A 71,579-nucleotide genomic window follows, 5' to 3' on the forward strand; every position below is an offset into this window, starting at 1 on the left:
TCTTTCACAGATGTTTCTGGCTACCTCTGTGCACTGTGGCCAACATGTATTCTCTCTATGGGTCCCTGTAGTGTTGTGGGATGTTTGTACACTGTGTGAAGATACACTGCTGTGATTGGTTTAATAAAGAGCTCAACAGCCAATAACTAGGCAGGAGGTACAGGTGGGATTTCCAGGAAGAGAAAAGAAGAAGAGGAGGAGTCGAGGGGCAGGAGAAGCCAGGAGACACAGAAAAGGAAATGGGGATGCAAGATAGAAAAGAGGTAATGCCAAGGGATAGAACATAGATTGATATAAATCAGTTAATTTAAGTTATAAGAGCTAGTTGAGACACGCCTAAGATAAAGGCCGAGCTTCCATAATTAATATGTCCCCATGTCATTATTTGGGAGCTGGCTGGGTGGACAGAGACTCATTACACTATAGTGCCTGAGGACCAGGCCCTGTTCTCCAGGAAGCTCAATTCTGACTGCTCAGAACTTCTCACTGTTTCTCATCAGCCGGTTTCTGACAGGAGTTCCTTTTGATCTGAGAGGCCAGTACAGATAATTCTTCGGTACACAGAGTCAGCAACCTTGAAGATCTTGTAGACTCACGTATTCCCCAGTTGGCCTGGCTTTATGAAGGAAGAGGCTGTCTTGTTCCTGTGCTGTGTTATTTAAACCCACCCACTCCACGGCGTCTGCCCAGCAGCATTTGAAGGCCTGCTCCACTTTCCAGCTTTGCACTCACTTGCAAAGCTTTCTTCTTCTCACACCCATGCCTCCCTGCCTAGCTCTTGGATTAATTTGCTTTCTATTGCTGTGGTAAACACCAAGACCAAACACAACGAGAAGGAAAGGCTTTATTTTTTTTTTTGTTTTATGCACTCCAACCACAGATCATCACTGAGGGAAGTCAGGGCAGAAACTCAAACAGAAACAGAAGTAAGAACCAGCATCAAGCTGAAAGAAACTAACCTTCACATCTCCAAATCTGCTTTCCCCCATGGTGATTTATATAAGAATGGCCCCCATAGGCTCATATTTTTTAGTGTTTGGTCCCTAGCTAGCAAAACTGTTTAGGAAGGATTAGGAGGTGTAACCTTGTTATATATCACTGGAGAGGGTGAGGTGCTTTGAGGTTCAAAAGCCCATGCTAGGCCCGATCTCTCTCTCTCTCTCTCTCTCTCTCTCTCTCTCTCTCTCTCTCTCTCCTTTCTGACTGAGGATCATGATGTAAAGCTTTCAGCTACTGCTCCAGCACCATGCCTGCTCCCCACCATAATGATCATGGGCTAATCCCCTAAGACTGTAAGCAAGCCCCAATTAAATGCTTTTTTTTAAAAAAAATAAGAGTTGCCTTGGTGTCCCTTCACAGCAGTGGAACAGCAGCTAAGAAACCTCCAATATCTTCCCAGGTACCTAATACTTGGTCTTTTCCCACATCACCGTTATCTCTCTCCCTCTACCCTTCTGGGCTTCAGGGAGACAACCAATGGGCCACTCAGCCTTGTACATAAAACAGATAAAATAGAGGCCTTCTGAAACCACAGCCCATTTCCCTTAATACAAAATTAACGCTTGGGGGCTGGGGAGATGGCTCATTCAGTAAACGCTTCTCCCTCAAGATTGGAGACCTATTCGATGCCCAGCATCCACATAAAATTTGAATGTGACTATGTGTGCCAATAAGCCCAGGAGGAGGAGAATCCCTGGGACTTGCTGGTCAGCTAGCCTAGCAGAATCAGTGAGTTCCAGGTTCAGTGAGTGTGGTGGTTTGAATAGGAATGGCCCCATAGGCTCTTATATTTGAATGCTTGCTCATTAAGGAGTGGTCTCACATGACAAGGATTAGGAGGTGTGGTCTTGTTAGAGGAAGTGTGTCACTGGGGGTGGCCTTTGGGGTTTCAAATGCTCAAGCCAAGCCCTGTTGCCTGTTGATCCAGATGTAGAACTCTCAGCTACTTCTCCAGCACCATGTCTGCCTGCACGCTGCAATGCTTCCTGCCATGATGACAATGCACTAAACCTCTGAAATGTAAGTAAGCCCCAATTAAACTCTTTTCTTTAATCAAAAAAACAAATAATTCAGTTGGGCGGTGGGTGGCGCATGCCTTTAATCCCAGCACTCGGGAGGCAGAGCCAGGTGGATCTGTGTGAGTTTGAGTCCAACCTGGGCTACAGAGTGAGTTCCAGGAAAGGCACAAAGCTACACAGAGAAACCCTGTCTCGAAAAAAACCAAAAAGGTTGCTATGGTCATGGTGTCTCTTCACAGCAATAGGACACTGACTAAGACAGTGAGAGACACTGTTCCCTCAAAAGCTAGCGGGGGAGTGGCTGAGAAAGATATCTAGTATCACCCTCTGCCCTCTATACACACATCTACACAAACATGAAGATGCAGAATTTTAAAATGAGAGCCTTGGAAGAGGGATCAATGGGTAAAGTCCCTGGTGTACAAGCGTGAGGACCTGACATCCATAATGCCCACATGGGTGCCGTGGCACATGCCTGTGGCCCCATTGCTGGGAAGGCAGAGACAGGAGGATCTCAGAGATCACTGGCTAGCCAGTCTAGCCAAAACAAGCAAGCCCTGGCTTCAGAAAAAAATCCTGTCTCCAAAAGAGTAGAGAATTATAGAGGAAGACATGTCAACCTCTGGGCTCTGCATGTGCACACATGGGCACCTGCAAACACACACACACACACACACACACACACACACACACACACACACACACACACACACAATTGAATGCTTGCTCACTAGAGCCCATAAATAGTCAATGGCAAAAAATCTGTACAGAGGCAAAAGTTAAGTTTCTCCTCACAAACTTGTGCCAGCCCTTTATGTTGAAATGAAATATTGCAGTGATACCCTTGTATGTCTGCGTAAAACCAGGAACTCGTGCATCAGAACCAAACAGTGACCCATCACAAGCTACAAAAGCCCTTCTGCAATAAGAATTTGTAATTATCTGGCAGAAACACCACATTCACAAGATAAACACAACCTGATGAATCACTCCTCCTCACAGACTTTTTAATGATCCCATTCGGTATCTCAGGGATTTTTCTGGAGATGATCAAAGTCCCATTTTCTAACACATTATTAAACTCTGACAGTCCTTCCCTACACACCCTAACACACTGTTCCTTTGAGGCAAGGCTCAATTTTAGCTAGTGTTTACCAAGCTCTCCATGGTAGTTGGGATATTTTATTTCCTTTGGATCCTGGGCAGTGGCTGCCTCCACATCTAATCGTAATGCTGGCCACTTCCTCCCCAGAGTTCCATCTCTTCTGTTGCCAGCTGCCAGGGTGGCTTCTCAGGAAAGATACAATCATGTTTCACATCTTATTTCTATCAACAACAGCTCACAAGGATAGTAATACATGCCATTGTGTAGAGTAGACTGTACCTTCAAAGTCTATTTAAATGTCGCGTATGATGCTCCAATATTAACAGAATTGTATAATGACACAATACATCTCTCAGGACATATTCCCAGTGAAGGTCACTTTGATGCTAGACTCAGCCCTTTGTCCCACATCCAGTGAAAGCAGCCATGTTGAGATATGTGAAGCTTTATGGAGTTAATGAGGGGATCTTGATAGGATTTGAATTATGTGGCAGCTGGAATATTACTCCCATATCTGTACCCCTACTCCTCCCCATCCACCCAATTCCCCAGGGAACACATGACCTATAGCCTCAACCTTCACCCCTATACTACCAGACAGAGTTCTAAAGCTTCAATAATGATGGTGGAAGGAGCTTTAAACGTTACTGATGCTTAAGTTCTCACTCAGGCACTCTGTTGTAACTGAATGTGAAGGCTAGTCTTGGTTGCCAACTTGACTACATCTGGAAATAACTGAAGCCTAAGCAGCTGGATATACATCAGGGAGGGATTTTTTTACCTAATTAAATCATTCAAAGTAGGAAGACCCACTTTTACTGCAGATTTTTTGAGGTGAGAAGATCCACCTTTAATCTGGGCCATACCTTCTGCGGGTAGCCTCTATAAAGGACATGGAAGAAGAAAGCTTGCTCTCTTTTGCCTGCTTGTTGTCACTCCCCCTGGCAAGTCCATTCCTTCACTGGCATTAGAGCCTACTTCTTTGAGATTCTGCTATATACTCAAGACCAACTGAGACATCCAGCCTCATGGACTGAACAACTATTGGATTCTTGGACCTTCTGTTTGTAGACAGCCATTGTTGGACTAGCTGGACCACAGCCTTTAAGTCATTCAAATAAATCTCCTTTAGATTTATTTATTTATTTTTATTTATTTATTTATTTAGATAGATAGATAGATAGATAGATAGATAGATAGATAGCAGACAGATAGATGGAAACAAATTCATTCTATAAGTTCTGTTCCTCTAGAGAACCCTGACTAAAACCTTGACCTAATGGGTGGCCTGGACTCTGGGATTCTCCACAGCCTACATGGTACCACACAGCCTCACAGCCTCTCACCCTCTCAGGTTGAGTCTGTCATCAGCTCCAAGCCTGGACACCCAATGGGGCCCACATTCCCACCACTCCTGTTGCTCCACACTGATGTTGAACACCCCCACCAGCTTTCCTCAACTCAAAAGACAAGAGAGGGTTTCTTGGCTCCAGGTCTATCAAAAGCAATTGCTATCAAGGCCAGGTCTTTCTCCCACCTGGTTGCTTCCTTCACTGGCCCTAATGGCTGCTTGCATGCCTGCATAGACCTCACTCTATTCCTGCCACCACCTAGGCAGTTTCACATATAACAAGACTGAAGCTCAAGGTCAAGATTCTCTCAGAAACCCAAGCCTTCAAGGTCTAGATGCCACGAGACTCTACCTTTTCTGGGTGAGCTCCCAGGTCCCCACTCTGTTTGACTCACACAGCTCCAGCAGTTGGAAAGTCCCTCCTTGCAGGAATCCCCATGGCTCTTCATCCACCCACTACATCTTGTAGGAAGAGAGGAAGGGAAAGAGTCTACAGTCATAGACCTTCGGCTGACCAGCAGGCTCTGCTTGGGTGGGGTGGGCAATATCATGACTGTCTGGGAAAGCTGCCCTTAGAGAAGCTTGAGAATCCCTCCAGAGTCAGAAGCCATGAGTGAGGAGAAGCTAGACGCTTACAAGCAAATGGGCAAGAAGCCTGGGAACCATGGATACCATAAGAGTGGACCTGGGCAAGAAAGGAAGGACAGAGGGGAGGCAGATGTCTGGCTCACAGCCCTTGGAGCTGGGGTGCACTTTGATCATGGAAGGGGTGCCATGAAACAAGGAATGCAGGAGTCTTCCAGAAGCTGTAAGAAGCAAGGAAATTGATTCTTCTCTAAACCCCCAAAGCAGTGCTGGCTTGGTGACACCTTGACTTTAGGGCTTGTGAGCCCCAGAACAAGCGTTCAACACTTCAGAGTTAAGGAGGTGTGAAGACTGAGGATAGAGTGTAGACAAGGTCATGATGCCTTTTAAGGTGCCAGGGAAGGAGCTCCCTCACTTCTGGAGACTTCATGGCTTGTGGCAACAAAATTCTAACATTCACATAAAGAGCTCTGTGCATGCCTGCTTGTGCCAAAGTCCGCTGCACTGGTGAACTCACAGCGGCTGTAGTTGCTTGCATAAGATCTGCACAAGAACAAGACAATCGGCATTCCAGGCTAGAAGCAGGAGAGGCTCATGAGCCCCCATCCCTAGATCAGGAGCTATGGACAGTTGACAGCTTCTAGGGAAGGAAGAGTAAGTAAGTATTCATTAAGAGTGTGGCCCCGTCAGGCATGGTGGTGCACGCCTTTAATCCCAGCACTCGGGAGGCAGAGCCAGGCAGATCTCTGTGAGTTTGAGGCCAGCCTGGTCTACAGATCAAGATCCAGGACAGGCACCAAAACAACACAGAGAAATTCTGTCTCGGAAGAAAAAAAAAAAAAAAAAGAGTGTCGCCCCTTATAGGTCAATCACACCCCGGTGGATGGCCCACACCAAGTATATGGTCAGCACAAATTGGACTCAGTAGATTTTAAATTAAAAAAAGAGGACACAAATTGGGAAGAGGCGAAAAGTTGGGGAAGGGATCTGGAAGGAAAAATGACAAGAAGTGTGGGTAGTGAATATGATCATACATTGTATGCATGTATGATATTCTCAAATCATTAATAAAATATTCAATTTTATATGCCAGTCATTTTGGACTAGAGCCCACCCTGTTGACTGTTCTAATGTCAAACTCCTCTTTTCCATAAGATCTCCTTCAGAGGTACTGGGGTTTCAGGCTCCAGCCCTAGCATGGCATTGCTCCGAGCTGGGCTTCCTTACAAAGCCCAGGGGACAAAGTAACCCTGGAAACGTGTGACCTGCTCCTTCCCTCCCTTCTGTTCTTGCCAATTCATTGCTAAGGGCCCAAGAAACTAATGTCCAAAGCTGAGGGAAGACAGCTTCCCACTGGCTCACTGGCACTTCAGGACTTTCTTCAGAGACCTCACAAATCCCCAAGGCCCTCTTATTCTCTACAGGACTGTGAGATAACCAGTCTCAGGGGTGCAGACCTGAGATCCATCTACTCAGGAGACTGAAGCACAGACATTGCAAGTTCAAGGCCTGCCTCAGCTGCAGAGAGAGTTCAAAGACAGCCTGGACAGCCTAGTAAGACGCTATCATAAAATAAGTAAAAAGAGGGCTGAAGACATAGCTCAGTGGTAGAGACCTTAGGCATGAAGACATTGGTTCAATCCTTTCCATAACTAGGGGAAGCGGGGAGACAATGAGGTTCCTCAGGCAGGAGCCATGTCTGCCTGAATCCTGAGACAGACTTTCAAGGACTGCACCTCTCTGTCTGTGCATGCAGTATGCTTGGAGCTCTATTTGCCTGCCTATCTATCTATCTATCTATCTATCTATCTATCTATCTATCTATCCAGCCATTTCTCTCTCTGTCTCTGTCTCTGTCTCTCTGTCTCTCTGTCTCTCTGTCTCTCTCTCTCTCTCTCTCTCTCTCTCTCTCTCTCTCTCTTCTTTCTTTCTTTTTCAACCTGCCTACCAAGTTGAGGTTTACATCTTCACCATGTTATAAGCAGTGATTGCTCTATACCACATCCAAGAAATCTTTGCTGATTCTTTTTTCTTTTGTTCTTTCTTTTTGAGACAGCATCTCATAGAGGATGACCTTGAACTCCTGGTCCTCCTGCCCTTACCTCCTGGGTGCTAGAATTGTAGTCAAGCACCACCATGCCTGGTTTATGTAGCACTGGTAATGGAACCAAGGGTTATGGTAGACAAGCACTCTACAGAGTTCTCCTCAGCCACATTATTTGTTGAAATAATGTATCATTCATTTTGGTTTTTCACCCACAGAGCTGAGAACAAATACCAGCAAGAAGTCAAAGTAAGCTGAAGGAGAACGTGGCCCTGGGAGTGCTTCCCTCCATACAGAGTTCTGCCAGGCTCAGATCGAGGACTGCTACATGAATGGAGGTACTTAGAGCCATGGGACTCCCTGCATAGCTCCTGCCTGCAGGTCTGGCTGAGTGAAATTGATGCTGCTGCTTTTTGAAGCAGAGCCTAAGGTCCTTTGGGGATCTAAGTGGACAGAGACAGAAGAGACAGGCAGCTCCTTTTCCATCCCCCCACTTTCCCCCACCCCCACTGTCCTCATTCCTCACAACAATAGCATGGAGCTTCTGAAAGACCAGAGCAGAGGATAACCAAGTGCACAATCTTAGGACATTAATGAGCCCTGGGTCAGCCACTGTGTTCTCCAAGAAATCTGCAGAACCCATTCTCAGTTTCATCTCCCTGTGCATTGCTGACATGCTGAATGTCAGCACTCTTCTAGCTACTTAGTGATGGAGGCTAGTCTCAGTCTGAGAGAGAACAGCAAGCTCACCCACAAGACCCTCCCAGCAGCCAACTCCTGTATGGTACCTTCTAAATATGCTGTTTCACAGTTGGTCCTTGAAGCTGAAAACAGCTTCTGGTGGAAGAATGAATTCTGCCAGAACAAAGCAGAGGTCAGTGTCTCCTACTATGGTGTCTGTTCAAGGGGGTGAATGGAGAGGAAGGGAAGGGTGAAAAGATCTCAAGGAGACATTGGATGCAAGAGGTGTGCTAGTTAACACTGATTGCCAACCTGACAGGAGCTAGAGTCACCTAGGAGACAACTGTAAACTGAAGTTTCTGTCCTCCCAGCAACTCCTAAATACCCAGCAGCCACTTCCCAAATTACCACACAGAGGCTTATATTAATTATAAATGATTGGCCATGTGTTGGCCGGTTAGCTCAGTTGGTTAGAGCGTGGTGCTAATAAATGATTGGCCAATAGCTCAGGCTTATTACTAACAAGCTCTTACACTTAAATTAGCCCATAATTCTTGTCTATGTTTAGCCATGTGGCTTGGTACCTTTTCTCAGTATGACACTCTCTTCTTGCTTCCTCTGCATCTGCCTGGTGACTCCTGACTCTGCCCTTCTTCTTCCCAGCATTCTTAGTCTGGTTGCCCTGCCTATACTTCCTGCTTGGCTACTGGCCAATCATCATTTTATTAAACCAATTCACGTGACAAATCTTTACAGTGTACAAGAGGATTATTATTCCATGGCAGATAATGGTCTTCGTATGTCTGAAAAGGAGTTTCTAGATTGGATTAATTGAGGTGGGAAGACCCATCCTAAATGTGAGTGACTCCATCCCATGAGCTAGGGTCTTATATTGGGTAAAAAGGAGAAAGTGAGCTGAGCGCCAGCATCCATCTCTCTCTGCATCCTGACTGTGGACAATATGGCCAGCTGCCTCCCTCTCCAGCTGCCATGCCTTCCCTGCCATGATGGACTGCACTTTTACAGTGTGAACCAAAATAGGCCCTTCCTTCCTTAAGGTGTTTCTTGGAAGGTATTTTGTCATAGCAATAAGAAAAGGGAATAATACAGAGAATGACCCTCCCCTCTGTGGGAGGCAGGGAAGCCTGTGAGCATTTTCTGTCATTAATAACACAAGTAACCAGAACAGGTTGGTACTAAAGAGGCTTATTTTAGTACCAGCTTCTGTTAGACCATGGGCCAGCAGAGCCTTGTGAGAGCCAGCTTTCTATGTGGACAGCCACAGGGCCACATACTTAGAAGATGCCTTGTCATGGTTGGGATGAAATGTGTCCTCTACAGACCCAGGTGTTGGAACACTTGGTCCCCTAGCTGGTGGCGTTGTTTGGGAAGGTTATGGAACCTTTGGGACATGAAGTCTGCCTGGTGATGTCAGTCTGGGGGGCTTTGGCCAGTCCACTTCCCACCTGAGAGGTCTGCTTTCCTTCTGTGGCCCAGATGCCAAGTCACAAGCTGTACAGGCCTCATGTTTTTGATTCTTCTTTCACAGGGGCTCTTCTTTTCTGTTGTGCTATGGACTTGGTAAATTATGTAATCAGTCTTCCTGAAGCGTTTGCTAGCTGCCCTGACAGCTCACTTATCCCTCTTCTCTTCTTGCCCTTGGCTCTCCCTCAGTTCACTGCCTTCCTGCCTCCGGCCAAGGCAGGCTCCCCCTTTCCTGAGCAGCCTGCTCCATGTCTGGATGTAGTTCTTCCTGGTACCTTGACGGCAGGCCTTCCAGCTGTCACTGTCCAGCAGCCTGTTGGGAGCCAGGCACTGGGCTTTGTCAATTCAAAGTCTACCACTGAATACATCGCATCTTCCAGTTCTGTTCAACCTTTGGACCCTGTGACATGGCGTTGTCCTCCCAGAAAACTCATACTTAGGAACTGTGCAATCAAGTTATAAAAAGGAAACCCCACAAAACAATCTCATGCTGTTTTACTTGAGTCTAGACTTTGTCCACATTCATAGCTTTCTTCAGCCACATGTGACCTGTGGATCATGGGTTGGACGCACTTGTGAGCTTTCAGTAACTTGACCAAAGCTCCTTGGTCCTTCCCTTTTAGCCATCTCTTTTCCAGGCCCAAACTGCCCTGTCTCTCCCAAGACATATTTCAAACACCACCTTCACTGTACTCACTCTCCTTAGATACGGCGTTGTTACCCAACGTCACAGTCAAGTGTGCAACCTAAACAAGGCTCCAAGCCTAGTCTGGCCCAGTTGCTTTCACCTGTCTCAGCAGTAGATTCCAGTTGATGCCCCTAGGGATTTCATTGTCTTATTTCAAAAACAATCAAGCTTTTTCAGTCTCTCTCTCATGGTAGGAAGGGAGGATATTCAGTAGTCATAACACCAGTGAGTTTGGGGACAGTGACCTGCTCATAAGCACATGGCAGTTCTGTCTCCAAATCCCAAGTTCTTCCCTCCACCAGCCAAGACTTTAAGGACCTCAGTTTCTTTATCTACATAATTGGGAAGCTGAATCTCTTCGGCCCTTGACTACTGTGGTTTCTCTTTGAAATACACACCTCAAAACCAGGTAGGGAAGACATCAGAAGCCCTTTGCCTAGTTCTAAAGATCCTATGAAAAAAAGCCTTCCTCCCTGCAAATAATTCCACCCTCATAGGACTTGAAATAGCCACCTCCTAGTAGGAGGCCTACCCATCCCATTGAAAGAGAACAGATACAAGCATCCTCAGAAAAGGCAATCTCCATCCTCTCTATCATCATCTTGTTATGTTTGTGTCAGTCAGCTTTTCGCCACTAGAGCAACCTGAGGCCATTGACTTGAAAAGAGGAAAGGCTTATTTTGGCTCACAGTTTTAGAGGTGTCAGGTCCACCGTCAGCAGAGTCTGTTGTTTTCACCAGTGTTACAGTGGGTGTAGCCCAAGCTAGGCTCTGATTGCTGTCCTAGTCCACATGGAACTAAGCTATAGCATTCTCTCTTTCTCCCAATCACCTAGAAGAATGAACTCCTCATTCCTAGGACTGGAGATCTTAGGGACCTATAAAGGGGCATGAAAAAGACCCCAGTAACTCCTAGGGGACAATAGAGTTTTTCTAGTTACCTAACATTTGTCTTTAGGGAAGTGACAATGTGTTAAGCTACAAATCTACAATCCCATCCTGTGTGGCTAAGAGGGGTCACCAATGGCAGACATAAAACATAAATGAAAACTGTTGAGTAGGGCTTCTAATAAAGCTCCTAATGGGACTAACTCCAGTGACAAATGCCTTCCCTTGCCCCTCGTCCTTGCCATTTCTTCTTATCTAGACTCAGATGTGATGGCTGGAGAAAGGGCCTCCACCTATGCATGATGTAGCTTTGAGGTAAGCAGAACAGAATAATGACAATTCAGATATCTGCTTCATGAAGTGGCCAAAGCAGTCTTAAACTGCCTGTTGCAGTGAAGGGGGGAGATATCCCCATACTGTTGAAGCCACATGGCTTCTGCATCTTTATTGTTAGCAGGAGATAGAGCCTACTGCCTCCAGTTTTACTATCTTCTTTATTTTTTTTGAAACAGAGTCTCAGGTAACCAAGGCTGACCTCAAACTTTTTCCATGTAGCAAAGATGACCTTGAACTCCTGGTACCCCCATCTTTACCCTCCTACTCCTAAGTGCTGGAATTGCAGGCTGAACCACCATACCCAGTTTTATGTAATGATGGGGATGGAGTCCAGGGTTTCTAACCATTGAGCTATACCCCCAGTCCACCCCCTCCCAACTCTAGCTTTCTGATCAGCCTTCTTACCTCAAACTTCATCCAGTTTCCATCTAACCTATATGTGGGCACCCATGACCTTCTTCACACACAAGCCAGATAATAAACCACAATGCAGTTAGTGGTTTTCTAACACTTTGTGTTAGTTTTCAAAGCTATGACAAAATGCCAAAGGGGAACATTTTAAGGGAGGGAAGATTTATTTTGACTCATTTAGTTCCAACTCATAGTCACTTAACTGCATTGCTTCTGGGCCTGCATCTAATAAGACAGAGCATCAGGGCGGAAGAGCTCTGTGGAGCAACACTGCTCACTTCATGGTAGCCAGGAAGCAGAAAGAGTGGGAGGTCAGCTCTTAGGACAAAAATGTGCCTTTCAAAAGCATGCCCCTAGTATCCTACTTCCTCCCACCAAGCCCCACCTCCTGGTAGCTTATGAATTCACCAAGGGATGAACTCATTAATGGAGCTAGAACCCCTCATGTCCCAACATCTCTGAATAGAACTACCAGCTGGAGACCAGACCTCTACATGCAGGCCTTTGCAGGGGCTGCTTCATATCCAAGCCATCATCCACCTCTAGATATAAGTGTGTGTTCTTCTGCAAGATACCTGGGATGCTTCACACTGAGGCTGCAGCCTGTCCTCATCCCTTATCACCTACCCATCTCTGGTCCCAGACACCCTGTTATCTTGTCACTCCATGCTTTTCAACATGCCACTTCACACCCCTTTGAAGCCATTGTTGTTCTATTTAAAGAGTTTTCTGTGACGGGCTCCTACTCACCCTTGAATGCCTAAGTCTACAGCCACTTACCAGGAAAACTTTCTGGAGGGCATCAGGGAAAACACTACGTCCCGTAGACTTGTCTATAAACCACATCTAATTTATATCACTTGCCACACTGCCCAGGAGTCCATCAGCTTCCAATCATTCCATCCTAGCCCAGGCCTTTGAGGCAAGACAAAACTTGATCAAGAACTTTATCCCCAGCTCTTAAATCCTGAATGAATGTGTAGATGACTGGATAAGCAACCCATAGCCCTTGGCCTCCAGGATTCAAAATTGTCATCCTCCATATGCTGCAGTTTGAAGACACAGCTAAATTGTAAGATGGCCTGAGAAAGTGTCTGAAGGGGGCACCTCATTGGTAGATGGACAGCCTGAAGGCTAGAACCAGGGCCATTTGAAGGTGGCAACCCAGGCACATAGAAAATGGAACAACACCCTCACCCAGTGTTCCCCTCTTCATGTCTCATCCCCAAGCCCACCCCAACCTGTAGTCCACTGACTCCCCTTTCAGAGGAAAACCACAGACCTGCTCCAAGGCATGGAAGAGCAGGGCCAAGATGTTAGACTCTTCTGCGTCAAATCAGAACAAAGACAGCTTCAGAACAACATAGCTCACTCTTCAGAGGCTTAGTCTGCTACACTTAGAACAGATGTTAGAGAAAATGCCTACGACAATAGCAAGGGCAGGGACACCAGAGAAGATAAAGAAGGGGTTTGTACCTGGGTCCACAACAGCCAAGCTAACTAAAGAAGAGGAAAGACGGGCCCTGAGAAAACCAACAAAGCCAACCTCGGGCAGGTTCCAGCCGGTGTTCAGAGCCTCCCCTGAGGAGCACGTGAAAGACACTGATGTCCTTTCTGTAACAAACTTCTCGACTCTACAGGCACTTACACCTTCATACAGTGTCCTGATTTCCCTGTAACAGGTTGCATTGTGGGTGAGGACGGCTAAAAAGCCTCCATCGATTCTAGGAAAGGGACCACCTGGACCACTCCAGGGCTAGGCAAGAGGAGGAGAAATGGTTGGACAAGACTTACAAGTCCTGAAGCTAGAGGCTCTGCAGGGTGCTCTTATCTCTTTTAGCACTTAGGGTGCTAAAAATAAACCTTGACTGTTTGCCAGCCCTACCTGTGCCCTGGTGTGGATTCTTCCTTCTGGAGCACACACACAAAAAGCAAGACTGTTGTAGCTGTTGGGGTTAGAGGAATGAAGGAGGAAGCATCTCGATCCATGACATATCCATCATGGCAAAGCAAAACAACCCACATCACAGGAGACAGGAAGTAGAGGTGAGTAAAGGAAGGGGCCAGGACAAGGTATGCCCTTCAAAGGCGGGCGGCTCCCAGGGACCCACTTCCTCCTACTAGACCCCGCCTTGCACAGTTCCACCACCTTCAGATCATCTGCTTCAATTCTGAATCCATCGGTGGATTCATCTGTAGAAACGCCATCATGCTCAGTTCCAGGGTTGTGCTCTCCTCATCCCCTAAGTGTCTTGATCCAGTTAAACTGACAATCAGGGTGAACTGGGAGTGGGGAGATGGCTCAGCCCATAAAGGGCTTGCTGTGCAAGCATGAGAACCTGAGTTCAGTCCCCCGGGGAGGTGGGGGGGGGGGGGCAAAACATTGGGTCTAGCGAGATGGCTCGCTCGGCAGGTAAAGGTGCTTGCCACCAAGCCTGGTGACCCACACGGCAGAAAGAAAGAACAGATTTCTTTATGCTGTCCTCTGACCCTACATGTATGCTGTGGACTGCTCACCTGTTCACTTACACAGAGAGAGAGAGAGATAGAGAGAGAGAGACAGAGAGGCAGAGACAGAGGGACAGAGAATATGATTTTAATTTTTTAAATAATAAAACAACAAATATACAGTGTTTGGCCACCACAGCCAGTCACTAATCTAAGGAGAATCTACCAGACATTTCCAGTTCACCCAGTAGAATCCCCCACAAAGCCAATCTCCTCCCCTCCAGGATGGGAGAGGTCTTGATGGTTATTATCTGTTCCTTATATTATCCCTATTCCCAGTTAGGGTCCTGGTGGCCCAGAGAAGGGACATGTGCCAAGGTCACTTAGCAGCTAGCAAGAGACAGGGCTGGGACAGAGCCCACCTCCTTTCTCCAATGGGCAGCTGATTCTGGGAGGAGCCTGAGTACTCAGCAACAAATTCCAGGGACTCCAGGAGAGTTGCTCAGCCCGCCTCCACAGAGTACCGGGAAGGCCAGGCCCTGGTGGCTGGCAGGGAATGCCAGGTCTCCTCTCGCGTGAGGCCAATGGCCAGCACAGCCCCCTTTAAGGAGCGCTCTGCCATCCAGTCTTAATTTTAGCTTGGAGGCCTGCCACCGGCAGCTTTAACCAGAGGCCCACTGAAGTTATGCAGGACAGCTGTCAGCCGGCATGCTGGGTGGGGCCTATTTAGCCTCCAGGGGCACCGGTCTAGAGACCCCAAGCTTGGTCCTTCTGCCCCAGGACTGTCAACGGCACCGGCTACAAGGCTCGAATCTCCTCCTGAAGGTGCCCCAGCCCCACAATGATGACCGAAGAGCACTCGGATCTGGAGGCACGGATCATCAAGGACATTCACTGCAAGGAGATAGACTTGGTGAACCGTGACCCCAAGAACATCAATGAGGACATTGTGAAGGTAGGTTCTGTGCCCGAACAGGACATCATGGTCCTCACACACTGAGGTCAGCCTCCCCAAAGCCCCCGGATACTGCCTTCTTCAAACCCCAATGAACAAGCAAATCTGTACAGGCCTTAGAAGGCAAGAAGAAAACTTCTGCCACATGCGTGATGGGGCTGAGGGGAAGACACCAAAAATGCCTTCTTACTAGTAGCTCCAAGTGCCTGCCCTTGGCTCTGGCCCCAGGCCCAGGAGGAATCGCTGGGAAAATTCAGAACCAGGCCAAGTGGGTTGCCCTACCGTGCCAGCCACACTTAGGCTGACTCCATAGTGGGCTTGGGGTTAATCTGAGGGCAGCTTCACCGGTAGCCCCTCCAAGAGGCACTGGTTGCTGTGCGGCAGTGCCTAGTATTTGTCCCTCTGGTACACTGGGACCTATCGGCATCCCTCCAGTTCCCAGCCTAGCTCCCTGCCTCACCGCAGGCCTAGTGACCAGGAAAAAGGCGAAGGCGTCTCAGCAGGTGCCTGGAAGGAAACACTCAAGTCACTAGCCTTGGGTCCCCACAATTCAATCTCCACTTAAAAGCCAGAGGGATCTCCCTCAGAGCGAAGTCCCAGCCACCAGCCTCAGAGTCCCCAGAGGGGCTGCAAATCCATACTGAGAATCACAGGCCAGAGCTGCCTGTAGAATTAGCGGTGCGGTGTGACCCTTCTACCGTCCCCCTGCAAACTGTAAAACCACCAACAGTCCGGCAGCCACTCCTTCCCAGCTGCTGTGCCCTGTACACGATGGGAGGCATGGTGCTGTTTTGGCATGACAGTCACTATGGTTTAGTTTTACACGTGTAGTTTTATAAGATTAGACAAGAGTCAGGCCAGGCTGACAGAAAAACTAAACAGACAGTACCGAGATGACCAATGCACCCACCTGCTCTGAAATGTAAACTTTTTCTAGTAGTCACTTTCAAAAAAAGAAAACATCTAACAGCAGAAATTGATTTCTATGAGGCTGACAGGATGGTTCAGTGGATAAGGATGCCCACTGCCAAACCTGATGCCCTGAGTTCAGTCTCCAGTTCAGAACCTATGTAGTAGGAGGAGAGAACAGATTCCTGCAAGCCCTCTGACTTACACACACACACACCACAGTGCATGCATATACACACATGAACACACACACTAACTAATTTGTTAATTTTTAATTAATTTTTATGTTTTTATTAAACTCTATATCCAGAATTGTAGCATCTCAACATCTAAGCTGCATAAAAGGATATATATATATGTTTCTAGAACTTTGTGTATGTCTTATACTAAGGACACACCTCAGTGTGGACTCCAGATTTTTCTCAGAAGTGCATGCTCCATATTTGGTTCATAAAATGTAATATTGAAAACTGATTCATATGCTCAAATTGTGCCAGACATTCTTAAGTTTTCCAACAGTGAAGCTGCCCCCTCTTTGTTTTTTCTTTTTGTTTTTTGAGACAGGGTTTCTGTATGTAGCGCTGGCTGTCCTGAAACTCAATTTGTAGACCAGGCTGGCCTTGAACTCACAGAGATCTGTCTGCCTCTACCTTGAGTGTGAGAATCAAAGGCATGCGCCACCAACGCCCAACAATGCATCTCTCTTTTTATATTGTGATTATGATGACACAGAATTTAGAGACCTGGGGTCATATGAGCCACAGATTTTGGTAACACAACCAAGGATTCATTCAAAGGCACGGCCAGAGCTGGCCTCCTTCAGGACAGTTCCTTCTACGTGGTGAAAACCCAACTTCTCATGTGCCTGTCCACACCCAACATAAGCTACTGCCCCGTTTGTTCTGCCTGGTGACACCCCATGCCAGTCCCGCAGAGCATGTCCCTATATCTTAGGCAGAAGTGCTTGCCTTCACTCCACCCCACTCAGACTTCAAGACCACTACCAAATATCACCTCCTCCAGAAAGACTTTCCTGATTCCTGTAGGAAGCCTCTCTGTCCTTTCACTGGGACTGACCTCTCTAACGCTCACACTGTTGTGTTTTATTGACATAAGGCACTAAAGGTGGAGATGGAACTTCATGAGAGACATACAAAAAAAAAAAAATTCCAGCTTCAAAATACTAGAGAAGTGTAGCAGTCATGGTTTCCACAGAGTGGTCCCGCTGAACTGCCTAGTTTCAACTCCAGACTCCTCCCCAAAAGTGAAGACACTGGACATGTCACCTAAGCTTCTGAACCTCCTGTGGCACTGCAAACAGTACCATTTACCCCCATCAGGTCAATGAACCTCAGACAGCTCTGAGCAGCAGAAATGTCATGTGTGGGCTGAATGAGATGAGGGATTTGAAGGTGCATAGCATGGTCCCCACTCCCAGGAAGTAGATACTTCATGGAAACTAAACAGAGTCCTCAAGCAGCTTCCAGTCCAGAAGGCTGGAAAACTGAGCCCCCTGGAGTCCTTGGCGAGCCACTGGGGGTGAGGAGGAGAAGTATGGGGAAGCAGTTGCTGGGGAGACTGTGAGGGATATCAAGTGCAGAGGGGATTCGGGTTCTACCGAACCAAGAGGGAGGTGGTGTCAAGCCCTGGGTCCAGACTACGATCCAAAGAAAGAGACAGAGACAGCGGTGTAGATACCCTGCTTTCTGCAGTTTTTCTGAGGCAGAGGCATGTCCTCTTTGGCATCCCTGATCCCTGTTCAAATAGCTCCTAAAGACTAAATCAAGAATGCACAAATAGTTTCGTCCAGAGGAAATTAACTTACATTGTTTGGTCTGCTTTGGGAAACTGTCTGGCATTTCCTTTCCTTCATTTTTAATGAGCCAGAAATGAAACATTTAGAAATACAGAACAGGGAGAATTTCAGGAGATAAATACCACACACAGGTTCTCTGAGACTTCAGGACTGTGTATTTTTTTTTTTAAAGAGGGGGAGAGAGAGCTGAGTGTCTGAGGGGTGGGAGCAGACTGTCAGAACAGGACAGCCTTCTACTGCCTGGGTCCCTGTCACCACCTGGGAAAGAAACAAGACAAAGATGGGTGGCAGGTGAGAGGGGAGAACAGAGAGAGAAGACAGAGGCCAAGGCCGAAGGCACAGACGGCCACACCATCATGCTGAGTGGCCTCTGCCAGGGTGTTCTCACATGTCAGCAGGGTCCTTGTGGGCTAGGATGAACGGCAAGGACAGAATCCGGGAAGCACCAGCTGTGGTCTCCATTTCTGGCAGCAGCTAAGACACTAAGCTTGTTGAGTGTCTTGAAAAATCCTTTTGGGTAGAGAAGAGGGACATATACTTCCCTCTGCAATCAGCTGCCAGATTTCACACAGTAAAACCCAAGAGAGAAAGGAGACAGAGCCACCTGGGGAGCCCCAGCACAGGGAGGCACTTCCTAGTGGTGCTGCCCTTGAACCCAGGCTGGAAAGAGAGAGTCTGATTGAAATGGAACCTATACACCCACTAGACTTGAACTAGTCTCTCATACTCGGGGCAGGCCCCTGGCTGAGTGAAAGTCGTGAGAGATGACAGCTGAGGAATTGGGAAGAGGGCACTTCACTCCCTTCCCCCGCCCATTCCTGCTGGGGACCCCCACAAGTCACTGAGAACCTGCTGCATACCAGGCACCATACTGACACAGAGGATATGGTGGGAGCTGGATGCATACCATGTACCAGGCTTTGGGGCCGCTAGGCTCACGAGTACATGTGCCCCACATGATGGCACCTCCTGAACACTCAGGTTGTAGAGACTCTAGCAGCCTTCCCCATGCATGCCTAGAAACCCCAGCCTACCCCAGCCACTGGAGTCACTTCTGAGAAGGTTCATGGCTGATTCCAAGTCCTTTCCTCACTGGTTCACACATGGGCACTCCGTCCTGAAGCAGCAACTTTATCTCTCCCTCCTTGAGTGCCTCAAGTCAGCCCCAAAGAAAGAGCAGCAGATAGATGTGTCCAAACTCTTCTCAGTACCTGAATTCTCCACCCACTCTAATTCACACCTTCTACAAAACATCCTCCTCCTTCCAATGGCACCTTCTGCTTCTCAGCTAAGGCCAAGAAGCGCTGAGAGGAGCCAGCCATCTACCACTTCCCTCAAAGTCCCACTTCGAGCTTTGGTGGAGCTGGGACTCACTGCTGTGCAGTAATAAAGCTGACCCAAATGCTTGCCCTTGGGAAGAATCCAAGCCTTGCCGATGAAACTAGACTAAGGAGCTGGTATAGGGGAAGGTGCCAAATGCCATAAGCTTGTGTCAGATGAAGTGTCCTGGAAGGTTAGGGGAGAGAAGTGACTTGTGCCTGGGAAAATCAGGAGCCATCTTCATGGCAAAACGATACCCAAGGTGGATTTTTTTTTTAAATGAGAAAAATTTTAAATGAGGAACAGGCATTCTAAAAAGATGAGTGGAGTGAGCAGTGCAATTCAGGCTTTTCACAGTTGTAGGAAGAATATTGATGGAGTTGGTGAATGTGAGAGGCAGGTGTTGTCACCACCCCTGCCTGTATGCATGCAGACATTACTAATGGATCAGAGTACTTTTCCAGGAAGCCAAGCCCCACCAGCTAGTCAGAATTGGTACCACAAAGAGAGCCTCTTTTCTATTCTGGCTGCTGGAGAATACTGAACCATCCAATGAGGAAAGCCCAGAGCATCCAAAAGACAATTTGTGGGTGAGAAAGCAGAAATGCATGTTGAGGCTGGATCATAGTTCACTTAGTCCTCGCTGGCACTTCCTTCCTGTGCCTTGACCTCAGTAACGTTCCTCTCAAAATGACGACATGGTCCCTGGGGAAATGACTCAGTCAGAAGAGCTCTTGCTGCCCAAGCATGAGGACCTGAGTTTAGTTCCCTAGGACCCATGTAAAAAGTCAGGCAGGGTTGTATGTGCCTGTGACCCCAGCACCAGGGCTGGGGGAGGTGAAAACATCCCTGAGCCTTGCAGGCTAGCCAGGCTAGCTGGAAAGGTGAGTTTCAGGTGAGAGACTGTCTCAGGGACATGAGAAGCAACTGAGGAAGATTCAGTGTTGGCCTCTGGCCTCCCCGTGCACACGCGCATGCGCGCACACACACACACACACACACACACACACACACACGCACGCACGCGCACACACATGCACACGCATAAGCACCCACATATGCATGCATGAATATGAACACACACAAGGTTACATGGAACTAATATAGAGGGATCCTTACTTGGTGATACAGAGACTATGTTGGTCTAGACCAGTGGTTCCCAATCTTCTTAATGCTGCAACCCTTTAATACAGTTATGGTGTTGTGGTGACCCCCAACCATAAAATTATTTTGTTACTACTTCATAACTGTAAAACTATAAGTTTGCTACTGTTATGAATCAAAATGCAAATATCCATGTTTTCTAATGGTCTTAGGCAACCCCGGTGAAAGGGTCGTTCAACTCCCAAAAAGGGTCACCACCTACAGGTTGAGAACAGCTGGTCTAGACCTTTCAAAATGTGGTCTCCTTTTGAGGATTTAGCTTGCTAAAACACAGTTCCCTGTGTTCTGCCATCAGAAGTCTTTACCAAGGTAGAGAATGTCTTGTGCTTTCATTTTTGACATCAGCAAACAAGCCCCCCACCCCAGCTTCTAGAAAATGAACCTGGGACCCAAGGTGCTTTCCCCAGGGACACACTTTTATCAGTAATCAACTGCTGTGCAATCCATCACCCCACTAGTCTGTGGCTTTGTGGAGTTGGCTGGGCAGTTCTCCTCTCTCTAAGGACATGCCCTACAGCTTCAGTCAGATTGTAGTTGAGGGCTGACATCACTTGGAGGCTCTTCTGAGCTGGACCATTCAAGAAGGTTCTGTGCTATTCTAGGACACAGGTAGAGACAGAGGACAGGACTCAGCTGGATGCTGGGATGGCTGAGTCTCTATCTCAGAGTTTTAGGACTATTTCTAGAAGAGCGGGTTGTAATACACACTTAGCACCACTGGCTTCTAGAGCAAGGTATAAAAGTAAACCACAAAAAAACGGTGACTCAGGAGTCCCCAAAGCAGGAGGTGCCAGGACTTCCTGGTGTTCAGTCTGGAGCTGGCCCAGTACTCTCTCTGTCACATTCTGGTAGTTAAAATGATTCACATGGCAAGCTCAGGCTTGAGATGGGACAAAACCACCCACGGACGTAGATACAAAGAGTTGTGACTCATTGAAGGTTATTTGAGGAGACTTACTAGCCTGCAGCCAAAAGCTGGTACACAGTCTAGGGCTCCAGCCAAGGCATTTCCATCACTCTGCACCCTATCTGCACCATCCTCACCAAAGACACTAGCTGAGAGGGCAAGAGAGATGCCAGAAGGAGCCAGCAAGAGGCTAGATGCGAAAAACCGCACTGGGAGGACAGTGGGGTGCTGCTAGCCAGTCTCATTCTCACTTCCTGTGGCCCTGTTTTGGTCTCTTCCCTGGTCCTTTACACAAACACATGTCTTTCTGTGTTCCAGCAAGGGTTCTCTGAGTAGTCCTGTTGGATGCTCTCAGCCCAAGCTACTGGTAATACCTGACCACCTCCTGCACTGTGTTCTGAGCTTCAGCTCCTGCTGGGGTATCCAGCTATAGAGAATGGAGAAAGCCTGGAGTGAGTGAAGTCCTGAGTGAATGTGTGCTATTGACATAGGAACAGTTATGTCAAAAACCCCAGAGCCTCAGACCCATGGAATAACAGTGAGGGTCAGAGGTAAATGGCAAAACCTCCCCCTCTGGTCTGTGTGTGGATGTTGATAATGTGTGCAGAAAGTGTCCACATAGCTTTCTTCCTCCGGATACTCACAGCCTAAAAACTGCTCTCCCATAGAGACTGCTCCTACAAAGATCAGTTAAACCAGGCTCCTTGATCTAACTCCATACCATAAACCCTGCCTCTTTGTTCAGCTTTATGCAATAACCTCGCTTCTCTGTTCAACTCTATATAATAAATATGCTGAGCTTCCAGGGTGCTGTGGTTTCTCCACCAGACAGCTCAGTCCCCCTGACCCTAGCTTTCTGTCTGTCTATCTGTGTTTGTCTTTTCTTCATTCCCTTACCACCCCAGTCAGGTCCATCCCTGGAGCAGTGCTGGACAAGGCCCCCAGCCCATGTGATGACTCTGGACAAGAAGCATGCAGAGGAGATTCAGGCACAAGCTTCGCTGTCTGTCTGACTTGGGTTGCCTTATGCTTGACCCTTAAACACCCTCTGAAATGACTAGAATAAGATGCATGGGCAGGGATGATCGATAGAGCCCAATGCATTGTGGGTGTTATCATGGTCACCCCAGATCACACAGAAATCTGCTAGTATCATTTCTAACAAGAGAAGCAAATCTCGTCCATCTTTTAAGACTGTTTTGGCAGCTATCATCTCATTTTACCTTGTAATTTTATACCCCAGTGCTTTTCAGGCTGTGTGGGTAAGGGTTGCTCCTACTGTGGTCATCCCAGTCTGTTGTACAGCAATACTTTTGTAAGACATAGTAAAGATTAATGATCAGAGAAATGAAATGAAAAGTGGATATGTAGTATAAATCCTCATTAATATTATTATTCAGCAGTCATGAAATGACTGCATTGAATCTCTATGACTATTTCCAGCACCAAGTCAGCTTCTGTACTGACCTTCTGGGACTGAATGGCCACCCTTTACATAGCAAGACAGCAAGCAGGCCAGGACACCAGGACCCAGCTACACTAAGCGGCTTGCTCCTGTCTTCTGCCTCCCAAGCTGATGCTATGCTGAGAACTGTGTCTATCCTCTCTTGTAGAGTTCAACACAGCAAATAACTAGACTCCTAGAGAAGAAAAGCATGGCACCTTGAGTCACACCATAACTCAACAGCCAAGTGGAAGCTGGAATCCCAGCACCACCTCTCCCACTCCTAAATACCTTATCTGAATTGGCCTGACCCTGGATGACCAAGGATTCAGTCATGTGGAATTCTGGGTGGAGGCAGAACTTTGACAGGGGTAGGTGCTGTCCTCCCCCACCACCCCTGTCATCCTTAGGCAGCCTAGTGGTCCTACACCTCCCCAACCCTCTCAGTGACTGCAGGGGCTGTGCTGGCCTGTGCCAATTACCCAACTGGCTTTCTTGGTACTCCAAAAATAACTATGCCAGAGAAGAAGACACAGGCCAAAAGAGTGCCAATCTTCCCTTCCCACCCTCCACATAGGTGGCTCTGAGGCTTCTTCAGCCCCAGGAAAAAGCCTTCCTCCTTCTGCTGCTGGAAAAGAAATAGGAAATGAAGTCACAGTGTGCTTGATGCACTGGCATGGCCAACTGCTGAGGGACACTTAGGAACACTTTTTATGAATGGCTCTCCAGACCAGCAGTGGTGACCAGAGTGCTCTCAGGTCTCAGATTTAATTTAGGGGAGCAGCTGCCTCCTTCCAGCACAGCACAACACAGTACAGCCCTCCAACAGCATGTTGCTGTTTCAAAGAAAAGAGACCAGTTGCCACACATCCAGCCCTCAAAGATGATCCTAGGAAATAACTCAAGTGTAGATGCCAATGGTTTTTGGGAAGGAATGGTAATTAAAAAACACAACAGAGAGATCTTCACAGAAGGAACAAGCACTATATGCAGAAAAAGAGAGAAAGAATTCCATCCGTTATCAGCTGTCAATGAGAGGTACACACAGTTTGATGGGGTCAGCAGGAGAATCCCTCTTCATGATCTAGAATCTCAGCAGAACTTCTGAGACATATTTTATAGGAACTTAAGAGCATTTGAACAAGTACTTATCATTAATGAGCACTTATTATGTGGAGATATTGAGTACTGTGCACTGGGTGCTCAATAAGTATTTGTTTCTGTGGAAGAACAGATGGGCTATGGGTAGATAAGAAGAAAAGAGGACAGATATACAGGTGGACATGTGGATAGACAAACAGGAAGGGGGATGAATGAGTGAATAGAGATATAGAAGTGGGTAGATGGGTGGCTGGCTAGAAGATGGATGGGATAATGGATAGCAGATAGATAATTAGATGGGTAGATAGATAGATGATAGTCATGTCAAACCCACCCATTTGGTCAGCAGCTGCACTGACACAAGCCCACCTTTGGACCCTAGATTCCTAGTTTTTTAATCTTGTTTGTTTGTTTGTTTGTTTGTTTGTTTGTTTGTTTGAGACAGGATCTCACACTATAGACAGACTAACCTGCAACTCACTATGTAATCCAGGCTTTCACCAAACTTAGAGCAATTCTCCTGTCTCAGCCTCCCTGAGGTTGGAATTATAGGCATGGCTAGCTCTTTACTGAGGAATGCACTCTACTCCAGCCTCTGCCTCCATCAACAGCTGTTCCGCCGGCTTCTGTGTATCAGGTTCTCAAGATGTCCAACTTACAAAGAGTGAAGCTTGGTTTGGACTCAAAAGTTTTGGATGTCTCAGTCCATGACAGAGGGCCCCATTGCTTTGACTCAATGATGAGACAGTCCATCATGGCCGAAAACACATGTTGGAGCAAGCCGTTCACCTCATGGTAGGGAATTGAAAGGTGAAGAGGAAGGGACAAAGTTGCCTTTAAGGTCACACCACCTAGGGTCTAACAACCTTCCGCTAGGCACCAGCTCAAAGGTTCTTTGGTCTCCCAGGCGTGCCACCCTGGGACCAAGGTGCAGCTAGAGTTTTCCTGCCTGGCCCACAGTCAGGACAAATCTCTCTCACCTGCCAGTCCCACAGCCCCTCAGACCCAACCAAGTAAACACAGAGACTTATATTGCTTACAAACTGTATGGCTGTGGCAGGCTTCTTACTAACTGTTCTTACAGCTTAAATTAATCCATTTCCATTAATCTATACCTTGCCACATGGCTCGTGGCTTACCGGCATCTTCACATGCTGTTTCTCATCGTGGCGGCTGGCAGTGTCTCCCTGACTCAGCCTTCCACTTCCCAGCTTTATTCTCCTCCTTGTCCCACCTACACTTCCTGCCTAGCCAATGGCCAATCAGTGTTTTATTTATTGACTAATCAGCAACACATTTGCCATACAGAACATCCCACAGCACCAAGGCTTTAACATATGTTCCCTTAGAGGACATCTCAGATGTGAACTCTCGCAGGGGCTAGCCATTCCTAACCCCGCCACTCAGTGCTAGCCAGTGTTCTCAGTTTTCACATGTCTCCATTTATTTAATCCTCTGACAACTGCTCCAAAACAGGGCAAGGAAAATGCGGCCCAGAAAAACTCAAAAACTTGACTGGCTCGTCCAGCCAATGACAGACAGCTTATGCAGGGTCCAAAGCACAGCAGCCACTTTGGAGCCAGACCCAAACAGGGAAAGTGTGAAATGGAGGAAGTTGCTGAAATAAAGGGGCAGGCTGGGCTACAGTGACTGACGGCCCCCAGATCTGGGTGGGTGGTAAAATAAAGAACTATGGTTCTGTCTTGGAATAGGTTTCTCTGCCTACCAAGGGCTAGATCTCATTGGGAGTGGTCACCCTCCCTGAGGGCTGCAGCACAGCCAGATGGACCTTGGGATCTGACTCCAGCTGTGCTAGTGGGAAGATATTGGATTAGTCAGGATGCCTGGGTTGAACCTGGTCCTGGTCCAAGCTAGAAGCCCCACTTCTGGGCCTCTATGCTCCCCCAGTAAGGTGATGAGGAATGGGAAGCCTGTCATCAGGGAGCCCTCTACTCAGGACTGTCACATGAAAGCCAGGTGGGACAAGGATAGGTTGGGCAAGGAGGACAGTGGAGAGGAGCCAGATGCGACAAAGTCAGAGAAGCAAACTTCTGGCCAAATGCCTCTTTGCTGGCAGAGTTCCTGAGGTCATGTGGGTCTCTCTACAAGCTACCCCAGGAGATCCTCAACTTCCACCATGGAGGTTGGAAAGGCCTCTAAGAGAGGTGAGGATGGGGAATGAACCCATGTTAGGTTGGAAGGGCCCTCTAGCCTAGCTTCTAGGACCTTAAACTTTGGGAGATCCCTGAAGACATAGAAACCCTCCATTTTTGCTCCACATAAACTAAAGATAAAGATGCCAGTTCTAAGCTGGGTGTATATAGCAATGGGCCAGTAGCTCTCATACCTGTCCATCTTTTCAACTCACAGCTACTACTGAAAAACAGGTATCACCAAGTTCTCACTGACCTCCGCATCCATGCTCACCCCGGTGCTCCTAATGCCCAGCTGCAATAACTAAGCAATCTGCTCAAAACCCAGACTCAGCTGAGCACTGCCCACCACCATTGAAGGACCCATGGTAGTGAAGTCTCCCCACATCCCCTCTCCAGCACCACACTGATCCTTGCTTGCATTGACTTTCAGGAAGCATCTGTATCACCTGAGGGTCACACTGTATAGCTTCTAGTAGCTTCTGTTCTTTCAGCCCACATGCTCTTTTCCAGCCTACAACCCCTCTGCCCACCTCATAGCCTTCAGACACCAGCTTCCCCCAGGAAGCTCCATACATAGTCTGAGTTAAATGCCCCTTAGAAGTAACCAGGCCCAACCTCCAGCTTAACACAGCACTTACTACCCACATTAGCTCCATGAGGACCAGAGCTTATGACATGTCTACAACTGATCCATAAATCTCTGCAGGATAAATGACCATCCAACTTCTTTTTGTGTTTTTGGGTTTTGTTTTGAAACAGGGACTGATATAACCCAAGCTGTCCTTAATCACTCTGTATAGTTGAGGATGACCTTGAACTCCTGATCCTCTTGCCCCCACCTCTCAAGTTCTGGAATTACATGGTCTGTGTGGTGCTAAGGATTGAATCCAGGGCTTTGTGTATGCTAGGCCAATACTCTACCAGCTGAGCCTCACTCTAGCTCCTGGCTGCCAAACTTCTTTAGGATCACTAAATAATAGGATGTGTAATGTCTTAGTTAGGATTTATGTTGCTGTAATAAAACACCATGGTCAAAGCAACTTGTGGAAAATAGAGTTTATTTCAGCTTACAGTTCTCAGGTCACACTTCATCAGTCAGGACAGGAATTCAAGTATAGGAACCTGGAGGCAGGAACTGAAGCAAAGGCCATGGAGGAACACTAGTAGTCTGAATGTAATTGGCCCCCATAATCTCACAGGGAGTGGCATTATTAGGAGGTGTGGCTTTGTTTGACCTTGTTGGAGGAGATGTGTCATTGTGGAGGTGGCCTTTGAGACCTCCTATGCTCAAGCCACACCCAGTGTCTCAGTTCACTTCCTGTTGCCTGCAGGATCAAGATGTAGCCCCTTCTCCACTCTCAGTTCCTTCCCCAGCACCATGTCTGCCTGCATGCCGCCATATCCCACCATGATGATAATGGACTAAACCTCTGAAACTCTAAGCCACTCACAATTAAATGTTTTCCTTTATAAGAGTTGCTGTGGTCATGGTGTCTCTTCACAGCAACTGAAACCCTAACTAAGACAAACACTTTACTGGTTTGCTTCCCAAAGCTCACTCAGCCTGTCTTCTTATACACGCCAGTACCACCTCCCAGGCATAGCACCACCCACAATGGGCTGGGCCCTCCCACAGCAATTGCTAATTAAGAAAATGCACCAGAGGCTTGCCCACAGGCCAGTCTGGTGGGGACATTTTTTCAATAGAGGTCCCCTCTTCCCAAATGACTCTAGGTTGTGTCAAGTTAAAAAAACAAAACAAAACTGGTGGTGTCATCTTTCCATCTCGATAACAAACACCTGAAATAAGCAATGTATAGAAAGGTTCATTATACTCACAGCTGTAGAGGCACAGTCCATAGTCAGTTGGCTGCTTTCAGTACTGTGGTAAGATAAGTACTTCATGGTGAAGCCAAACTGTTCCTGATGGCCAGAGAGTAAGAAGAATGAAGGATACCAGGGCTCCCAGTGTGCCCTCCAGAGCACATTTCAAATGCCCTGACTCCCCCCCCCGCCCAGATGCCACTTCTTAAAGGTTCTACCATCTCACAGTAGTACCATCTTGGTGACCAAGCCTTTGCGGACCACTGCAGATCCAAAGTATAGCGGGCACTGTGACTCTAGCCCTGCCTTATTAAACAAGCTATTCCACTTCTGAGCATGCTTTTACCCAAGCATAGAATGAGGAGGCTGGACAGGCTTCGAAGTACCTTGTTGCTATAGTATGTGACAAGTTAGCAGGGCCGGGGACCACCATTATCATCCATATTGGACAATCATCAGAGATACAGTCCCAGACCTCACCAAGACCTACTGAAGCTCGACAGACACCCACAGAGTTATTTTTTAATCTTTTGTTTAGTTTTATTTTAGTTATGTGTATGAATATTTTGCCTGTGTGTGTACATATATATATACAATATATGTACACACACACACACACACACACACACACACACACACACACACACACACACTATGTGCCTGGGGCATGTGAAATTCAGAAGAGGGTGTCAGATCTCCTGGAACTGGAGTTATGGGTGATTGTGAGCCAGTATGTGGATGCTGGGAACCAAACCCAGGTCTTCTGTGAGAGCAACAGGTGCTCTTAGCTGCTAAACCATCTCTCTGGCTTCCCTCCCAGGGTTTCTGATCCAGGTATGTGAACACTAGAAAAGCCCACATAGGCTGTGAGTTGAGCTGTCCCCTTCTGGCTTCTGCAGGTAGATTTTGAAGACGTGATCGCAGAGCCCGAGGGCACCTACAGCTTCGACGGTGTGTGGAAGGTGAGCTACACCACTTTCACCGTCTCCAAGTACTGGTGCTACCGCCTGCTGTCTACACTGCTGGGTGTGCCACTGGCCCTGCTCTGGGGCTTCCTGTTCGCCTGCATCTCCTTCTGCCACATCTGGGCCGTGGTGCCCTGCATTAAGAGCTACCTGATCGAGATCCAGTGCATCAGCCACATCTACTCCCTGTGTATCCGCACCTTCTGCAACCCGCTCTTTATTGCCCTGGGTCAGGTCTGCGGCAACATCAAGGTGGCCCTGCGGAGGGAAGGTTAATGCCAGGCTGGGCGATGGGGAAGGCTGGGCAGGGGGAACTGGGAAAGGTGAGCACCACGGCTCTGCTCCACGTGGGCTGCCTGAGAGCTCATTCTTTTGCGGTTCCTTTCAATTTCACCTCAAGATAGGAACACACGGGACAGGGGAGCCAGAAGGAAATCACAGCCCCGTGTGCAAACACAGGCGCCCTTGCTCTGCTCAGCCCACCACAATCCCCTGCGAGCCTGCCTGAGGGGAGACGGTTTGTTAAGAGGCAGCTACCGCAAGGCTTTGCGTTCACATGTACTGTAATACCACAAACCAGCGCCAGTCCCCTAGAGGGTGACCCGGCTCCTCATGCAAAAGAGAGCAAGCAGTGACTGCTGGATGAGGAGGGTGCTGCAATAAAGGGTTTCGGCTGCACCAGGGAACACCATGCTTTGTTTGTCCGTGAGTTGGTTGTGTGTCCTTCTCTGGTTCTGAAACCTAGAAAATTCAGTTGGACCCCTGGGCAAATTAACCAGCACCAAGTTTTGTTTTCTTTACGGTTCTGTTTGTTTGCTGGGCATAAGGCTCGCCCATGTGAAGAGATTATTTTCACATGACTTCTGCTGCCCCCGAGGCTGCTAATGAGTACTCAGGGCAGGTGAGCATCCCCAGATAGGTCCCAGTCTCAAACATCTTGGAATCTCCCCTCTGGCTCAGAAGACACTGAGCCCAGAGCATATCTGGCTTTGCCATGTGACATGTGGGGCCATCAGCCCTAAAAGATGCCATGACTGTCTGAGGCCCCGGGCATATGTATCTGGGCCAGCTATGAAAATAACAGAGTGAACTCGCAACACCGCTTCATCTCCCCCAGAGTATAAACGCATACGAGTTTTCAGATTGCTCTCCACACATTCCCCATTGGGAACTCGGTCCCTTCCAGGTGACACTAAAGAATCCCAAGTCTCCAGTTAGACCACAGCACACGGTGGGGTTGACAAATCCCACACAGGGTTTGGTCCAAGATCCTCACATCTTCCCACAAACACATGAGCACACCTAGGACTCCAGGGAAGAATACCGGCCCCCCCTTCTTGCCCCTGCCACAGCCCATGCAGCTGTCACCAGCAGACAGGTGACCCTGGAGCCTGCCAGGAAACTGATATGAGAGGTCACTGTTTGGGGGAGGGAGAAAAAGGCAATGAAATATACAGGAAAAAAATGTTTATTAAGTGCACCTTTTATGAAGCAGCTGGTAAAGCAGGATTGACCACATCACTCACCAGATGCGGGGACATGGAGGCACCACACAAAGTCCATGGAAGAAGAATACCAAGGAATTCACACTGTGCGCTAAGTGGCATCTCATTGCAATTGAATACAGAACAGTTACATGCCGAAGCCAGGATCATCATCCAGGCAGGCTGCACAGACATCCCTTTGTGCTTCCGGAATGGATGACTCTGATTTGTACCAAAAGGAGACCACAGATTTTTAAGTGTAGATTTTTTTTTTTTGCAGGGCCTAAATAACTCTCACAGTTTGCACACTGACTCCTCATGGTCAGAACAATGAAACATTCCAGAATATTCATGCTCCAGTTTAATACAACCTCCAGCCCTGAACACAGATTGTAAACAGGAAGGGACATTGGGGATGTCAGGGGTGGGGCCTGAAGAAGGAGGACATAGGACACAGGATTGGGGGGGTGTTTGAGACCCCTAGAGATGCTAGGCTTTGATTGGAAAAATAACAAGAATTGGTGAAAATATTCCCCTATGGGATTGGGACGGGAGGTGCCAATCCAATGTTCCTGATGAAGTCAATCATTGCCTATGTCATAGACACAGGTGTCAGGACCATAACAAGACCCCAGGTACCAGCTAGAGATTCCACACAGAATGACACAGCACCCCAGGAGGTTTCAATGTCCGGAGCCTTACACCTCTGGGGATCCCAGGAACACTGTGCCCCTGGTCAGAATATCTGAGTTACTGTTCCTTTGACCCCTGGTGACACCTGTTGGCTCTAAGGAGGGCAGCTTCTCAGTGAACAGCAAGGACAAAGGACATCTTCAAAATGCAGATGCTAACAGACCCCCCCACCCTACTGCCAGTGTGCACCCAGGCTACCTGGGTGGTCTAGAACATGGGCACAAACGCCCCAAAGCAGAATCCTGCTGGCTTCTCAAAGAACTGGCTAGTGGTAACGCTGCATGCATGAGGTGGACCACTGTGCAATGCCTCTGAGTCCAAAGATGACATCGCCTCCTGTCTCCACCTGGTGCCAAGTAGCTTGCCTATAATTGCAGATGTTGAACATAGGCACTGCAGCACACGGCTCCCTCCTCCCTGAACACCAGACTGTGCTAGCTCAAACTTATGTGTGCATGTGGATATGTGTGTGTGTTTGGGCAAATAATGCAATGTGGCAGAAGAAAAATGTGTTCAGAAATGGGAGTGTGGTAAAGTGGATCTGCAGATTCGAGGCTTTTTGGAAGTACCCTTGATATATCTCAGTAAGTCCATAATTAGGTCTGGGTATTTCAAAGATGCTCCAGAGTGCATAGTGACCAGCCACAGACAGAAAACCACTAGTCAATTGTGTCCTGTATTAATGACTGAAGGTATTTCTGAGACAGAGTTGTATCCTGCCCTCAAGGCTGAGAGAACATTTGAAATCATACTTACTGGATAAACAAAACCTTTGAGACTCCTGGGGAATTGCTGTTCTAAAGAAGATGAGACACAGCAGCTGCAGAGCATCCCTTGGGCCTTTGTTAAAGGCAGATGGGAGTGATACCACTTTCCCTGGCCAGAATAGAGCCAGCCTCTGCTGTAGACACTTTGAGGTGGTAAGTCACAAGAGAAACAGTACTCGAGAAAGAGAAACTAAGAAATTCACCCATCATTTTGGTGTTCCCAGAACTCAGTGCATGAACTTCTTTTTCTCACATTTTTAAATATATATAGTTTAGTGATTGTGTGTGTGTGTGTCTGCTTGCATGTGAGTGTGTGTGTGTTGTACATCCATATGTACCTATAGAAACTAAAGGTTGACTTCAGATGTCTTCCTCTGTCACTCTCTTTCTTATTTTTTATTGACTTATTTATTTTGAGAGAGAGTCTTTTCCTGGACCCAAAGTTGATCAGTCTCCTAGGCTGGCTGGTCAGCAAGTCTCTAGGATCCATGTGTCTTCACCCCCCAGGGCTGAGGTTACAAACACCTGCCACTGAACCTGGCTTCTGCACGGATGATGGGCATCTCATCCTTGCTCAGCAGATACTGCTCTAAGTGAGCCGTCTCCTCAGCCCCTGGTTCAGTGATTTTTAATATGCTCTCAAAATTGTGCACCCACCACACATTTCAAAGCATGTTAACCACCTCAATTTCCATTTCCTTAGGAATTTTGGGATCAGTTTATCAATTTTTGCAGAAGCCAGCTGGGATTTTGATGAGGATTACATCACATCTGTCCAACAATATTACATCTCTGATCCATCAGCATGAGGTGTCCCCGTTTATTTAGTCTCCTTTAATTTCCTTCTGTGGTATTTGCAGCTTCTGGGGCACAAGTCGTACATTACCTCTGTTAACCCTGGCTCTCCCTTATTCACTCTGGCACATTTAAGGATGGAATCTCTTAGGTTAACTTTCCCATGGTTCACCAGAAGTCTAAGGAAATATGAATGAGTTTTCTACATTGACCAGGCACTGGAGCTGACATCTGTCAGCTCCAGAGTTGGGAGAGGGGACGGGCTACCTGCATGTGTGTTCCTTAGTGTCTCAAATGAACGGGTCAGTGTCATGTACAAACAGTTCTCCCCAGTCCTGTCTGTCCTGGAGGGCTCTCATTTATTTTTCTTTCCCAAATGTTTATCAAGCATCAGCCTCTTCAGCATTTCAGCCCATGTTCTCATTGCCTTCCTGAGCCAGGTGGCCTCCCAGTTCAGTCTCCACTTCCCAGTGTTTTCCTGCGACAAACTGGTCCCTGAGGATGCTAAGATCTGTCCACACAACTTGGGTCACGAGGAAGTCAGCACCACTCTGCATCTGAGGCCTCATTTCCCATTCCTTGTCCCAGCCCACTGGTCACCAATCCGTGGCTTACTGCCTTTCACAAGATCCCAGGATAAACAAGTAAAAACATAATCATAATAATGGAATGAAAGCCAGGTTCAGGAGAGCCCACCCGCCACCCAGGAGCATTCCGGTTGGGGTAATAGAAGCACAGGTGGGAGCCCAGGCAACCTTCTGATGGCTGAGTGACTCTGTCATCTCCCATAGAGACATTTCCCCAACCCCAAGACAGAATATGCCCCACGCTCTAGCCACCTCAAGGAATAGAAGGACACACCAATAGGCACCTTATACAGCTCCATGCACGGCCACCAGGGGGCAGACCGGAGTCCGCATAACCCCTGCCGCTGGCTGGAGTGGTGGGCTCACGCTGAAGATGGCTGAGAGCAGCTCCTCTGGCTGGAGCTGCGGCGACTCAGGACAAAGGTAGATGAGTTGCTCTTCTTGCTGACGCTTGTCTCTCCAGGCCGGCTGCCCTTCAGGTAACGGGCAGAGCAGCAGAGGAAGCGTTGCACAAGTTCGTGGAAGAGGTGGCCCGTGAAGAGCATGTAGATCCAAGGGTTGCAGCAGCTGTTGAGGCTGGCCAAGAGCATGGCGATGATGAAGGCAGAAGCTGTAGGGTGGGTCGGGAGGAAAGGAGAACAAGGGGTCACGCTGGGACCATCCCAGACCTGCCTGCTGCAGCGGCCATGGTTGTTCCTCCAACAGCCATCTCAGGTACCGCAGACTGGATCACAAGACAAGGAACCAACCAGGCACAGCATGTCTTTCTTCCACAGCCTTGCTCAGGGTCCATTACCCGAAATAACTAGGACTCGGTACAACCCTAACGTTACCTCACCCTTGCCCTTACCCTCCAGCTTCCCCAGGCACTGAAAGCCTCTTTCCTTCAGCGGATGCTGCATGCATCTCGTCACTTGCTCCTTCATCCATCACCCAGCAAATGCCTGAGTGCCTGCTACTCTGACACCAAAGAACACAGGGGTGCCCAGGAGATGCCAGACCTCGTTTGCATAGCCCAGCCAGTACCAATCGCTATATCTAATCACCGTATCTCCCCGGGGCTTCAGTTCCTTCATCTTTACATAGGACAATGAGAATCTCCATCCTGTCTGGAAGCCAGCAAGGTTCAAAAAGTGCCAGGTACATAGGAGTGCCCAGGAAGAGGTGGTGGCTGTGAGCACATGCCAGGCACCCCACTGGACTCTGTGAACACCAGAATGAAGAGACAAACTTACTTCAAGCAGAAGGAATAAAAAAAAACCGAAATCTGCGGGGCGGTGGTGGCGCACGCCTTTAATCCCAGCACTCGGGAGGCAGAGCCAGGCGGATCTCTGTGAGTTCGAGGCCAGCCTGGGCTACCAAGTGAGTTCCAGGGAAGGCACAACGCTACACAGAGAAACCCTGTTTCAAAAAAAAAAAACCAAACAAACAAACAAAACAAAAAAAAACCGAAATCTAGGTTTCTTTCACTGGCCTTAAGTCTGAAGAGTGGAGACTGTTTCTGACAAGAGATGAGTCTAGGTGCTTCTCTAGAAACCCAGCGGAGATAAACAGTGAGACAAGATTCTCTGCCTGGCTGCGAGGAAAGACCCAGGATGGGGGCTGACACCCCCACTACCCCCCAACCCCCAACCCCCTGCTTTTCTGTCTTTCGGAAATACTTCCAAAACTCACTCCAGAAGTCAAGATCTCAACCCAGGAAAGAGATCTCCCCAGGGAGGCAGGAATGGCAAGATCTCGGTACAGAGAACAGAAGCTTGCTAGTGAAGTCCCCAGCAGCCATGGAAGAGGAGCGGCTGGGAGGCCTGAGGTTCACAGAGTGGCAACCCCAGGGCACAGCAGCTCCTGAAAACCTGGATGAAATGAAAGTTCTCAGGCCCTTGGGAGGCACTCAGCAATGGTGGAACAGGCCCTCGGGGGTTCTGAATGGCAGCCATATTTAAGAGCAACTGATCCAGTTCATTAGTATGCCCACTGGCACAGAAGCAAGCTACAATAGACAAAAAAAAAAAAAAAAAGTGATTCTTGCAAAAAGTGTTTTCAGAAATCCAAACTGGAACATCTAATCCCTAAAATAAAAACAGTAACAAACAGAGAACAACAGAGGAAGAAAAGCCAATATGATCAGATTCCTTTGTTGTTGTTGTTGTTGTTGTTTGTTTTTTGTTTGTTTGTTTGTTTGTTTGTTTGTTTTTTCAAGACAGGGTTTCTCTGTGTAATTTCAGTGCCTGTCCTGGATCTCGTTCTGTAGATCAGGCTGGCCTCGAACTCATAGAGATCCGCCTGGCTCTGCCTCCCAAGTGCTGGAATTAAAGGCGTGTGCCACCACTGCCCGGCCAGATTCCTTATTTTTATGAAAGGGGATTTTCTATTTGCTTCTGTTTGCCTGGGTAAAGAGAAGAAGAAGAAGCGAAATAGTGGTGCGATGCCTTAAGGTTAAAATCACCCACAAGACTAAAAATAGACTATGGTCAAATCATAAAAGAGGCAAAAATCAATAAAGGCCAAACAAACACAATGAAACAAACCATTAGCCCCAGAGAAGACGGAGATGAAATGAGAGGGAATCTCATAGCCAGACCCAAAGGCTCCAGCCTGGCTGGGTAGAGTACAAAGTATAGACTGAGCAGACCTGATGAGGAAACCCAGCATTTCAAGTGCTCCCAAGTTAGAAAGTTTTTGTGTGTTGACGTGATTCCCCAACTGGAAAGTGCCACACCCGACCTCATGTGATATGTCAGCCAAAACCCAACAGCACTAAAAGCCCTGTGTAAAATTCCCTTTGGGCTGCATGTGCATAGTGTACATGTAGCACATATGAATTTCATGGTTAGACTCAGGTCCCAACCCCAAGACAGATGATTGCCTATGTGCAAATATTCCAAAATCCAGAGAAACACCTCTGGGTCTAGGTGTTTTGGATATGGATCTTCTCCCTGCATAATCTTGGTGGGTCACCTGAAGCCACTGACATCATGGTTATGCATTCAGAATGACCGAAGCATGGAAACATTGTCAGCCCATGTCATGGTGCTTCTCCAATGGGGTAAGACCATGCAGGCAGGCTGGGTCAGCACCTCTGTCTAAGGCTTCCCAAGAAGGTGCAGCTCCCAGAGCGGTCTGCACCCCGGTTTACAGAGGAGGGGAGTAAGTGTTAGAGAAGGAAGGGGACCCCCCCACCGGAGGGTACACACCACACCTTTCCACCCAAAAATAATAGAGCTAGCTCCTTTTGAAAACAGGTTCTCATTCTTGTGGTCTGAAAAGGCTCCTGTTAGCAGATCTCAGCTCCAAGCCAAGGCTGCCTGAGCAAGTGCACAAAGGCAGTGTGGACCACAGAGAGAAAGAATATCCCTGTTCCTAGGACAAATACAGAGTCCCTAGAGGTGAGTGCCTGGGAGAGGACTTTCGATACCTCCAATGGGATCATTATCCTTCTCTCCAGATGTGTGCCCCCAAGCACGGACCCAGAAGTCAGCAGACCGTGGCTCATGGGCTAAAGTCTGCCTGCACTGTGTTTATCAATAAAGTTTTATTAGAATGTATCTATGGCCATCTATTCACAGGTTTTCTATGGCTGCTTTTGCACTTTAGGGGCAGAGTTGAACAATTGTGAACAAGACCTTGAACCCCAAAGCCTAAAGAATTTGTCATCTGACCCCAAATGGAAAAAATAAATAAATAAAAATCAGGCAGTCCTTGATGAAATGCCTATAGGAGGGGCAGGTGTTAAAGGGTAGATACTGAGCTGGGCGGGGGTAGCGCACACCTTTAATCCCAGCACTGGGGAGGGAGAGCCAGGCGGACCTCAGTGAGTTCAAGGCCAGCCTGCTCTACAGAGTGAGTTCCAGGACAGGCACCAAAACTACATGGAGAAACCCAGTCTCAAAACAAACAAACAAAAAAAAAGTAGATACTGAGGGCCCCAGAGGTGGGTGCAGACCCCAGAGCAAGCGCACTTAGGGCAGTGTGGGCCCTGGAGGGGGCGTGCAGACCCCAGAGCAAGCGCACTAAGGGCAGTGTGGGCCACAGAAAGAAGATCCTCCTCACACTACGCTGAACAGAATTAAATTGTGCCAGAATCATATCTCTGAGTCACACAGATCGGGACAAGGATCTGGCTCCAAATTTTGGAGCTGTGTGTTCTTGGGGAAGTTACTCAACATCTCTGTACCTCTGTTTCCTCATGAGATGGGAAGCCAAAGCTTTCCTCCTCATAGGAATGTAGTGAGACTGATAGGCTGACAAACAAGTGTGGTTCAGAATTCAAATTCCTCAACAGCAAGCATAGCCTGCATATCATCACATCCCTGCTGCAATGATGGGGATGCCCTTCATGCACACGTTGCTCTAGTAATTCCCAACAGAGTTAGCCTCCTGCATAGGAAACAGGCATGCTTGTATTCCCCGGGCTCGGGTGTGTCTGGGAATGTGAAGCACCCTGGGTGGGGCAAAGATGCAAGACCCCATAGCTGAGCATCTCAAAGCTCCACAGCCATATGGCTGTGTCTGTCACCGACTGATTCTAGAGTGTGGCTCTTGGGCCAAGAACATCAGCAGACACGTGGAGTAGACACTTGTGCTGGCATAAGAGGCCCACACCCTGAAGCCTGCATGGTCAAAGTGCCCAACTCTACCAGCTTGTCAGTTTCTGGAAAATTTACGCACTTTGACATGGGCTCTCAGCTCCACCACAGAACAAATAACTCCCAGTGGACACAAGCACCCTTGGCTCTCGCTGTTTTTCTCAGTGCCCGGGAAATATCTAGCCTTGTATTGCAGATTGGGGGGACCTACATAGCTTGGAAACGCCAAGACTTTCTTCAGCTGGGGCATAAGCCAGGACTCGCCTGCTGTGAGCATGTGTGCAGCCCTCCCCTCTGCCTTCTGCTTACCAGCCTTACCTCCTGGAGGTCCAGGACCACATCATCCCTTGATGCTCCCCCACACTGAGATCCTGCCCATGTTTATCTTCTTTCCCAACACACAGACTAGTTATGGAAAGCTTGCAGGGGCATCCAGGCTATAGCCCACAGGCTATATGCAGCCCAGGAAAGCTATGGATGCAGACCTACACAGTTGTAAACTTACTGAAGACATCACACTATTTTTTTTTTTTTGAAGCTTGACTGTGCACTACGCAAGTATGAACTCTGTCAACAACACCATGTCTCAGTGTCACACAAAATAAACATATGTATGTTCTCAAAACCTGCAGGCTGTGAATTGGACATCCTTGAAATCTAAACACGTAACCCAAGACAATTTTCTCCTTTGTCGGGTGTTGCCCAGAAAAACCAAAAGGTTGGACACATCTTCAGTCTAGGGGTGCTGACTGACCTATCTCTGCCTTTAGGCAAGTCCAGTAGGCTGTAAGATGCTGTGGTCCTACCCCACAAGAAGAGGATGCTGCAGTCTCATCCCTTCAGGAAGAGGATGCTGAGGCCTCACCCATTCGAAAAGAGGATGATGTGGTCCCACCTCTTTAAAAGGGGAATGCTGCAGTCTCAACCCTTCAGGACTCACAGCTCACCCTTCAGCTGCCAGAGTGCAGGCTGCTCAGTGCTCACAGTGGGGGTCTCTTGTTGCCTCTGGACAAAGGAGTGGCCACATTTCAGGAATGCTTAGTGATTCAAGATGCTCCAAGGCCAGGAACCCAGCCTACATCTATCCTCGTTGTAGGGACATCCCAGATTGAAAGATCCTTGTAAGCCTGGTCTCCTGCCACATTTCCCAGAAGACAGAGACATCGTGGAGTGAGGACAGAGATAAGAGAGATCCAGAGGACAGGATGGAGGCATGCACAAAAGTCACCTGGGGGCAGACATGGTTCACAGAAGGAGACCTGAGCCCAGAGAAACTACCCTGAGGAGGGAGGTGTCTGGAAGACAGGACCCCGCCCAAACCCCCAGGTCTGAGTTCCCCGTGGTCCTTCTCTTAGCCACATCTGCCGCCTGAGTGTTGTTTCCGTCACCTGGACCCTGAAGGAAAGTGGGAAAATGGAGAGGGTCTTAAAGCCAGTGTGAAAAGACTTCCGTTGCTGTGGCTGATGGTAAAGGATAAAAGATGGCCGTCAGCTGTTGTCATGTGTTTAAGTCCATGGTCAGGGGTTCTGATCAGAGGTCAGTTAAAGAAACTGCCCTTAGTTCCTTTCCTCTAGCGCTTCTCAAAAATTAAAATAAAAGAAGGAAAAATAGAGCCATGGATGTATACGTGAGAGAAACTCAAAAGAATCCATCTGGGAAAACTTTCACTGCTGGCAACGTAATTAGCCCAGCAGGGTAGGTTTTTGCAAACAGGGTGAGCAGGCCTTCAGGGGACTGTCCAGAAAGGCCAGCTATCGAATTCTGTCTTCCTCTCTCCTGAAGTAAAGACCACACTCTCCCCCATGAGCAGAGGTCCTGGCAGGCGCCCAGGCTATCAACCTAGTCTGACTAGTCCCTGCCAGAAAGGAACGAGGAGAGGAAGTGCTGGGCCATCCGCTTGCCCAGGAGCTACCTGGGGGAGGAAGAGATCAAACATCCATCTAGCCTCGGAATCCAGTTCATTTAGCCTTGCCAGAACCAAGCTGGCGCTGGGGACCCATGTTGACTCATCAAGTTCCTGGGCACAGGGATTCGCACACTGGGTGAAATGACCAGCTCTGAGCTAAATGAGAGTGGCAGCATTTGAGGGAGAGGCTGGGTGGACTAGGGTCTGGGAACACCTGCAAGTGGGGGCTCCCTCTATGTGGTAGAGGAATGGGCAGAAGCAACCACATCACTAGCCAGAGTCTGGTACTGGGCGCCTGTGCATGTGACTCACGGGGGTGTGGGGGGGGATGGCACAGTAGGTTGTGGAGGGGCAGCACCAGGCTTTCTACCGCCACCAGACCAGCTTCACTCACACCTCATAACCCCCCCTTTTGGACTTCCCGGCACTCACTATGCCCTGCATTGAGGGCCCAGATTAGCCCAGGACAGCTGGTAGGCAGCTGGCCACGGCCCCCACAGGCTGTGTTGTTCCTGAGGCAATCCAGGCATTCACACATTGGGCAAACAAAGGCTTATGGCTCCTCTCCTCTGACTCACATTCACCAGCAACTTCCTAAAATTCCCACCCAGGAAGCCAGACTCCTGGGCAAGGCCTCCCCCAGAATATGTAGAACCGAAGGGGTGGGGGGAGAGTCTCTATCACTACAGGGACTTGTAGGGTATAGTAGGAGGGTTCTGACAGGCCCTTCAAAATATCCCTTCTAAATGTATGTTAACATCAAGACGGAGTCCCAGGATACGCCACGGGATGAATCTTTGCAAAGACTGAACTTTCACAACTATGATTCTTCTAGAACTCTCTGTGGTATTCTAGCTCCATGCATTTCAGGGCTGTGAGGAGCACCTGGGGTTACTGAGGTTAAAATGGCCTTTGTTCAGGCTCTGGTCATATCTGAGCAACATGGGAGACTGGTGGGCTCCGATGAAGAAGAAAAGGCAGATCTTCTTGCATGTTCCACATTATGCCATTCTCAAGGAAAAGGAAGCACATGGGAGGCACATGCCAGGTTTAGGTCACAGACTATGTCTTAAAGTTCTGCTACTCAAAGTGTGGTGGCCGTCTGCATGGGTACCACTTAGCATCACCTGTACAGGTACCAAAGATACAGGCTCCACTCCCAGAATGCCCAGTCAGACCAGCCTTTTAACCAGGATCTCAGTGATTTTTGTACGACTAAAATTCTTTCTAACTAGCCCCAACTCGTATGGGTAGAGAATGGGAAGAAATAATAAAGTAACGGTCTATGCTTCCAACTATGAAATGTGAACCTGCTTCTTTGTACAGTAAGCTCCTATTCAGCCCTCAGAAACCTTTTCAAACACTGCTTCCTCTCTGAAACCCTCCTGATTTCTTTCCCCAGTGAAACAGTCAGCCACTGCCTCCTACGAACATTCACTTTACATGGTAAATGAATGCTTCTAGTGTGGAATCATCCCATCATGTTCTCATTTTTTTTCAATACTCCTTGGCTGGGGATTCTGTCCCATTTGTGGCCATGTCCCTAGCTGCAAGCAGAAACTGGAAAATAAGAAGAGGTCGATAAGGGACTGACCTGAATTGAAGCATGAAATTAGCAGACAGGAAGCCTTGATAAATCAGCCACCTCCTCTAGCACATCAGAAAGGCAAAAAAGACAATCTCCCTGTTAGATGACAGGACATGGCCTGCTTACACGGTGACTGGACTCAAATGCAATTCCCTCTGGGAAAATTAAGTTCACACTCAGTAGTGAGGTGAATGGGGAGAGAACAAGCAGAGAGGGATTGTTCAGGTGCGAGGTGTGGCCAAGCGGACAGAAGCCTGACACAGAAGCGCCATCTCCTGGCCATCCAGTGGCTAGGACCCAAGGAGCAAGCAGCCCAGGAAGAGGACACTGTGGACACCTGGTCTCTTCCTCTCTCCCTCACCAAGGGTCCAGCTGGGACACTTCTAAGACCAGAGCTAGGCCGTCCCCACCAGCCTTCCCCCTGTGGGAAAGCAAGATGCTCTCTCCTCCACTTTTTTCCTGCTTCTCAGCATCCCGGGCCAGCCAGCCGCCACCCACTGCCACAGCCCACCCTGCTACCCCTGCTCTCAAAACCACTCCCACCCCTCACTGGCTCCCTAAAGCCCCAGTACCTGTTAAAATTTGCTTCTTATTTTTCAGAAGCAGACAACAAATTAGGCTGAGGAGACGGCTCAGCTGTTAAAGTGTTTGCCTTCCAAGCACGAGGACCTGAGTTAGATCGCCAGCAACCATGTTGAAAAGCCAGCACAGTGGTACATGCTTGCAACCCCACCACTGAGGAGATGGAATTGGAAACAGGGGATCTGACTGGCCAGGCAGTCTAGCTGAATCAGTGGGTTCCAGGCCAGTGAGAGACAATGGCTCAAAAAACCAACAGAAGGCACCTGAGCCACTGCATAAAGTTGACCTCTGGCTTCCATACACACATGCATACAAGTGTAAGAGAACCTATACATGCATGCATAACCACTCGTACACATGCACCCACTCTCACGTGAACATAGCATGCACACACACATGAACCAACACCCACACAAGCAAACATACAACGTACGCACATACACGTGAACATACACACAGACAGAGATATGCCCAAATTCAAATGAACTAACACCTATGTAAGCAAACACACAATGCATACACATACATGCACCTACACCAGCATGAACACACATGCATACACAAAGACAAACAAAATTACACAACACCCATATGAACACACATATGGACATACAACACTTACACATATAAACACATATCAACATGAATACACATATACAGAGGTTCGCCCACAAGCCCACACCCACCCACATAAACACACACACACCAATATGAACATACACACAAACACACCTTCACTTATGCACCCATACCCACATGAACACATGTGCATACACACAGACATGTACCAGCACACATACATGCAGACACTCATATGTATAATATGCACACACAATCACATACACACAAGGTGATCTGTCCCAAACTACCAAGAGTAGTGAGGTGAAAGGTCATGCTTGTAGCCAAGAAGGCAGAGATGGGAAGAGAAAGGGGAACGCAGATGATGAGGGCTGAGGCTAAGGCAGCAGAGGCTGTGCAAGGCTTTAGGGGTCCCAGCAATGGGGCGGAGTGGACATGGTCAGATGGGATGGGGTGAGCCTGGATGTCAGGGTGATGGGACCAGCCAGGCAGTGTCTCCTCTGTCTCTGTGGGTCTAAACCAGCATTTTGTCAAATGCCCAGGAGATCCTGCTGCTGAGGTTTCCCTCAGTGGGTACGGTGGGGTGCTGGGGGGCAATTCAGCCTGTCAGTCTCCAGTGGGAGACTCCATGGGGTCAGACCCTGGCCCTGCTGTTGACTCGGCACCAATCTTGAAGGCATTTCTCAGAGCATCGGTCTTATCATGTTTGGGCTGGACATATCTACATGCTGAGTTTGATGAGAACTGGAGAGTCTGGACACACACCGGTGACACACAGGTGAGCAATCATCTAACTCCTCACTTAACCCGAACTAATACCCAGAAAGGGAGTCTTGCTCCATCCTGGCTGTTATTCCTGTTGCTTAGACAGGAATGGCCATGACACTATTGAGAGACCTCAGACCTACAGGTGGCAACAAGTCTCTGGTAGGGACTTGCTCCTTCCTGTGCTTGAGGACTTCTGTCAGCAGGACCTAATGAAGTCTAGGGGCTCCCCTTACAGCCCTGGCACTAGGAGGAGCATTTCGGTGCTCTTGGCTTCTAACTTGCCCAGGACAAGGTAGTGGGGTAAAAGCCAGCAGGCTGCAGGCCCAGCCCCAACCCAGGCTCTGTGGAGAGTATGCCGTGGCCCAGCCTGTAGGCTTAGCTCCCCAAATCTAAGGTCCCCCAAGCTGCAGGCTAGCTTCCAGGTCCAAGGCCTCCATGCGGCCTTTCCCTCCTCAGTGCTCCCATCCCACTCCTACACCTGTCAAATGGGAAAGGCTCCGGAGCAAGCCTCCACTCACCAGTTTTCTTTCCAACCATTAACGAACCCTCTGGGAGTGGAGGGCTAAAGTCACTTGCAGCAGAACCCAGGGAAACAGCACAATACAAGCCCAAAGCACAGAAGTGCTCACAACCACCCTCCTCACGATCACCCTCCTCCAGGAGCCAAGACAGCTGAGAACTGTCCATCAGATTGTGATGTATAACCTGCAGAATCAAGCTGGAGGGTCCACCTTCCCCATGGCTTTCCATAGGACTAGGCCACTGAAGAGCCAGACCCTCCAAGGTGTTCCCACCACTGCCACTACAGGCACTGAAGTGGCCTCACCCTCAGAGGTAGACACAGAGAGTCAAGGGACAAACGGTCCCCTGGCCCAGCATCTCAGAGTCAGTTAGTGCAGGAGGCAGGGCCAGATGCATGTGGGATGGTCAACTCTCATTTTCAACTTGACAGGATTTAGTCACTTAGGAGATACACCTCTGGACAGGTCTGTGAGGGTGACATTTCCAGGTTTACATGGGGATGGAAAACCTACCCTGAACGTGGGTGGCACTGTCCATAGGCTGGGGCCTGGATCGAATAAGGAGAATCCGAGCTGGGCAACAGCGCTCATCTCTATCTGCCTTCTGCCAGTGGATGCAATGTGACCAGCCCCCTCACCCCTGCTGTTTCATGACCCCCCCCCATGACTGTCCCCTCACACTGTGAGCCAAAGTCAACCCTTCTTCCTTAAACTGCTTTTGTCACAGAGACAAGAAAATTACCAATATAACCAGCATCCCCCAGGCTTGCCCTAAGGGGTGCCCATCTAGCATCTGCAGCCATTGGTATTGGAGGTCCCTTTGGACCACACGGGCTAAGATCCTCCAGCTCTGCTGAGGAAGCAGCTAGGCCTGAGGCCTTTTTTAGGAACTCCCACTTCAGTCTTACACCTCCCTCGGCTCCCTGGCCATGGCCCTTCCTACAAACCCTGGTTCAGGAAACTCCAGCTCCTGCTGTTACTCTGCACAAACTTTCTCTATGACCCAGTAGAAGTGCCTTCCCTTTTCTGGGCCTTTGGAATGTGTGACCAGAGGCCACACAATGGACAGAATCCACATAGCAATCTTTGCCCTGACTACCACAGGCCATCAGTATATGCCGAGTGATAGGTATCCTGGCCACTATGGAGCAAAGCAGGAGGGCTCTGTGAATCCAGGGGTCTGTGGTTTCCAGAAAAGAACAGAGCTGTGAAACTCAGGTCACCTGCACAGAGAACCTAGCTTCCCAAGCAGAGGGATTTAGTGTTGAGAGCAGTGAAGATTATATCCATAATACCATTTTGCACCATCTAGGGTTAGAACAGCTAAGTCCTTTCTAACAGGTCTGTGCAGTGAGACCAGGCCTTCCTAGATGTGGGCTGTGCTAATCTTCAAAACAAAGGTACAAGGCAGGGCTACCAGTGATGATGGCTCCTGCTGTTTTCAAATAAGTCATTGGGGGTGGTAGGATCAAGGTGGGGCTGCACCTGGTGCCCAGCACACACCACAGACCTGGAGCCCATACTGCTCTGTTTCCTCAGCTCCCTCCTCCAGATGTATCACTCCACCCCCTCCAGGCTTCTAACAAATTCCGGTCATTATCCTATAACCTCAGGGGTCTCCAGGGTGAAAAGCTCTTCCCTTCTTGTGGCTATCACACAGCCTCCGGGTCAAAGCTGATGACTGTCCTCTTGGCTCCCTTCCGGTCTCCCAAAAACAAGGCTCAGTCTCGGGCACCCCAGCCCTGTCCCTGCCCAGGTCCTCTAAAATATTTATCTCTCCATGGCTGCCACCAGATGAGAGGCTCTGGAATTTGTCTTGAACTCCATAGAGGTCCCTCAGGAGATCCATTCAACCTTCATTGGACACTCCTTCAGCTTTCCCAGGACCAGCTGTCCCTTCCTGAGGTTGACCCTAGCCAACACTGACCTTATGGGTCCAAGGCAACTTAACTTAAAAGTCGTTCAATTTAAAGTGAACTCAAAGTAGGAGCCTGAGCCTGTGCTCAGGTTGGAAACGCACCTCTATTCTGTCTCTCTGTAGGAAAGACAGTCACCTGCCTCAGTTTCCCCCTCCATAATAATGATTTTTTGCACTCAGAGTTGCCCAAGGCTTATGGGGCATTTTACCTGAATTCTGGCAAGAGTTGGTACTTTAATGGGTTATTTCCGTGCTGGAGAACCTTTAAGTCCTGAAGACTCGAAGAGGTTATCTCCTCAAAGATTATGGACCAGGGGATTGGGATATCAAACCATGTCCCAGGAGGACCCCAGAACTTTGAAAGTACAGAGATAGCGGAACTAGGGCCTACCCCTGCCCCCCTCTTTCCTCTCCACCCACACTACCTTCCTTGGGCGCATTGACGTCCCAGACGCTCCACATCTGCACGAAGAAGAAAGGCGTCCAGCACACGATGAAGGCCAGTACGATGATAAAGGTCATCTTCACTGTGCGGATCTTCGCCTTGGAGATGAGCTTGACGCTGCTGACCCGAGCCAGCGCCGCGCGCCCAGCTCCACCGGCCCCAGATCCTTCAGTCCCCTCGGCCTCCGCCGCAGCCGCAGCCGTCTTGAGTCGCAAGTTCTGCCAGATCTTGAAGCTGATGAGGCCATAGCAGGCGGCCAGCACGATGACAGGCACAATGTAGACGGCGAGCGTGATCCACGTGACGTAAGCCTTGGGTCCCCAGGGCTGGATGAACTCAGCCCAGCAGTCAAAGACGCCGTCCGCCACTTCGCGCAGCGAGAAAATGTGCACCTGCGGCGCGCTGGCCACCAGGCAGCCGAGCCACGTCGCCAGCACCGCCAGGCGGTCGGTTCGGCGGCGCAGCGAGCGCAGCGGCTGGCAGATGGCCAGGCAGCGGTCGAGCGACATGAGCAGCAGCAGGTAGGTGGAGGCGAACATGCCCACCACCTGCAAGTATTTGACCAGACGACACAGCAGGTCGGGCCCGTAGAAGCGGAAGGTGATGTCCCACAGCAGCTGCGGGAGCACCTGGAACACAGCCACCACCAGGTCGGCGATGCTCAGGTGCTTCATGAAAAAGAAGAGGCGCGAGTGCTTGTGGCGCGTGGTGCGCAGCGCCAGCAGCACGCACGCGTTGCCGCTCAGCGCCAGGAACAGAATGAGGCACAGCACCGCCACCTCCACGCGCGCCAGGGCCTCGTTGCGCCGCGGCGGCCCGGCCGTAAGGTTCCCCTCCACCCCGGGCGGCACTCCACTCCCGAGGTCCAACTCGATGCTCCAGTTGGCTGCGGGCGTGCCCTCCATGACCGTGACCGCGACCGAGACCGCGACCGCGACCGCGACGGAGCGCCCGGTCTTGCTGCTCTTTAAAGCGTGGAGCGCGGGGCGGGGCCCGATGCGCCGTCCAGGTGTCTACAGGAGCACCCCGGCACTGATCTGTCTCTTCCCGCCCTGAAACAAACCAGGAGGGCAGTGAGAAGACCTTTGTGCTTCTCTTAGGACGCGCGTGGGGCGTCCTTGTCCCCTTCCTGGGAACCTGAAGTTACCTGAGTCTCAGGACACAAGCCCAGCCACCGGGCTGCTCAGCCACCACTGCAGAAATCCCGGGTTGTCGTACCTCTTTTGAACCTCTGCAGATGCACTTGAGCGTGGGTCCCAGGAAAGGGTCAGCCGCTCGGCCTGCGGAGAGAGGAGCCTTGCGATTAACCGCTTTCCCGAGAACAGGGACCCCCTTCCCCAGCATGCCCTCCCAAAGAAGCCCCAAACCTACACCTCTCCCCTCAGGACACAGCACAGTCACCTTCTAATGGATACCCAAGGCAGCCCCCATCTTAGTAAGCTTTACTTCAAGTACGTCTTCCTGGGGTCCCCCAAAAGCTCAGCTCCTGCACATCCTTCTTCGCCTCCCTCTGTTCCAAGATACTCAGCTTCGGCTCCCGGAACTCCCCGAATCCGCTCGCTCCAGGAGGGACTCCTGCCTGTGAGCCTAGCGCCCCCCACCTCCCCCGCGGACGACGCAAGGCTGCTATGAGAGAGACTCCTGGGGTAGACACTTCTCACAGGAATCCCCCAGCCCAGCAGCCTCAAAGCTGCTTCAAGGGCTCTGTGTCGTCGTCCAAGCTGTCACTTTCCAGTCCCTCGGAGCATCCTGAGCGCCTCGGGGAACCAGAAGCAGGAGAGGCGCCAGAGGCTTGCCTCAGAAGCTGATGGTCCCATTGGTCCTAACCATCCTGTCCCCACGGTGCGCAGGACCCAGCCACCTGAAGCGAGCCTGCAGCTTAGCCCAAAGTTGCCTCGCCACCGGGGAAGTTGCACCGCAGCGGATGGCCTCAGAGATGCGCGGGCTCTCCCCCGCAGGATGGGAGAGCTGCCGGCGCCACTCTCGGTGCCACCACAAGTAGATCCCGGCGTCTCTGCAATCCTCTAGCCTGCGGCTTGCCTGGTGGCTGGATGCGGACCGAAGGCAAGCGGAGAGCGGTGGCCAGGTTGTGCGCGGACCGCGTCAGCACGCGGCGCTGTCTGAAGGTGGCCGGCTTTCCGGCGGCGGGAGTCCAGAGCTGCAGCACCACACAGGTCCGCTAGGGGGCAGATCAAGTCGGCCGCGGCGATCCCGGAGAGCCAGGTCAGCTCACCCGGTGTTAGTGCCTCAGATTTATCTCATAGTGGCTTAAGACTCGCAAATTTCCCACCTAGTTTCTTCCATTCTAGGTTTAGCTCTGGACGCTCTCAGAAATGTAGGAGCCTTGGAGAGCAACGTTTTTTCCCCGGAGTAAATTTTAATGAAGTCGGGGTTGGGGCTTTAGCTCAGTGGTAGAATGCTTTCCTAGCAAGTGCAAGGCCCTGGGTTCGGTCCTCAGCTCCGAGGTTAAAAAAAAAAAAAAATGTAATGAAGTCACTTTTCTGCTCCCTCCCTCCCTCCTTCCTTCCTTCCTTCCTTCCTTCCTTCCTTCCTTCCTTCCTTCCTTCCTTCCTTCCTTCCTTCTTCCTTTCCTTCCTTTCTCTTTACATTTTTTAAGAGAGCTCGCGTAAGCCCTTGCTCTGGAATGGCTTTGTTCATATTCCCATTAAGAAGGAATTGGAAATGCCTGTTCCTCCCCGCAGCCCTGAGAGAACTCTTCATTCTTTAGGTAGTTTGTAATGGAAGTCTCACACACCCGCCCCTATCCCCACCCCCAATTCTATCACCATTTGTGATTATTCTGCTTCTCAATGGGCCAAAGGCCACTTCTGCCTCCTTACCATGCTTCAAAATTAAAATCTAACTGGCGCCACGGGAAGATTAAATGTGAAGGGCTTCTCCTCCACTTCCTTGTCCTTTTCTGCTTTGAAACCATTTTTTTTAAACTGATTTACAGTGACCAAGGACCGAGCAGGAACAGAAAGGGCCAGCATTAAAAAATGAATGGGGCTCTTTAACATGAATTAAATGAGTATTTCCTCCTGACATTTCATTTCTCCCTCTTCTAATTATGTGGAGAGAATTAAGTGAGCCAAGGGCAGTGTTTCCTGAATCCACAATTACAGTACTGTGCCAAGCTTTCCTCGGGGCCGAGTCTTCCAGGGCTGCTCCCAGGTTCTACACCAGAGCATGCCAAGGTGGCTTGAGGATTCCTTGAGCATCAGCTAATGGCAGGAGGCAAAGACTCTTCTTCTTGCTTTGGGACTGCATTTGGTACAGTACTACCACTGGCATTTGTCACATAACTAAGGTGACAGAATACCCAGGTGACAAGTGGCCTGAGTCCCCAGTTTTCTGATGTGTAAAATAATGAGGAGACTGGTCCCATCACTCTGGTTTTCTGTGTATAAGTGGCGTGTGTGCGTGTGTGTGTGTGTGTGTGTGTGTGTGTGTGTGTGTGTGTGTGTGTGTGCTTCAGTTCATGCTCACACATGCATGGGCGGGAGTGGGGGTGCAGACCACAACCTCAAGTGTTAATGCTCATCTTCCACCTTGTTTGATGTTTGCTGCTACATAGGCCAGGCCACCTGGCCTGGACAGGTCTGGAGGTTAAGTGGTCTGTCACAGGAGAACTGGGATGACAGACATTTTAACATGCCTGGCTCTTACATGGGTTCTGAGGATTTGAACTCAGATCCTCACACTTGTGCTGTAAGTGTTTTATCCACTAAGCCATCTCAGTCCCTCTTCTTTCTTAAAGTGCAATGGGAGAGTAGTGTTATCCCAGCACATCAAATGACCCTGCTCCACCCCATGGCTGGATGAGGAAGGATTTGTCGGACAAGCCCCTGTCTAGGAGACCTGGGAAGGAAAGTGATGGGCTTGCAGAAGCCAGCCTGCTCTTGGCCTGGAGGAGAGTGGCCTTCAGGGGCAAGTCAGCCAGCCACTTCCCCAGCACTGGCTCTTCTTCCCCACATGCCCTCTCCTGTGTAGTCTTGTGCAGCAAATGGTTCCATCTCATTGTGGATTTGCTAAGAAGGACCACTTGGTCCATGCAAAAGCTAAGTTCTCTAACTTGGCCTTCATCTGAATAAAAGCATCAGTGGGATGCTCGCAGCCTCCTTGTTTAGATTCTCAGTATGTGTGGGAACCAGGCAGAGAAGAGAGGTTCTGCTTGCCTGGTGACCCCTCTGAAGGTCCCTGAAGAGTGAGGCACGCACCGGCATCCTTGAACCTTAGCCAGAGATAAAAACACTTGTCTATTTTCAGTATAGTGAGAATGAATTCTAACAGAAAGGGACAAAGTACTGGGAGCCCGAAAGAGCTCTCAGGAGGCAATTTGACAAAGGAGGTCATTCTCCTGGGATCGAAGAAGACAGACAGGCACCCTTCCCTGAAATGCCACTGGGGTGGGGGTGGACATTGGTAATCCACGTGGATGGGCTGAAGCCCGGCCCACCTCCATCACTGAAGGGTCTCAAAGGCCTCTTGAAGAATAGATTTATTTAGTAACCATGTTCCCCTAGCCTGGGAAGAAACGCTTTCTGCAATGGTACTCAATTTGTAAATTTAGCCTTGATTGACACTGAAAGTGAGAGAGAATGTGATTCTTTCTCCTTTCTGCCTTGCTCCCTTTGATGCGCCAAGGACAAACTCTGACAGACTTAGAGCCAGCAGCTCCAGGACCAAAGCTGGTTGGTGTGCAGTGATTACATGGTAAAAGCCCAAAGGTGAGAGTGCAAGAGCAGTGAAGGGATACAGGGGTGGGGCCATGTAGAAGGATGACAGCCTCAGAGAAGATGAACGGGAGAGACACTCTGGTGGCCCCAGACAGATGCTACAGTGTTAAGATCAATCCACGTGAGTCTGTTTAATGGGTAATTGGGGTTTATTAAGATATAAATTGGGGAAATACGCTCATGAATACAGAACCAAGTAAACAGCTGAAGTCATCCTCTGTTCTGCCTGGAAGTGAATGCACCTGGCCCTCCGGTGTCCCATCATGCCAAGAAGAACAGCATAACCCCTCCCTCTTTCCTTTTAAGAGGTCACGTACCCAGGCAAAAGGTCAAGAAGTCATATACATAGGCAAGAAGCATCGCCTCTTCTGGGCTAGATAGCACAAGGTCATAGGTGGAACAAATACCCCTACACTTCCCCTTTTTGTCTAAATAAGAAGGTTCTAAACCTAACACAAACTATTTACAATAAGAACGATTATCAAGTATTGTCCAGGAGAAATGAAGGGCAATGACATAAACAAAAAGGGAACTATAACCAACAAGAACAATGACAAGTAAGAAACATACTAAATGTCCAGATCATAGGTAAATGGCAAATTACAGAGATTACCCAAAAGCTGTCCTATCCTGAAGAATCTGAATCTAGTACCTAATATGTTCTTAGCTAAGACACGAGAGAATTTTTGTGTTTGGTTTGGTTTGGTTTAGTTTTTGGAGACAGGGTTTCTCTGTGTAGCTTTGTGCCTTTCCTGGAACTCACTCTGTAGACCAGGCTAGCCTCAAACTCAGAGATCCGCCTGACTGCCTCCCGAGAGCTGGAGTTAAAGGCGTGGGCCACGGCCACCACAAGAGAATTGTAACTGTAACTATCTAGTCTTCAACCCCATCAAAGACCTGAGAAGGAAAATAATATTACCTGAATAAATAGGAAGTGCAAGCAAGCAGCTTCCAGAAATGCAAGAAATGACAGAGATCGCTGGCTGCCTGGACAGTTACCCAGTGTTTCTCTGCAATGCTGGGGTATCAACTATGGCTAAGGCCTAGAATATCTGACAGACCAATTTCAGAAGCTGGAATTTTGAAAGACGGGCTTACCTTGTCTTGGCAAGGTTCAGCAGGTGCTTTTCCTTGTGTCCTGCTTATCCAGAAAGGACAATGTGCTTTCTGTCAGCAGCCGAGGCAAGGGCAGTTCTTTGCCCAGCAGGCTATTTATTGCCAAGAAGAAGATAAACTTCATACCGAGTGTCTTCGATGCCCTACATCCTCTTGGGAGCAGATAGGTGCTGTCAGGAGCAATCGTTTCTCATGTCAACAAAATTCTAGGTTATTAAAACATTTAAATGCCATATTCTCTAGGTCTATGAAGTGTTTGAAGATTACCTATCCATCTGACATATATTTCTGTATGTCTTGAAAACCTAACTAACATGACTATAAATATGACAAGCATGGATGACTATTGACCTATAATTCTTATCAACCTGAATAACTTAAAGACTAAGGTTTCACATATAAGAGTAAACAATCTGTAAACAGCTATACAGTATAAGGACAATGACCTTGAATTTGTGACAATATACAAAATATCTTAATCAGAGGTAAAAATGAATAGTGCAATATGACAACAATATCCTTAATATGTATCAATATACAAAATATACTAAACAGAGGGAGAACATATATACAGTATGGCAAATATAATTTTACATATATATCAATATACAAAATATTTTAAACAGAAGTAGGAGCATATGTACTACAGTTTTGAATCTGTATCAATATACAAATTATCTTTTTTTTTTTTTTTTTTTTTTTTTTGGTTTTTCGAGACAGGGTTTCTCTGTGCAGCTTTGCGCCTTTCCTGGGACTCACTTGGTAGCCCAGGCTGGCCTCGAACTCACAGAGATCCACCTGGCTCTGCCTCCCGAGTGCTGGGATTAAAGGCGTGCGCCACCACCGCCCGGCACAAATTATCTTAAACAGAGACAGAAAATAGTTTACATTTGTATCAATATACAAGAATCCATACCAATGAAAATTATCTAAGACTGATAGTTTGCTAAATTAATTTACAAGTAGATACAATAATCTATCTTAATATCCTATCTATTCTACTTTTTTCTTTCCCAAAAGAGATTCCTGAGTCTAACTTTATTGCTCCACCCCCAACCCTAATACAAGATATAACCAACCCAGCTAGCTCAATCAATAGAGCATGAGATTCTTAATCTCAGGGTCCTGGGTTTGTGCCCCACATTGGGTGCCACTTGTTAAGATCAATCCAAGTGAGTCTGTTTAATGGATAACTGGAACTTATTAAGATATAAATTGGGGAAATACATTCACGAATACAGAACCGAGTAAACAGCTGAAATCGTCCTCTGTTCTGCCTGGGAGTGAATGCAACTGGCTGTCCGGTGTCTGAGCACACCAAGAAGAGCATCATGACCCCTCCCTCTTTCCTTTTAAGAGATCACATACCCAGGCAAGAAGTCAAGAAGTCACGTACACAGACAAGAATCATGACCTCTTTCAAGCTGGATAGCCCAAGGTCATGGGCGGAGCAAATACCACTACACTTACAGGTGTATGTGGAAAGTATGGTGAGACTGGAAAGTCCCTCAACCAGAGTTTGCCAAAGAAACAGAACCAGGGCTGAAGAGGTGGCTCAGTGGTTAAAAGCACGTGTTACCCTTGCACGTGTTACCCTACATCCATGCTGGGATGTTTACAGCCATCTATAACTACAGTTCCAGGAGATCCAACACCCTCTTTTGGCTATGCAAGCATACACACACACACACACACACACACACACACACACACACACACACACACAATTTCCTTTTTTAAAAAAATGAAATAAAATCAGCTGGGCTTGGTGGCACACATAGTTAATTCCAGCACTTGGGAGGTATAAGCACATAGGCAGGAGGATCTCTGTGAGTTCAAGGCAAGCCTAGTCAACATAATGAGTTCCAGGGCAGCCAGAGCATCATAGTGAAACCCTGTTTTGTTTTTTTAAAAAAAAAGTCCATACATATGTGTAAAGAAATTTATTTAAAGAATTGACTTGTGTGTTATTGAGGCTGGCAAGTCCCAGATATGCAAGATCAGCTGGTTATCTGGAACCCTGGTGCAGAGATGCTGCTGCATTTCAAGTCAGAAGGCATTTGCTGCACAATTCCTTTTTGATTGGGGGAGGCCATTCTTGGGTTGGTATAGGACCTTCAAGTGGTTATGAAGACCATTCTCACTATGGGCCAATCAGGCAACCCATTCCACTCAAAAAATTTCAGTTTAAATGTTAGTCTTATCCTCTCCCCCCCCCCCCGCCAAAAAAAAACACTCTCACTCCCACAAAAACATCCAGAATAATGTCTAACCACAGAGCATAGTCCAGCCCAACTCACACCCAAAGTGAAATGTCACATAGGAAATCTCACAATCACTGAGGTGCACACCTCCTCTACCTCAGTGGCTGAGCAGGGTGGTATTGTGTATACTGGTGCTTCAAAAGGTCCAGAACACAGCAGAATGGGTTCTCTCTGTGTACTTATTAAATGTGGAGTGATAGAATGAGGGAGAAAATCAGAGAGAAATAAACATTTCCCATGGTTGTTTCACTCTCTTGAGAGCAGAACCTGGGGAAGACATCCTGAGGAATGACTCCCTGAGGTACCCGCCTGGGAAGGGGTTTAGTAGCTTGGTAGTTTTCCAGTTCTGGAACATTTAGCTTCTGTGCAGTCAGTGAGGAAGTGAGTAGCCACTGCCTCCAGTTCCTTCCCTCCCGGAAGTTACCTCCAGGAGGGGTGGATAACTCACTCAGGCCTGATGGTGGTGAACACACAGCCCTACTCTGCCCACTGCTGACAGCCTTGCCCTTGGCCTCTATCATTTGCTGCTGCCAGCAAGAGGCCAGGGACAGCAGGGTGTGTGGACCGGCCTGACCTGGGAAGTTCAGGGGGTGGTTGTGTTTGGATGCCAGCTTGCAGCTGGAATTTGAATTATTCTCCCAGCCAGCAGCAGCATTTTGGAGCTTTTACCCTGTGTTTTCATTCCCGTGTTCCTTGGAGGGTGAAAAAAAGAAAGAAAAATATGTTTTGTATTGGAGAGAACGCTGAACTCACAATGATAAGCATTGCTGTGTGGGTTTAACCACCTTCTGCTTGAATGATCAACTCAATGAACCTCTCTAAGACTCAGTTTCCCCCAACATCCTGGGGCTGAGCAAGCAAACAAGAGTTGGTATTTGTGAAGAGTGTTTTACAGACAGCTGAAGTCCTGTATGACTTGAGTCTTTTTACCCATGCTGACAATCCCCACTCCAGGAGTGCCCTGTGGAAATGCAATTGGCCTGGATCTTCATCACCGATGGAGCTCAGGTGTCTTTTCAGTTCAGTGAGACAAAGTATATGGGAATGGAGGTATAGTGTGCCAGTAATTCCTTCTAACCTAATTGGTGTGCTGGGTACACCAAGCCCTCACCTCTTCCTGACCACCTGGGCCCTCAGAGAAGATGCCAATTTCTGAGGTTCAGCAGGTGGCCACAGATTTACTTTATCATATGAATGCTCCCATTCTGGTGGTGAGTACCTCCACTTGGTCCCAGTGGACTGTCCTTTGTACATATCCCCATTATTTTTCCTGTCCTCTGTGCCTATCAATGAAAATGTGACCAGAAAATGACTGATGGGTTCCCAAGAACATCCTTCAATAAAGCAAGCAACCACTGGGGCCAGGTCCTTGCTTCCTGGAAAACTCAATTCCTGGAATGGAGCCGAAGGAGGGCTCCTTGTAAGAAAGTACGTCATTCATAGGCATGTGCTATTTTCCCCTAGGGGAACAGATGGCTGAGTTCAGACAGGAGGCTTCACATTCTGAAGCCAAATTGCCCACCAGCAATGGATATGACAGCACAAGCCCACTAATGAGAGGGTTCAGAAGAACATCCTCTCTAGCTGGGCAGGTCAACCTAGGCTAAGACAGCAGAAAAGAAGGGAAGAGGAAAGGTTTCCTCGGGGAACTTAGAGTAAAATCAGGCTGTTCTTTCGCAGAAGAAAAGGTTCATTGTGAATCGAGATATTTTGAATTTGTTCATCTTTGGAGGAGGAGAACCTGAGAGGTGAGAGTAACTGAGGAGTGGCTGAGAGTCTCATTAGATACAGGATGCCGGGGGTTATGGTGTCTGCTTTTCAGATGAGGAAACTGAGGTCCAAAGATGAGAAGACACTTTCTCATTGGCACACATCTGGTTCAGAAAGGTGAATGTGGCTAAAGTGGAGCACAGACAACCAGGTGCCAGGCCACGAGACTTGGCCAAGGTGGCGAGAGACTTTGATCTCTTGTCTGGGAAGCTTTGAGGAAGAGGGTTGAAAAGAAGAAATGATGGGATCTGCGTGGATGTGTCCCATCAGCATGGGACACTGACTGGGAGGGGCCAAGTGATAACAGAAGAATCAAAAGCTGCTGCAGGGCTGATGACATGGTTCAGTGGCCAAAGTGCTTGCTACACACACACACACACACACACACACACACACACACACACACGCACGCACGCACGCACGCACGCACGCGCACACACACACACACAAATACTACTATTAGCATTCAGGCAACAGTGATGCTAACATGAACAGAGTAGCACAGTGATTGACAGAGGCAGGATAGGCCCCACTTCCATTGACCCAGCCACCTATGGAGTCAGGAAAAGCCCAAAGCGCTAACGCTCTTCTGTAGATCAAAGCTGTAGAAGGTCTTTGGGGACCAAGGAGAGTGATAGGCACTGAGGGAGTCAAGGCAATGCCTGAGAAGCTCCCTAGAAACCACTAGAGACCCAGCCAAGCTTCCTTCATTCAGGAATGCAAAAGAAACAAAGCTCTCCTTCCAGTCAGTTTATCTGCCCATCTCTTGGAGGAGGAACAGCTCCTGGGGAATTCCCACAGGCTGACAGTTCCAAACACGCCTGTCTCAGCCCTGGAGCCTTCGCCGCCTGCTTCCAACAGTTCCAACAGCTCATTAATTTTCCTGTTTTAATTTAAAAAATTAGAAAGGCCATTTTCCCCCAAATAGGCACCTGACAGAAGTCTGCCTTCGCAGGATCCAGAGCACTTTTTGACAAGATGTACTTTTTTTGCCTCTGACCTGTTATGCACAAGCATTCATTCCACAAATGTGTTTAAAACATTTATTGTGTACTCAGTAGACTCTCCCCTGAATCACAGCACCAAAAGGCTGTATACTCATCGGTGTTGAATTTGGCCAACCAGTACTCTGAAGCTAGGTAAGGATCATGGGGATGAAGCTCGGTGATACCATGATTGTGTGGCATGTACAAGGCCCTGAGTTGAGTCCCCAGTACCTCAAAAATCAAAACAATCAGAGAGCCCAGAATCCCCACCTTCAGAGCTGTAATTGCACCTTGAATGTGCTTTCCTGTGTGACTATGGGAAAGCGTCCTCACATCCCCCTTGCCTCAGTTTCCCCTCCTTTAAATGACAATATAGTATAGATGTATAAGTATATACCTAAAGTCTTTTAAATAGTGTTAATGTTCTATAATTCTCTTGGCCCAGGCAGCAAACATACACACACACACACACACACACACACACACACACACACACACCATGGAAGCAGCAAACAAAACAAAATCTCCCTGGAGCCGAGCACAGCCCAGGTCACACAGCAGTGGAGTGAGTCTGGACAGTGGACAAAGGCGAAAGCCCTCTGCTGAGAGGGAATTTTAAACAACCGGACTAGCATTTTCACCCACCAGCCCGGTGAAAATGAAGAGGAAAGGGGCTGGGGAAACGTGGTCCTTGCCGGTAGGAACGCACTGCAGGACCACCAGCAATTCGCAGAGATGGCTGTGCATCACCTGTGCTAGTTCTGACAGCAGTGAATCCTTCCAGTGACGGAACTGAAAATAATCAGGCAAAAACGGAAAGCTGCGAACGACGGAGATCTGTCAGCGATAGCAGACAAGAACAGAAAGTGAGCATCTGCTGTGTGGACCACATAGAAAGAAGATCCATGGGAGCCGACATGAAAGTGTGTGTGTGTGTGTGTGTGTGTGTGTGTGTGTGTCTGTCTGTCTGTCTGTCTGTCTGTAGGGCAAAGAGGAGGAGAAGAGGGCAGCTATAGAATGAGCCGTATCAGTGCAGGCAGTTTTATGACTACACACAGAGAACGGTCTAAAAAGGATTTTATAAACAAGTTAACCCAATTATCTTTAGATTAAATATTTGTGTTATCTGTATTTTTCTATTGTTTCCTGGAGATATAGATTACTTTTATAATGGGAAAGAATTTATTTTTCTTTACATTATTCTTTTGGTTAGCATACCCAAAATGAACTTTACTGTGATGTTTTTATATGGGCATATATATATATATATGTCTGTTTCCATTACTTTTCTCATTGTTATCATAAAATATCTGACAAAAGCAACTGAAGGGAAGGAGGGCAGTTTATGGTCCCTCCTCTAAGAAGGCATACAGTGCAGTGTGGCTGGAAGCCAGGCAGCAGGAACCTGAGGTGGCTGGTCATGCTCACTTCACAGTCAGGAAGCAGAGAAGTGAGTTCTGGTACTCGCCCAGGTTCTCCTTTTCCCTCTTACTCAGTTCAGGACCCCAGCCCACGGGGTGGTGCCACCCACATTCAGGGTGCCCATTCCCATGCTCCCTTCCTTGTTGCCCCTGCACCAGATAGCTCTTCCTTCTGTTTCCTTGACATAGATATTCCATTATTCACTCCCAGTCCCCCCACCTCCGATAAGTTAGACCCCTTCTTCCTCTCTCATAGCTCCCTTTCTACTTCTCATAGCCCCCTTTCTACTTCCATGGGATTCACATGTTCACACACACTTAAACCTAGACTCTACATATGTGAGAATTTATGCAATATTTGTCTTAATGGTGATCATTAGATGAAGTGAAATGAGACTCTATTCCCGAATGTTCTATTGACGACCAGGGGATCTCCAGCTACCAGTTCTTGCTCTGCTCCACTTATGGGAAGTGCTGTCCCCTCGGGGTGGGGGTGGTAAAGCCTAGTTCTCAGCCTGCTTGGACTTGGTGTTTACAAATGGCAACTCCATTCACCGAAGGGACCAGACAGGAAGGCAGGCAGGCGGCCAGGCAGCCAGCAGGTGGCTTCCAGCCAAGGGATGACACAGCTTTGGGAGAGGGACACCTCCTCCAGGGCTGCCAAGGGAACAGCCATTTTCCTGCCCCCAGCTCATAACACATCATTCTTGGTTTTTTAAAGGTGTCCAGCTCTCGAGGCATGTCCTTGTAAGAAATCTGCACCAAATTAGGGCAGAATAGCCCTCTGTGACCAAGTGTCTGGATCACCAAGAGTTCAGAAATTCTTCCCTGACCAAGAAGGAGAGCTAGCCTAAGACACCAGAGCACCAGGTACACCATGCCATGTGACCAGAAGAGGGGGACACCAGGAGTCCAGAACGTTAGGACCTCCAAGAACACCTGGCATCTTTGCATATTTAAGACTCTGACACCAGTTCAGCCTTGACATGCTGATTAAGCCCCTCCCTGCCCTTGCTGACCAAGCTGCATCCAGTACATCACACACCCAATTCGCAGTCAGTAGACTCTTAATTCTACTGTGTAGTCCTCTGAAATGTCAGCCCATTCCTGTCATTTCCCTTCTCATCCTTTGTGGGGCTTGCCTTCACAGGCAGGTGTCCCCAAGTCAACTGTTCTCCACACATGAATTCCATCTCCTCCAGGCTCAACCCACGCCCCCCTACGGGATAAACTATTGCGAGTTCCCTTAACTAGCAACTCTCATCCACTTTAAAGATGGAGAAACTGGAGTTCATAACATGCCTAAGACTGCCAGGCTAAATGGTATCAGAGCACATCTCTGAGCTCCCCTAGTATTGGGGCCCCTTTCTGAGAACCAGGCTTTCTCAGATGGGGGCTGGACTTTCTTGGAATCACAGTTATATGGAAGGTTTGTGGTTGATATATTGTGCACCCCAATAAACTTATCTGGGGGTCAGAGAACAGAACAGCCACTATATTAAACATAGGTTTAGGCAGTGGTAGCACACACCTTTAATCCTAGCATTTAGGAGGCAGAGATCCTTCTGGATCTCTGAGTTCAAAGCCACACTGGAAACAGCCAGGCATGATGACACACACCTTTAATCCCAGGAAGTGATGGCAGGAAGCAGAAAGGTATATAAGGCGTGAGGACCAGGAATCTTTTAAAGCTTTTAGCTTTTAGCAGCAGTTTAGCTGAGATCCATTTGGATGAGGACGCAGAGGACAAGATCAGCTGAGAAATTGGCGAGGTGAGGTTAGCTGTGTCTTGTTCTGCTTCTCTGATCTTTCAGCGTTCACCCCAATATCTGTCTCCAGGGTTTTTTTTTTTTTTATTAATACGACCTTAAGATTCATGAGACAATGGTTCATGCAGGATCTAAGTCCAAATGCTGGCACATGCTAACAAATTGCCTTGAGTGACACACCAGCATCAATATGCCTCAGTTCACTAATGAACCACAGGACAATGATAGCTATGTCCTGCAGTCACTGAGGCTGCATAGCAAGTCACCCCAACGTGCAGTGCCTATGTGGTGCAGATGGCTCAGCTGGTGACAAGTCTTTGAGACAAGCATGAAGACTGAGAGCTAGGTGTGACAGCACACATCTGTGACCTCAGTGCTGCAAGGCCAAGATAGGCAGATCCTTGAAGCTCATTGGCCACCAGCCCAGTCTAAACAATGAGCTTTGGGTACAGTGAGAGACCCTGTCTCAAAGACCAAAGGTGGAGAGAGACTGAAGAGAGACACCCTGATGTTACCCCTGGCCCCCATTCACACTTGTACCCACAGGCACATGTGTGCACGTTCACATACCACATTGCACACAAACACAACATTTTTTTAATGTGGTGCTTGCACACACAATTGCATTTATTTCATTCATTAAACTATCCCTTGAGGCCGACTCTGGAAAGAGAGGATCAGATAGCTTCTAAGCCAGCAGGAATAGTCCCCAGCAGTCCCTGGTGTTTCTAGTCAGGGGGCCTGGGTGACCAAACTTTGGATAGACTTGTGGTTTGGAGGCAGGGGGCGGGGTCTATTTTCCCTTCATGAGCTTCATAACAGGAAAGATAAGCAGAGGCGTCTAAGCTGCTCTAATCCAGCATCTCCACATCCCAGAAGTTCTCAGTGCCCAGCATGGCCAGCCCAACACAATAGGAGCCATGGGAACTGGAAAAAAGACAGCAAGAGAATTATAAAGAAGTTATAAATGCTAGGCCAGAGAGGACCACAGAAATCATATATCATAATCCCTCTGTTTCTCAGGTAATAAAAGTGGGATCCAGAAAGCGAGTGAAATTGGCCCTGGTTTTCTTCCGTTCCCAGGGCTGTTTCTATGACTGAACTCCAAGGCTGTCTACAGTTTGCAAGTCCTGGGCAGTGACTCCTCTTGTTCCTGGACCTTGGGCCACTTGCTCTAGAGGAGTTGGTTGGAAACAGCCTGGACTTTCAGGTAGGGACTAAGGACACGTGCTCTTGCCTCAAGCACAGGATTGGCTATGTATTTCGTACAAGCCAGAGTAAAATGAAGTACAGAGCCCCTCATCCAAACATTATACCTGTCAGCCTCATGTTACCATTAGAAAAGACAGACAATAATTAATGTAAGGCTTATTTTGACTCAGAGTTTGGGAGGGACCAGACAGGATCTGCATCCACTGAAGACTGTGACAATAGTCTTCAACTGAGGACCCAGTCGTGCTCATGTGCCAGCTCTACAGGTCTCAGCCACAAGAGCCACATCCCCAGAGGCAGTGCTGTTGACCCAAGGGCCTGACCGAGGATGGCTTTTACCTTTTGAAGCCAGATTGAAAGACTGGAGAGGTATTTCTTCCTCAGATGCCCAAACACCAGCACAAGGCTATACAGATCATGAAAACCATGGCCAAGACAGCCCCACAGAAGCAAACCGAGAAAGCGCCAGTAACCAAACCCCACGGAAAGAGGAACTTTTGAGCTAACTCAGAAAGAATTCAGAATAATCATCCTAATGATGACAAGAGAATACAGCTGGATAAACAATGTATGAGCAAAGTAAGACTCTTCCAAAACTTCCGAGAGGAGGGACCAGGCCAGCTATCCCCATGACACACCCAGGTGAAGATAAAGAAGTAAAGAAGCAATGAGAGAAAGAGGTAGGGATGGGGGTGGGGAAGAAGAGGAGGGAAGAAACCTGCAGCCCAATATGCCTGACAAACAGAAAAATGTCCAATAAAAAACGCAAGCGTGCCGGGCCAGGGGGGTGGCTCAGTGGAGAAAATGCTCGCTGCTCAAGTGGGAAGACCAGAGTTTGGATCCCCAGAACCCACATAAAAGCCAGGCAGGTATGAAAGTACCTGTAATTCCAGCACACAGAGATTCCCAGAACTAACTCACTAGCTAAACCAGCCAGAATCCTTGAGCTCTGGGGTCAGAGAGAAAAGGCCTTGCTTCAACTGAATAAAATGGAGATCAGTCAAGGAAGATAGCTGATGTTAACTTTAGGCCTCTACATGCACATACATGCACATATATGTACCCCATACAAGTGTGAAAAAACATATACATACACACCACACATGCACACAGATACAAAACAAACTGTTCATGTATCTAATTCAACATCACATTAGATGAAACCTATACCATCATTGGTTAGTTGGCTTTCCATTACTATGACAAAATGCCAACGAGAAACAGCATAGAGAAGAAAGAACATTTCGTTTTGGTTCACAGTTTCAAAGGCTTTGGTCCATGGTCACTTGGCTCATTGCCTCTAGGCCTCTGGAGAGTCAAAATGTCATGAGAAGGAGCATGTGGTAGACAGAACAAAGGGGACAGGGGCAAGGGTGTGTCCCTGAGGACTAGTACCTTCAGCCAGAGCCCACCTCCCATTTGTATCAGCTCCCAGGAGTCCATAGAACACATCAGCGCGTTGATTTACATGATGAGGTCAAAAGTCTTCATGGTCGGATTGGTCCTGGGTGCTGATGTACTACAAACCCAACTTCACCACAGGAGTCTATGGATCCTTGGATCTACAATAATAAAGTGGAATTTATGCAAGGGATGTAAGAATTGTTCAATATGTGTAAACCAGTACGTATGGAATACTTCACAGCTCAATGAAGAACAAATATCATACGGTCACTTTTCTATGACAAAATATTGAACAAAACTTCATATTCTTTCAGAACTAGAAATACTCAAGGAAAAGGATGGCTCAGCTGTTAAGAGTGCTTGCTGCTCTTGAGGGGACTGGAGTTTGTTCCCACCACCTACATCAGATGGCTCACAACCACATGTAACTCAAGCTCCAAAGTATTTGATGCCTTCCCCTGGCCTCCAAGGGTACTTTAACTCACATGTGTGTGTGCGCGTGCTTGCACCATGTGCACACACAACAAATAAATAGATCCTTAAAATAATGAATTAAAAAATTTAAATTATTTCTTAGCTGGGTATGGTGCTAATTCCAGTGGTGGAGAGGAAAACCAGGAGTTTGAAGCCATCTTGAACTTTATGTCAAGACATTGTCTCAAAACAAAGGAAGAAACATTTCTGAACAAAAGAAGTGTAGGAAGAATGTAACTCAACATGAGAAAGGCCACATGTGACACTCCACAGCTAAGTCTGTGCTCAATGGGGAACAGCTGTAGGCATCTCTCAGGTCAAGAAGAACCAGGCGACACTCTTCACTTCCACTCAGCACAGGAGTGGGAGTTCCAACCAGACAATTCGGCAAGTGTGACAAGACACCCAGGTCCGAAAGGAGTGGACACATCTCTCTCTGTAGATGGTGTGCTCTTCCACAAAGAAAACACCCTACCCAAGCTACTAATATTAATACAGTAACTCAAGGAAGACTCAGCTGCATTTCTGTACACCAGCAACAAATTAAGAAAACAGTCCCAACCATATCCCAAGGAATAAAATACTTAGGAATTAATTTAATCAAGAAGAAGAAAGATCTGAATTCATGTTGTTAAAATGTCCATATTACTAAAGACAACATACAAATTCCAAGTGCTCCATATCACAGGAACAGGAAAACACATTCCTAAAATTCACAGGGAACCAGAAAGGACTCTGAATAGCCAACGCGATCTAGAGTGAAAAGAAAGCTATAACATCACACATTCTGATTTCAAACAATAGCACACAGCAATAACAATCAAGCCAGGCTAAAAGCAGGGCACGATGCATGCTTGTGCCCTCGGGGGTGGAGGCAAGAGAACATGGCCAGCTGAGTCTGTTTAAAAAGACAATACAAAACAAAAACCTGCAAGGATAAAAATAACGAAAAAGAAAAGGCACAAAAGCCCAGAACTGGCATAAATAGATACATGGCGCAATTGAACAGCACAGGGAGCTATAACGGAACCCACAGGTTGTTAAACTTTACAACTGTATTGTGACAACCAAGCTTGGCATACGCTTGGCTGCACCGAGAATCAATGAAAACACAGGCTACCAGGCACTCCTGTGAGGGATTGTCTTGATCAGATTCTTTGAAGCATGAAGACCTGCCCTGAATATGGGTGGCACCTTCTGGAGGCAGCAAGGATAAAAAGACAAGGAAGAAGAAAGCTGGGCTTTGCCTTCTTGCCCTTACTGTTGCTGGCAAGTCCACTTTCCCTGTCACTATAGCATTCCTTCACCAACATTAGAAGCAACTTCTTCTGCCTTCTAACTTAGACTGAAGACCAGCAGGTCTCCAGGAATCCTCCAGGCCTTCAGGGCCAGGTTGAGATGGCACAGACATCCAGCCTCGTGGACTGTTGTTCATTCTACCAGTTCTGTCTCTTTAGATCCTGACTTAATGCAGGTACCAGGAATACACAAGAGGAGAACGGTTCTCAAAAAATTGTGCATGAAAAGCTGGATATCAACATGCAAAGGTATGAAATTGGACCTTGAGCTCACAACATTATCTGATGCCAACAACTAATAAAGAATGCGTTCCAGACTTACGTGTAAGACCTGAAGCTTGAAAACTTGGAAGAAAGTGAAGGAAGGGCCTGAATTAGCCTTGACTGATGACCAAAAGCATAGGTGAGAAAATCAAAACCAAACAAAACTGACTACAATAAACTAAAAATCTTTGTACAGCAGTGGGAAAAAGTGACAAAATTACGAAGTTGGATAAAATATGTGCAAGCTGCTTATCTGATAAAGAATTGGTGTCGGGGGCTCCTGCAGCTACAGAGAAACATCAAATAACCCAATTTAAAAATGGACCCAAATAGACAGTTTTCTTCAAAGAAATCATATAAATGGCAATAGGTACATGCAAGGGCACTAACCATCACCACTCACTGGGGAAGTACAAATGGAAACCTCACCTGTTAGGATGGCTATTGTTTAAAAAGGAGCCTAAGGGCTGGAGAGATGCTCAGGGTTAAGAAGAGCTCTTGCTGTTCTTCCAGAGGACCAGAGTTCAGTTTCTAACACCTAAGTCAGGTTCAGAAATGCCTATAACTCCAGCTCCAGGGTATCCGATGCCTTCTTCTGGCCTTCATGAGCACCCATAGACATGGGGCATATATTCACACAGACACATAAATAAAAAATTTTTTTTATTTTTTTATTTTTTTTGGTTTTTCGAGACAGGGTTTCTCTGTGTAGCTTTGCGCCTTTCCTGGGACTCACTTGGTAGCCCAGGCTGGCCTCGAACTCACAGAGATCCACCTGCCTCTGCCTCCTGAGTGCTGGGATTAAAGGCGTGCGCCACCACCGCCCGGCAAATTTTAAAATAAATCTTAAAAAAATGAGGTAACCAGTGTGGCAAGGACGTGGAGAAAAGGGAAGCCTTGTACAGCGCTGGTGGGATGTAATCTAGTGTCCTGGAGAGGGTCACTATTGCTGTGATGAAACACATAACCAAACGCAAGTTGGGGAGGAAAGGGTTTATTTGGCTTACCCTTCCACATCCTAGTCCATCACTATAGAAGTCAGGACGGGAACTCAAGCAGGGCTGGAACCTGAAGGCAGGAGCTAATGCAGAGGCCATGGCAGGGTGCTGCTTACTGGCCTGCTCCCCCTACCTTGCTCTGTCTGCTTTCTTATAGAATTCAGGACCACCATCCCAGAGGTGACCCCATCCACAGTAGACTGGATCCTCCCCCATCCATGACTAATTAAGAAAATGCCCTACAGGCTTGCCTGCAGTCCAGTCTTAAGGAGGCATTTTCTAAATTATACTCCCTTCTCTCAGAAGACTCTAGCTTGTGTCAAGTTGACATAAAACTAGCCAGCACAGCTCTTGTACTGATTATGGAAAACAATATGGAGAGCCCTCAAAGATTTGAAAATAGAACATATGACCCAGCAATCTTACCTCTGGTATGCATCCAACGTGTCTCAAAGAGAGACCTGTACTCCCGTGCTCACTGTAGCCACGTTCACAATAACTCAGATACAGAAAGTGTGCTACATAAACCCAGCGAGATACTCTCCAGCCTCCGAAAACCCTGCCACTTACAGCAGCGGTGGCTGAACCTGCAGACACTATGCTTTGTGTAATAAATTAGAGGCAGGTGTGTGCTATATGATACTTAAATGTGAAATCTTTAAAAACTATCAAATTCATAGAGGCCAAGAGTAGAATGGCCCCATTGCTACTGACCAGGCCAGTCTTTCTTACACCTTTCCATAAAGTCCCTGAGCTTCAGCCGCTGACCAAATCCTTGACCATGTTACTTTCTGCTCATGTCTCAAAAACTCTGCCTCATCATGTCCTCCTAATTCCACCATAACACATCTCTCCTTAGTGTAAGAAACATCAAATATGAGTCTTTCCTATCAAATACTATAAAACTTGTGTTTAGGGCAAGGAATTAATATCTTTTTATCTCTCCCCTACCTCTTAAGGCTTTTATGTAAATGTTACACACACACACACACACACACACACACACACACACACACACACACACACACACACACTACCCAGGTAAAACATTTCTTTGGCTCCTGCTGCATTCCATAATTAGCCAGCCTGGTGCAGTGACCCCTTTCTCCTTCCTCCTTCATTTCTTGTGTGCCAATTCTTTTAAGACTAGCCAATAAATAAGACTGTGAGGTCAAACCCCAGCCAAATGGGAAATGGCATGGTCACCACCTGAGTTAGAATAAAAACCAAATGCACTTCCTCTGTGTGCTAGATCCTGCCAAGCGCAGCCTCTCAGTCAAGAGCAAAGTTTACTTTGTCCAGACACTTCTATTGGAGTGGGCTCTTTCTTTAGACCCAGAACTTCTGTCTAGCATTAGTCTCTTTCAAAGGTGCAGTTTGACATACTTTTGTAGGGTTTCAATTAATGTCTACCACCAGGAAGGAGCCAGGTCAACTTCATTCATGTGTGTCTTAGTGCCTTGCACGGGAATATATATATGCTGAGTGAGTCAACCAATGAGCCAATCCTGGGACTAAAAACATATCCAGTTGAAATCAAAGAGGTCCCTCATCCATAACAGGATGATGAGAATAACTACCTTGAAAGCAGGCTCTGAGAAATAAACAAGATTGTGCGTTAAAAGAGCCTGGTGCAGGAGAGGCTATTAAATTTGAGGACAGAGTCTAGATGCTGGCAGCAGAGAGTTATCAAGGGACCCTTTTCACTTGTAGTTATGCAAAGGGCTAGGATGCCAGAGCCCCCCAAAACAGCTCATCTGCTGGAGGTATCAAGGCTTCTTAGGAGAAACTTCAGGCTAATTTGTTTCTATTGTCATATTAGACTAAATAGGATACTCCTCCTCAGCCAGGAAGAATGTGTAGGTAGTCTAAATCCAGTTGCAACCAAACTCAGGCCTTCTTCTATACTGGGTTGCCTTTGGGGAGAAATGCTTGGCCTGAATTAACTAACTTTAGCCTCCCATCACACTTAGCCTACACCCTGTCTTTAATCTGCATTGACTAACTTTCAACAGAAGTTTGAGTAAACACCCCATTGCACAGCAGCCCCCTCAAGCTTTGTACGCCTTTCTGAAAAGCTTCACACTGAGACTTAGTGGGAAAGATTACTAAGTACTTTAGTCATTTTAAACATAAAGAGAGTTACCACTTCATGCCAGACTGTTCCCAACCCAACCCACCTGCAGGGGCCAGAAAAACAGACACTGGAGCTGCTGGGATCTAGTCTAACTCCTGGGCTTGGTTTGCAGTGTTGTCTGGTTTGGAGGCAGCTGGGCATCCGAGTTATCCACCAATAGCTGCCCAGTGTGTCCAGAGAGGGAAGGGGCACCTAAATGAGCCTGGCGGCAGGGGAGAGCTGATCCTCTGTAGCAATGCTGGGCTCCTCTGAGCCTGCATAATTTGGAGTCTGCAGGGAGCTAAATATCCCTTGAAAAGAATCACAATCACCTCCTGAACTTGCCCAGCTTTTGTTCCCGCTCAGAACACATTCCAGGCTATTAGCTTGTTAGAGCTTCGAAAATAACCCCATGAGACTACAAACAGGAGTCATTGTCCCATTCCTCAGAAGAAGAAACTGTGACCCAGGACATTAGCATCATCAGTTGCAGAATAAACCATTATTGAGTATTTTCTGTGTGCTACAAGCTTCACTTGAATTATTTCAATTAAACTTCAGGGAGCAAATTCTATTACCAGCTTCATGCCACAGCTCAGAAGTCAGTGTGGGGAGAGCTAGATTACGTGTACCACTTATCAGAAAATGATGATCTGAACTTTCAAAGACTCCGTGTTCTGTCCATGGTTATGCAAAGGACCAGAATGGCAGAGAGCCCCCAGAAACAGCTCATCTCAGAGGTTCCCACTCCACAGCCACAGGAGCAGGTAAGGAGGAGGAGGATGGCAGGCTGCTCTTCTAGGTGACACATTCAGGGGAAGTTGCTGATCATCTGACACAGAGATTTTCCTAGATCCTTGGGGGGTGAGTTCCACACAAGACTCCTTAAATTGAAAGATACATGTCGAGTCAGTGTCTATGTCACAGACAGATGAAGACACCACACTGCTGGCTTTGAAGATAGAGGCGACAAGTTAAAAGATGCAGGGAGCCCAGAACCTACAGGAGGTCCACAGGCTGCAGCCAGAACAGCCTTGCTGGAGCCATTGCTAACTTCTGACCTCCAGAACCATAGACAAGTATATGGCGGCTTAACTGCATCAGCTTTATGAAACTAATATATCAACTATCAACACAATTTTAGAACACTGGCATCATTTCATGGTGAAACCTCATCCTAGTGTCAGCCATATATCATCTCTCCAAAGCTCCCAGTGATGAGCAACCCATCACTTTCTGCTGATGAGATCCTATAAATAGAATCACATAATCTGTGGACTTTTTTGTCTGGCTTTTGTTTTTTAACTTAGCATATTATTCGATTTCACCTATGCCAGAGCATGTATCAGTTTCCATTGTTGATGGATTTTCTTTTACTCTAGCCCCATATTGAATGCCAAAACATTATTGTTTGTTTTTGCTCTTTTAGGGGGCCCACCACACAGCTCCCAAATAAATCACACGGAGGCTTATTCTTATTTATAAATGCCCGGCCTTGACTTGGCTTGTTTCTTGCCAGTTTTCCTTAACTTAAATTATCCCATCTACCTTTTACCTTTGGGCTTTTCCCATTCTCTTACTTCTGTAAATCTTACTCTTACTCTGTAGCTTGCTGTGTAGCTGAGTGACTGGCCCCTGGAGTCCTCCTCCTTCTCTGGCTGCTTCTTCTTTTTTCCCCAGATTTCTCCTTCTACATATTCTCTCTGCCTGCCAGCCTCACCTATCCTTTCTTCTGCCCTGCTACTGGCCATTCAGCTCTTTATTAGACTATCAGGTGTTTTACACAGTCACAGTAACACAGCCTCACAGATTTAAACGAATGCAACATAAACAAAAGTAACATACCTTAAAATAATATTCTAAAATATTCCATTTCTTCTTATAGCAAAATACTCTCCAGCTATACAACATATTTCTTTAGCTGTGATAAAACACCATGACCAAGAGCAACTTGGGAAGGAAAGGGTCTATTTAATCTTACAGCTTGTAGTCCATCATCTAGGAAAGTCAGGACAGGAACCTAAGGCAGGAACTGAAGCAGAGACTGTGGGGGAATGCTGCTTGCTGGCTTGCTCCCCATCGATTATTTCTTATACAACTCAGGATCACCTGTCCAGGGGTGGCAATACCCACATGAATCATTAATCAAGAAAAAGCCCCCACAGACTTGCCTATAGGCCAATCTGATGCAGGCATCTTCTCAATTGCAGTTCCTTTCCCTAGATAACTCTAGCTTGTATCAAGATGACAAAGAATTAGCCAGTAATGTTCCCATTGGCAGCACATACACTAAAATTGGAACAATCCAGAGAGTACACAGGCCTTGAGCAAGAATGACACTCAAATCCATGAAATGTTCCATATTTTTTAGCCAGGCATAGTAGATTCTGTACTTGGGAGGCAGAGGCAGGTGAATTCCAGGCCAGCCTGGTCCACATAGCAAGTTTCAGACAGCCCAGGCTACATTGAAAGACCTTGTATCACACACACACAAACAAAAAACCCAACCAACCAAACAACAACAACAAAATAAAAACAACAGCAAAAACAAACTAGCCCACACTAAGTTCCACAGCTAGCTGGAGAGGAAGATGTGTAGGACTAGGGTAAAGGTTAGGAGTAAAAGCAACTGGATCTGAGTAAGAACCTGCATGAATCAGCTCTTCCCCTTGACGCCCCATTTGCTTATCTGTAACATGGAGTTGTATTTGGGGTAATTACTCAAAGCTTGACCTCTAATAGACACTGATCTACAGAGCTCTCTGCCTCTAAAGTGCAGATAAAGAACCTCAGAAACCTCTAATCCATAAGAGCAGAGGCTAGACCATAAAACACCCTCCAGTTATTCATTACTTGTATTCTGTCATCTTTCTAAAAGGATCTGAGAAGATTTACAACTAAGCAACCAGTTATGCCAACACTACTTTTAAAAAATGGCGAAGGAAAAAGAGTAGGACTCACCTCTTTGACTTGGTCCTTAACCTGATGAGGCCATCTAAAGAAGGGACTTGAATCATTTTGTGTGCTCAGTGCAGAAAGTGCTTTTATATTTTGGAGGGACTTGCTCGCACTTCCCATAGCCCATTCTCGTCCCACTGCTGTTTTTATGTGTATGAGTGTTTGCATTTGTGTATAAATGTGTGCCACACGTGTGCCTGTTGCCCTTGGAGTCCAGAAGAGGGCATCAGATCTGGAGTTACAAAAGATTGTAAGTCACCATGTGTGTGCTGGGACTTACAATCGTTTGTAACTCCAGATCTGATGCCCTCTTCTGGACTCCAAGGGCAACAGGCACACGTGTGGTACACATAAAAACAAATCTTTAAAAAGGGGGTGGGGGCAGTCTAGACAGCACGAGTCTAGCTTTGGTCACAGTTCCACACCTGAATTAGTTATGAGTTAATAAAGGGTATATGGAAAGTTAGGCCCCCAGCCAAGGGGAGGCCTCAAAAACCACATGTGAAATCTCTTCTAAAACTGAAGGAAATGCAGCTCCCAGCAGTTAAATAACTTGTCCGATGCTATACTGTTATTAGCAGTAAGTTCTCCCGACTCTAGGGCTGTTGGAACTAGGCACGGTGACTTCACAGGTTTTGCAAATGGCACCCCACTCAGGCTCTATAGCCTCAGTTTCTTCAGAAAGCCTTCTCTTCTAAGGTCATTCTGCTCTGCCCACACTCCAGAATGCCAGATCTCTCAGAAATCACATGCTTCCGAAGAGTCCATTACGACGGATGACATCTGACAGGCCGAGAGGCCAGTAGACAGTCCTCCCCTTTATTCTAAATGCCATGCCTCTATTAATGTGGCTGGAGAACAAATTGGCTTCCGTGGGAGTAAGTGGACTCACTCACTTTGTGTGGACTCTCTTCAACCGAACCCACAAGCTCACTACGGATGCTGTTGCTAAGCAACGCCTCCCTTAGCTC

At 47.8% G+C, this 71,579-nt stretch overlaps 2 protein-coding genes and 1 pseudogene across 3 annotated transcripts; 2 read left to right on the forward strand and 1 right to left on the reverse strand.

The window, feature by feature from the left end:
* Positions 1 to 14,520: 14,520 nt before the first annotated feature.
* On the forward strand, positions 14,521 to 29,484 carry Cav3 (caveolin 3). The gene is made up of 2 exons (XM_052720681.1): positions 14,521 to 14,994; positions 28,535 to 29,484. Exons 1-2 carry the CDS (start codon positions 14,881 to 14,883, stop codon positions 28,874 to 28,876), a joined length of 456 nt encoding a protein of 151 aa, XP_052576641.1. The 5' UTR covers positions 14,521 to 14,880; the 3' UTR covers positions 28,877 to 29,484.
* Positions 29,485 to 30,052: 568 nt separating this feature from the next.
* Positions 30,053 to 47,931, reverse strand: Oxtr (oxytocin receptor). Of its 2 annotated transcripts, none has more exons than XM_052719785.1 (4): positions 47,681 to 47,931; positions 46,967 to 47,099; positions 45,800 to 46,871; positions 30,053 to 33,536 (listed from the first exon to the last, which is right to left on the reverse strand). In XM_052719785.1, the coding sequence occupies exons 3-4, from the start codon at positions 46,722 to 46,724 to the stop codon at positions 33,289 to 33,291; spliced, it is 1,173 nt and encodes a 390-aa protein (XP_052575745.1). In that variant the 5' UTR covers positions 46,725 to 46,871; positions 46,967 to 47,099; positions 47,681 to 47,931; the 3' UTR covers positions 30,053 to 33,288. The 2 variants fall into 2 exon arrangements, with proteins under 2 accessions (XP_052575745.1, XP_052575746.1); XM_052719786.1 differs by lacking the exon at positions 47,681 to 47,931 and adding an exon at positions 47,266 to 47,671.
* A 21,986-nt stretch (positions 47,932 to 69,917) lies between these two features.
* LOC128100190 (uncharacterized) lies at positions 69,918 to 70,018 on the forward strand (annotated as a pseudogene).
* The last annotated feature ends 1,561 nt before the right edge of the window (positions 70,019 to 71,579 follow it).

The sequence above is a fragment of the Peromyscus californicus genome, unplaced genomic scaffold (assembly GCF_007827085.1).
Source record: "Peromyscus californicus insignis strain IS unplaced genomic scaffold, ASM782708v3 Scaffold_6__1_contigs__length_162567912, whole genome shotgun sequence".
Lineage (NCBI taxonomy): Eukaryota > Metazoa > Chordata > Mammalia > Rodentia > Cricetidae > Peromyscus > Peromyscus californicus.

Bases quoted from the DNA above. Each gene is read 5' to 3' on its own strand.
- Oxtr (XM_052719785.1), bottom strand. From the start codon at position 46,724: ATGGAGGGCACGCCCGCAGCCAACTGGAGCATCGAGTTGGACCTCGGG. The intron at 33,537-45,799 runs GTAGTGTGGGTG...CCCACCCTACAG, and splicing joins CGTCAATGCGCCCAAGGAAG to CTTCTGCCTTCATCATCGCC.
- Cav3 (XM_052720681.1), top strand. From the start codon at position 14,881: ATGATGACCGAAGAGCACTCGGATCTGGAGGCACGGATCATCAAGGAC. The intron at 14,995-28,534 runs GTAGGTTCTGTG...TGGCTTCTGCAG, and splicing joins TCAATGAGGACATTGTGAAG to GTAGATTTTGAAGACGTGAT.